This window comes from Schistocerca serialis, chromosome 11 (assembly GCF_023864345.2).
Source record: "Schistocerca serialis cubense isolate TAMUIC-IGC-003099 chromosome 11, iqSchSeri2.2, whole genome shotgun sequence".
NCBI classification, from domain to species: domain Eukaryota; kingdom Metazoa; phylum Arthropoda; class Insecta; order Orthoptera; family Acrididae; genus Schistocerca; species Schistocerca serialis.
The window spans coordinates 47,234,846-47,306,934 of NC_064648.1; the positions used below are offsets into that span (position 1 = coordinate 47,234,846).

General features: G+C 43.4%; 1 protein-coding gene and 1 pseudogene across 1 annotated transcript; one reads left to right on the forward strand and one right to left on the reverse strand.

The window, feature by feature from the left end:
• The first annotated feature begins 10,873 nt into the window (after positions 1-10,873).
• Positions 10,874-53,593, forward strand: LOC126426420 (ankyrin repeat and protein kinase domain-containing protein 1-like). Its single transcript, XM_050088338.1, has 4 exons — positions 10,874-10,978; positions 14,512-14,659; positions 17,284-17,524; positions 53,104-53,593. Exons 1-4 carry the CDS (start codon positions 10,874-10,876, stop codon positions 53,591-53,593), a joined length of 984 nt encoding a protein of 327 aa, XP_049944295.1.
• On the reverse strand, positions 14,058-14,175 carry LOC126427553 (5S ribosomal RNA; annotated as a pseudogene).
• Positions 53,594-72,089: the final 18,496 nt, after the last annotated feature.

Sequence of the window (72,089 nt, forward strand, 5' to 3'; positions counted from 1 at the left end):
TGCATTGTTTACATGTACATCGACATATTTACTGCGCTAGCCACTAAGCGGTGTGTGGCGGAGGGCACAATTCGCGTCATATTTCCTTCCCCCCCCTCTCCCCCCCTCTGTTTGACACGCGGATCGCGAGAGGGAAAAACGCCTGTCTGAACGCCTCAGTACGGTCTCTAATTTCCTAAAATAATTAACTCTCTAGTCTATACGGTCTTCATCTTATCAGTCCATTTTAGTCGCCCTGATGGTGGTGTCCCACCTCACAGTATCTGGCTGTGGAGCCACTTCAGCTGCTGTACCGGCACGCGCCTTCCGCCGCTGGCCGCAGTTTCTAGCTGCCTGGTTTCCGCCTCACTGTGAAGCACCTGCCTGAAGCAACTGTCACGCGAATTTTCAACCACGAGGAGAAGATCACAGACGCTAGAGGAGACCGCTCTCATTTTATTATTTCACATAATTTTACGTCAATATCCAGTGAAACGATGGAACGACAAGCAAGATGTGTAGTCTCTTTGAACTGATGATGGTTCTCATACTTGTTTCGACCGTCGACCTGATGTAAGAAGAATCGGAGTTCGTCCGACAGTTGACACGTTTCCACTGATCCACGATCCAGTCTCCATGACCCTGTGCCCAATACAGCTGTAACTGGTGCTATCGCTGGTTGAATGTGGAGACTTGGAGGTGTCGTCTGCTCAGAGTCCCACGTTCAACAATGCGTGTTGCACGATCAGATGCGAAACACTTGTGCCTGCACCAGCACTGTAGAGTTCTCCATAGGCGGCGGCCGCAGTGGTCTAGCGGATCTAGGCGCTCAGTCCGGAACCGCGCGACTGCTACGGTCGCAGGTTCCAATCCTGCCTTGGGCATGGGTGTGTGTGATGTCCTTAGGTTGGTTTAAGTAGTTCTAAGTTCTACGGGACTGATGACAACAGATGTTAAGTCCCATAGTGCTCAGAGCCATTTTTTTCTCCATAGGTTCATCTGCCACGGTCCGCCGCCTATCCTGCTCACTGAGCAAGGTTGCACGGTGGTTATCACTGGACGCGCGTTCGGGAGTATGACGGTTCAAACCTGCGTCTGACCATCCTGATCTAGGTTTTCCGTGATTTCACTAAATCGCTTCAAGTAAATGCCAGGATGGTTCATTGAATGGGTACGTAAGACTTCCTTACCATCCTTCCCTAATCCGGTGGGACAGATGACCTCGTGCTCTGACATTCTGCACTGAGGCAACACCTCGTCGTCTGTTCGTGATGGCCCCGCCCTTCGACCATACTTTACACATGCTCGGGGCAGTATCTCTCCAACCCCCGCCCAGCTCCGCTATTTCCGGGATATTCGTTCGCAGGCGCCTGGCAGCAACAGCCTGCCCTTTGAAAAAGTCGGTTACGTCAGCTGATTTCTCCAAATGTTGTCCATCCCGCCGCTAGAGTCATTCACCATCCGTCCCATCCGTCTCTTCTCAGTTTATCTTGTTTTGCTACGCGTCACATGTACACATTATCACTGGTGAGGCACGGCGGAGCACTCAATAAGGTTTCGGTTCATCAGCATAAATCTTTAGATTTTGCATTCGAGAGTAGTCTTGCTCATGACCGTTGTGAGCACCAACTGAAAATGCGTTAGGAATGTTACGCACCGAAGCGCCAAAGATACTGGTATAGGCATGCGTATTCAAATACAGAGATATGTAAACACAGATTGCGGCGCTGCGGTCGGCAATGCCTATATAAAACAAGAAGTGTCTGGTTTAACTGGTAGATCGGATGCTGCTCCTACAATGACAGGTTATCAAGATTTAAGTGAGCTTCAACGTAGTGTTACAGTCGGCGCACGAGCGATGGGAAACAGCGTCTCCGAGGTAGGGATGAAGTGGGCATTTTCCCGTACGACCATTTCACGAGTGTACCGTGAATGTCAGGAATCCGGTAAAACATCAAATCTCCGACATCGCTGCGGCCAGACAAACATCCTGTGAGACCGGGAGCAACGACGACTGAAGAGAATTGTTCATCGTGACAGAAGTGCGATGCTTCCGCAAATTGCCGCATATTTCACTGCTGGGCCATCAACAAGTGTCAGCGAGCGAACAGTTCAACGAAACATCATCGATATGGGCTTTCGGAGCTGAAAGGCCCACTCGTGTACCCTTGATGACTGCATGACACAAAGCTTTACGCCTCGCCTGGACCCATCAACAGCGACATTGGACTGTTCATGACTGGAAACATGTTGCCTGGTCGGACGATTCTAGTTTCAGATTGTACCGAGTTGATGGACGAGTACGGGTATGGAGACAACCTCATGAATCAATCGATCCTGCATGTCAACAGAGAACTGTTCAAGCTGGTGGAGGCTCTCTGATGGTGTGGGTTGTGTGCAGTGGGAGTGATAAGTGATCCCTGATACGTTTAGATACGATTCTGACAGGTGACACAGACGTAGGCTGGTCACCTGCATTCATTCGTGTCCATTGTGCATTCCGACGGACTTCGGGAATTCCAGCAGGACAGTGCGACACCCCATACGTCCAGAATTGCTAGAGAGTGGCTCCATGAACACTCTTCTGAATTTATCACTTCTGCTGGCCACCAAACGCCCCATAAATGAACATTGTTGAGCATATCTGGGAAGTCTTTGAACGAGCTGTTCAGAAGAGATCTCCACCGCCTCGTACTATTAACGGATCTGTGGACGGTCTTGCAAGATTCACGGTGTCAGTTCCCCCCAGCACTACTTAAGATGTTAGTCCATATCACGTCGTGTTGCGGCACTTCCACCCTACACAATATTAGGCAGGTGTACCAGTTCTTTGCCTCTCCAGAGTTGTTTCCTGCATTTCGGAAGATCACATGAGCCAATAAGGGATGGGCGCATCGTGAGTGCGAATTTGCCGGGAAAATCTGTTGGGCCGTCTTTCAATGGTCACTGTCTACGTTTGCGACTCCCATTACACTTCACTGAGACCTTAACTAGATAGTGTAAAGAAAATGTATGGTTGCGAAATTTGTACCGGTATCGTACGTGAATCACACAAACGTTTCGCTATTAACCGTATTAACCGACTGTTGTAACATCCGTCTCCTTGACCGCTAAAAAAAAAAAAAAAAAAAAAAAAATACAGTATCGCCATTTTAAAGTGTAAATGTGAGTATGTCTGAAGGCTATGCCCAATAGTTTAAGAACTTCCTTAATGTTCCGCAACTACTATCCAAACCTTCTGCGAACGGCCAAGCCTTCCGTTGGCCATGAGGTTTTGCCGGAACTTCCTGATGTCAGTGAATACGCAGTCAGTGAATTTCGCGGTGCCCAGTGGATCCCAGAAATGAGTTGTTTAAAGGTGTGAGTTCGAGCCCTACATTATATAGATAAGGATTAAAGAAAACCAAGGCTGAAATAAATATACAGAAATATGTTCTACACGATTAATAAAACTAATGCAAATCTAGCAGAATAACACGACAGCTGATGCATTCAAGGTTAACACTACGAAAGTGCCTACTGGAAAGAAGGAAAGGAAAAACTCGTTTGCATATGGAGTGTCTGGTGACAGCGTGAGCTAGAGGAATTTGTAGTGACAGCATCTTTACTGAAACTTCCTGGCTGAGTAAAGCGGTGTGTGGCGGAGAGTACTTCTGGTACATCTTCACCCTCCCCCCTCCCTCTCCTTGTCTGTTCTGTTGACGACCGGTGCGTGGGAAAAATAATGGTCGGTAAAGCTCCGTACGACATGTAACATGCCTAACTTTCTAGTCTTGGTCATTTCGGGAGCCGTATGTGGGTGGAAGTAATATGTTGTCTGCGTTCTCTTGGGATGTCACCTTCGCAAATATCAATAGAAGTCATCTCCGTGATGCACAATCCGTCTTATTCAACGTGTGTTGATCATTTCCGCAAAACCGTCCCACCGAGTAAACAATGGAACGAAGAAATGTGCTGCTCTTTGTTATCTTTCCCATCTCTTCTGTTAATCCTACGTGCTGAGAAGTCCAGGCTGACGTAGGAAGCGGTCGAACGAGCACTTTGTAACCTACTTCTTTCACGGAAGAATTACATCTTAAGACTGCGCCAGTTAATCTCTCTCTCTACCACCTGCTTCCCATGCTACCTGTTTCGCACGGCGATTCCGCTGTGGATCGGTCCGAACGGCTACTCCTGTGCGTTTTACAATGGTCATTGTCCCCAGTGATTTGGTGCCCATAGTGTAACCGAACAGTAGCGGATGTTTTCGTCTGTTTATGCGAGTACATTACACTTATTTATTGAGATACAAAGGAATTAGAGACACTGGCTGCGACTGGGCGCTGATTTAAAGTAATGGGGAAGATGAAAATCTTTGCCGGAGCGGAATTCAAACCCGGATCTCCTGCTTACTAGGCAGACGCTCTGACCGCTGGAATGAAATGTCGTGTGGCGAGGGGCTCCCAGCGGGTAGACCTGGTCGCCTGGTGCAAGTCTGTTGAGGCGACGCCACTTCGGCGACTTTCGCGGAGAAAGAGACTCGAACCCGTGCCCCCTGGCAAGTCAAGCCGGTGCGATGTCGACGCAGCTGCGGTGGCTGACCTCTGAGCCAGCCGGACACAGTGGTCATTGCGCCTTCACGGACTACCTTAGCACGCCCTCCGTCAGACCCTTAGCACGCCCTCCGTCAGACCCAAATCCTCAGCTTGCCCACACACTATGAATGTAGTGCCCCTCGCCCATTATCCTCATTACTCGCAGCGTTTCACTCATTCCCATGAGAGTTCGGGCCTTATGTGCATCTGTGTTGAAGAGATCATTTGCCGTTTGATCCAGCAGCCACTATGAATTGAAACAGTAAGAAATTTCAGACAGTGTGTCAGTGAGTAATCACTCTTTTGCATTCACGCACTTTTGCCACAGCTTCCTGGGGCTTTTTTGTCTTTTATGAATTCAATTATGGCCGTAACTGTGAGTCTTCCCTTTTTGAGCTTGTACCTGATTAAAGGCTGGCTGGGGAAGGGAACCCAACAACGAGGTTATCGATCGCATCGTATTAGGGAAGGACAGGAAAGCAAGTCGGCCCTACCTTTTCAAAGGAACCATCCCGGCATTTGCCTAAAGCGATGTAGGGAATCAGGATGGGCAGACGCGGGATTGAACCGACGTCCTCCCGAATGGGAGTCCAGTGTGCTAACCACTGCGCGACCTTGCTCGGTATCTGTTTAAAATAGTTAATAGTGTACTGTTATTTCAGTAGAGTTTTGCTACCCATTTCTCTGTCCTTAAACTACCGCCAATCTGCACCTACTTCCTTCTGATTATGCAGACCTGTTAGAATTGCACCTGTAGTAGGAAATGAACCTGACGATACTGACACGATCAGGGCACGAAGTAGGGCAGGAAGTGATCCTTTGCAGGCCATGCATCTAGGAATGTGTTCCATATCTCCACAATCTTGGCTGTAATGTGACAGGATTTTGCAGTCATATCGAACCTGGAATTAATTTCTGCAGCCTGAAAGGACGTAACTACACTGCATCAGCAAAGAAACTTATTTAGGCACTCGTATTCAGATACAGAGACATGTAAACAAGCAGAATACGACGCTGCGGTAGCCGCAGCCTACGTCAGACGACAAGTGTCTGGCGCAGTTGTTAGATCGGTTACTGCTGCTACAATGGCAGGTTATCAAGACTTAAGTGAGTGTTAGAGTCGGCGCACGAGCGACGGGACACAGCACCTCCGAGGTAGCAATGAACGGGGGATTTTCCACTGCGACCATTTCACGAATGTACTATGAATATCAGGAATCCGGTAAAACGTCAAATCTCCGACATCGCTGCCGTCGGAAAAAGATCGTCCAAAAACGGGAATGACGACGACTGAAGAGAGTCGTTCAATGTGACAGATGTGCAACGCTTCCGGAAATTGCTACAGATTTCAATCCTGAGACATCAACAAATGTCAACGTGTGAACCATTCAACGAAACACCATCGATATGAGCTTTCGAGGCCGAAGGCCCACTCGTGTACCATTGTTGACTGCACGACACGAAGCTTTACGCCTCACGTGGGCCTGTCAACACCGATATTCCACTGTTGATGACTGGAAACATGTTCCCTGGTTAGTTGAGTCTTGTTTCAAAGCTTCATCGGGTTTTCACTGCCGTTACCAGTGTAACGCTTGCTCGGACCTTACTTTCCGACCAGTCCTCGAGTGATTGTGTGAGTTGGGGACCCATCTGAAGTGAGACTCAAGTTTTCCTAGAACCTTTCAGAATATACAGCGTCTCTGTCTGGAGGTCGATGCGAAAATGTATTTTCGCTGTGAATGTCGAGTAGTATTGAGAGTTTATGACAGATGGCTTTGGGTACTCTTGCTGCTAACGAGTATCCGTCGCACGTTGTGGTACTGAACCGATAAACGCGGTCGTCTGGTGGGACTGAAAGGGAGTTGGGTTTGCGTGGGTAGATCACGCAGGCGACAACTACATCACCAGGCCGTGACAGAGGGGTGTCCATCCAGTATCGATGTACTGGCCATGCAAGGACGTGTTCAGTCTTTAGAGAGAATGTACTGTCGCAGTGTCGCGGTTTCTCGCCTCCAAGTGGTACTTGCGGAACTGCATCACTGCGGATGTGCGACAGGAATACTCCACGTGTTTACGTGTTTACGTGTGTGTGTGTGTGGGAAGTGCGGCCACAAGTGCTGGCGTCACATCCAGCCGGGTAGCGGTCAGCGGCCAGCCGGCAAACTGCCCGCCGTCCCTGGAGTCGCCTCCCGCTGCCGCCAGCCAGGCTGTGGGCGTCACAGCAGCGCAGGGAGGCTGGAGGGCAGTGTGGGGCAGAGCTGGGCAAACCCGTCCATCCTTGGGAACTAGTTCACTGCTGATAGTTGTTTTTTGGGAACCGTTCATTTTTACTCGTTCACCGTTCATTTGTGCTTGGTATATGGTTCTTACGAAAGTCTTAAGACTAGTAGTGTAGATGACTGAAGGATGGAGGGCACCAAGAGGGGGCACTTCCTTTCCCCCTGGAGTACAGAGTTTTTATTCATTACAGAATTCTTAGACAGTTTTAGAAGTAATTTCTGTGATTCTGCAGAACCTCTCGTTTAGCCAACCGTAGCCTTGTGTGGCTGAACGCGGGGAAATAATATAGGGTGGCGCACGGAAAATCGGCCCCGAGTGCAGACTACTTGCCAAATACGGACGATGTGTTCCCCGTTACGAGGAGATACAACAAACAGACAAACATGTAATAATTAGGCAGTGAAGAAATAACAAGCTAATACAAGCGACAATTGCGGAACAATCGATCACGATGTGTAGACAGCTGGAGAAGAGAACATGAAAATCTCACGCGATGTGCATGGGATATAGCTCATGTAGTCTTTTAAACCTGTTGGTGGCTGTTTCTCAACTTAATACACCACAAGTGTCTTGTATAAAATTCTTCGTTTCGACTTCCACTACATAGCTATGCTACGTTGTAAACAATAATCGTTCACACCCTATATATACTTCACGTTGTCTCTGAGTTCGTAGGCGAAGTAGAGACTTAATGGAAGCATAAAATAAAGTGTGGTTTCCTCATAATTGCGTCACATGCTTAGTCAAAATTACGTTATTTCGCATTATTAATGCAATAATAATAATAATTAAGTTCGCGGTATTGAAGTTTTTGGTTTGAAAGCTCCTTCTGAACAAATGTTTTTGAGATAATAAGTAAATACGATTTTATGGCAATCTATGTCTTCTCAAATGGAGAGGCACCGCTTTTCCTACTGAGCCAAATGGCCCACAACCCACTTTTTTTTTTTTCAAAGAAATCAAACTAGCAGGTAATGCAAATTGGAAGCAACCAAACTTAAAAATAATTAGAGCCTTCCTAAATGTAATTTTTTGTATATGAAAGATACACGAAAATCGTTTTATACGAATTTTCTTACACTAAAAATTAAGCATATTATTGAAAGTTAGCTGCTAAATCAAGTCGATGAAACCAAAAAATATATGAATTTAAAAAAACTTGCCTTGATATAAGTATGTTTTCTGCTGTTCAGCGACATAATGAAGTGAGCTGACATGTCCTTTTGTTACCTGAAAAGACGTACCTATTACATACAACGTGATTTTTACGTAATTTACGTAACTATAAAATAATTTTTGGTTATCGGTTGTGGACGCTGAATAGCCAGACCCAAGTGCAAGAACAGTTTGGAACACATGTAATGTAAAATGGGCGAGCGCAGTGAACGAAACGAACTGGATACTGAACTAACTAGGAGCAGTCGGCAGTGGAACTGAGGCAGGTGGTCATGCGAAGAACGATCAGTGCGGCCGAGGGAGACTGAGACTGAGACGAGCACGCGACCGAGGCTGGAACGAGAACTGCCCAAGTGAACGCCGCGACTGAAGTGAACTAGTGAACTATGAACCGATCGTTCCTCGTTCCCGGGAACTATGAGTACACCGCCGCGACCGAATTGAACTATGAACCGATCGTTCCTCGTTCCCGGGAACTATAAGTAGACCGCCGCGACCGAATAGAACTATGAACCGATCGTTCCTCGTTCCCGGGAACTATAAGTAGAACGCCGTGACCGAAGTGAACTATGAACCGATCGTTCCTCGTTCCCGGGAATTATAAGTAGACCGCCGCAACTGAAGTGAACTGTGAACCGATCGTTCCTCATTCCCGGGAATGCCGCGACCGAAGTGAACTACGAACCGATCGTTCCTTGGAATTCGTTCCTCGGTCCTTTCGTTCATCTTGGTGAACCGTTCCTTTGCACCCGTTCATTCGCGAACTAACCATCTCTAGTGTGGGGCCCACCGCACGGGCCGACCCAGAACCACACGTGGCGGCAGCTGACGCTTACCGGTACGTCAGTAAGCGCTGCAGAGGACGTAAAAGAAAGTTCAGAATTTCCATTGTTGGACAAGACCAGTGAGCGGACGTCTCCCAGAACGTCTGATCCCTCGTACCGTCCGTGACGACGCTGCGTTCTCTGCCGCCTCGATCTCTGGGCCTGACACTCGAGCACTCATCTTCGTGGGGTTATGCGAAAGACCTCGTGTACGCGCCTCGTTTGCTGAAAACTGTCCCAGAACACAAACCGCACACTCCTCATGCATTCGCGTCGCGAACTCCACATGCGCTTCTAAATGTTTAGCCGCGCGGGGTAGGTTCGAGGAGCGCGCAAGTACTGGGTGATCAAAAAGTCAGTATAAATTTGAAAACTTAATAAACCACGGAATAATGTAGATAGAGAGGTAAAAATTGACACACATGCTTGGAATGACATGGGGTTTCATTAGAACCAAAGAAAAAAACAAAGTGTTTTGAACGTTTGTAGTTTTTTTGGTTCTAATAAAACCCCATGTCATTCCAAGCATGTGTGTCAATTTGTACCTCTCTATCTACATTACTCTGTGATTTATTCAGTTTTCAAATTTATACTGACTTTTTGATCACCTGGTATTACGGAGACGCTTCGGGAACTCAGATGGGAAGACAACGTTCTTTTCGAAAAACACTGTCGAGGTAATTTACAGAACCGGTAGTTAAAGCTGACTGCCGAATGATTCTACTGGCGCCAACATATGTTGCGCGTAAAGTCGACGAAGATAAGATACGAGAAATTAGGTCTCATACCGGGACATACATACAGTCGTTTTTCCCTGGCTCTGTTTGCGAGTGGAACAGGAAAGAAAATGAGAAGTATCTACATCTAGATCTACATCTACATCTACATGGATACTCTGCAAATCACATTTAAGTGCCTGGCAGAGGGTTCATCGGACCAACTTCACAATTCTCTACTATTCTAATCTCGTATGGCGCGCGGAAACAATGAACACCTATATCATTCTGTACGAGCTCTGATTTCCCTTATTTTATCGTCCTGATCGTTCCTCCCTATGTAGGTCGGTGTCAACAAACCATTTTCGCATTCGGAGGAGAAAGTTGGTGATTGGAATTTCGTGAGAAGATTCCGTCGCAACGAAAAACGCCTTTCTTTTAATGATGTCCAGCCCAAATCCTGTATCATTTCTGAGCCACTCTCTCCCATATTTCGCGATAATACAAAACGTGCCCCCTTCCTTTGAAATTTTTCGATGTACTCCATCAGTCCTAACTGGTAAGGATCCCACACCGCGCAGCAGTATTCTAAAAGAGGACGGACAACTGTAGTGTAGGCAGTCTCCTTAGCAGATCTGTTACATTTCCCAAGTGTCCTGCTAATAAAACGCAGTCTTTGGTTAGCCTTCCCCACAACATTTTCTGTGTCTTCCTTCCAATTTAAGTTGTTCGTAACTGTAATATCTAGGTATTTAGTTGAATTTAAGGCCTTTAGGTTTGACTGATTTATCGTGTAACTGAAGTTTAACGAGTTCCTTTTAACACTCATGTGGATCGCCTCACACTTTTCGTTATTTAGGGTCAACTGCCACTTTTCGCACCATTCAGATATCTTTTCTAAAGAGTTTTGCAGTTTGTTTTCATCTTCTGATGGCTTTATTAGTCGATAAACGACAGCGTCATCTCCAAACAACCGAAGGTGGCTGCTCAGATTGTCTACCGAATCGTTTATATAGATAAGGAACAGCACAGGGCCTATAACACTACCTTGGGGAATGCCAGAAATCACTTCTGTTTTACTCGACGACTTTCCGTCAGTGACTACGAACTGTGACCTCTCTGACAGGAAATCACAAATCCAGTCACATAACTGAGACGATATTCCACAAGCAATCAATTTCACTACAGGCCGCTTGTGTGGTACAGTGTCAAAGTAGTGGTAGACGGTACCCTCAGCCACGCACCGTACAGTGGCTTGCGCTGTCTCTATGTAGATGTAGCTGTAGACGCACTCGTAAAACGAACGAATAGCTTCGTGTGACGGATGCCTGAGGACGGCTGTGACAGAGGCGGCAGGCGCCGCACTCGCTGCGGTCTGCACGTCCTGCGGAAAGACTTCCGCCACGCGTGTCGCTATACAGAGCCCGCGGTCTGTGTGTGTTTCTATCTCAGCCCCAACTGCTAATCATGAACTCAGGAGGCGTAGTTGCGTCGTTGGTTGTTTTTCTGGTAGCAAATGACAACGAGTTGCTCTATTGTGTCTGTAAACAAATCAAATTCGCCGGAGAACAAGCGGGTAGACTCTCAGTCAGCCCTGGTTTGTCAGAGGTCTGGAGTACGTACTGCATACATCGCGGTGAGTACCTCTTCGTACATCATGGATCCGCACGACGTTAGGCGCTGTGCGGTTCTGAACACCTGAGAGCTGCCTCGCTTTGCACATAATGTTGTGAAGAAAGGTAATACGTTCGCAACCTCGCAGTGAAAGTCTATCTTTATTTCGGAAAAATGCACTTAATTTTCAACCTTTTAGGGCAGTGGACTTTTTCAGTCCTTTTTCGACTGAGGAGATATCACGTGGCACGGTTTCAAAAGACTGTAAATTAACCATCTACTTTCCTTCGTTGAGCCCAAAACGCTTCCCACTTGCATAAGACAGGTGTAAGTGAGAGGTTGCCAAGTGTATTCGATATTACGAAAGCATGTTAGGAGGGAGCTTGTGAGTGTTCTTGTCATTATGGGGCCCTTTATGTGTCTACTATAATTATATATTTTACATTATTTGCAGGGATCAAGGTCTAGCATACAAGGTGATTCAAAATGAATATGGCAATTACAAAAGGTTGCGATTATTTAACGCATAGTGCTGCGTCGACAAGAATTACTGACAATGTGAAGGAACTGGCTACGTATGTGGTAACAAATATGCAACCAGTCGCTTTTTTGAGTTTTTTTTTTTTTTTGATAGAAATTGTTCAAGTATAAACATGTTTTCGAGCCACTGCAGGCTCATCATCAGATGGAGGTGTGACAAGAACATTACGCTGTGGACCAAGTGTAGCTACATGCCGCGCTGATGCTGCTGGCGGAAATGACAGAAATTTAGTAATCGGTGACGAAACGTTTACGAAACCGAAAGTTAGTTATGTTTTACTTACTTACTGTGTACTGCTTTGTGCTATCCATACCAAATCTCTTCCTATGACGCCTTTATTAAGCTGTGTACACAAATATACACAGTATTTAGCTGCAGTTGGGTTTACACTGATTCACAGAAAGTAAACACTGGACGCTTTTGCAAAGACTATTGATACGATAGATGTGACACTTTGCTACATTATGATCAATGGCATGAGATACATTGTATTACAGTACAAATATTACTACTGCAGATTACATATTTCAGAAAAATTTGCTAGCGGCAGGTATTCGCAACATAATTATACATACCGCTCATCATGAACACTCTGTTTGTGATATCAATGACAATCCATCAGTGCAACACAATGCCGAGAAAGAAATACAGATGGACCTCCTTGAAGAATTGGAGATTTACATCCACAAACTAAAATCATCTCAGATACTCCTAAATGAACAAACTGAATCAACACAAAACTTTTTCTTCCTTAATTTTCAGAACATCCTGGCACCAAAACGACAGAGATGACATGTCAGGCGGGGTGGCCGAGAGGTTCTAGGCGCTAAAGTCTGGAACCGCGTGACCACTACGGTCGCAGGTTCGAATGCTGCCTCGGGCATGGATGTGTGTCATGTCCTTAGGTTAGTTAGGTTTAAGTAGTTCTATGTTCTAGGGGACTGATGACCTCAGGCGTTAAGTCCCATACTGCTCAGAGCCATTTGAAGCACTAGCCATTTCAACAACACGATGCACAGTACCGTAACGTAACGCACTCAGCGAGCAACATCGCTGTGACTACTCTCGCGCCTTGACTGCACACATCGCCATCTAGTCTTCACAGCACAAACTGTTAGAGAGACGTCAGCTGGTCTCGTCTCCTCCGCTCTTGCAGGTGGGTGCGCGGTCTCTCTCATTGCCACCTCTGGTTTAGATGTTGTCCGTTTGACCGAGAGGAGTTAGATAGAACACCTGTTACGTACGTAAACTTGTTTTGAACTTTCTTTGATGTTCTCTTCAGTTCTTATCGCTGAATCGTTATGAGTTAAACAGCTGTAACCTTTCGTAATCGCTGCACTCATTTTGAAATGCCGTACAGCGAGGTGCCTGCAACAGGTCGGTGGTGCGTGCGAGGATCGCTTCTGGAGGAGACACCGCGAGCCCGCAGCCAGTCACGTACCTGGAGAAGGGGCGCCGCAAATATTAGTAACAACAATTCATTTTGGTGGTAGAAAAGGACAGACAAAGTTTCTCAGCCACTGGCCGCAACTGTGACACTATTCCAATTCAGTTAAAGTTTAGCCAAACAAATGTCAGGGACACAGCCTACAAGAATATACGAGAAGGCACGAAGTCATCCGAAATTACGTATACTGAGGCAAGAAAACGATGTGTTCGTTATATTAACGGGGGTACGACGCCAAACGGGGCGACTTGGAGCAGCAGAGGTACCACGGGACATTTTCATTTCCACTGCCTATACTTTTACAAACAAATTGATAAAACTTTGACAGCATGACCAGGAAGGTTTCAGGATTCACACAGTACTGGATGTTCAAAAACATAACAAAATATTTTTTTACATGTGAAATTTCAACATTTTTTTCACTTACTAATGGCTGTACTTGTTGCTATAGGTACACTTTTCTTCATAAGAGAGATTCTTCGTTGAATTTTGCACAGGATGCAAACCATACTTACAGGTGTTTGAAACCCTACAATTTTCCAAATTAGTTAAAAACTGTCGTAAAAATTGAGATAATTAATTATAAAATTTGAGTGTTTTTCTAAACATGGAGTTAAAAATGTAACAGCTCATTCATTTTTCCATAAATTAAATAAATTCTAGAGTTTCATACGCCTGTAACTATGGATTGTATACTACTCCGCCCGATCAGGCCATGAAGGCTCAACGGTACCGACCGGCCGCCGTGTCATCCTCAGCCCACAGTCATCACCGGATGCGGATATGGAGGGGCATGTGGTCAGCACACCGCTCTCCTGGCCATGTTTCAATTCACGAGACTGGAGCCGCTACTTATCAGTCAAGTAGCTCCTCAGTTTGCCTCACAAGGGCTGAGTGCACCCCTCTTGCAAACAGTGCTCGGCAGACCGGATGGTCACCCATCCAAGTGCTAGCCCAGCTCGACAGCGCTTAACTTCGGTGATCCGACGGGAACCGGTGTTACCACTGTGACAAGGCAGTTGGCCATTATGCTTTGTATGCTGTGCAAAATTCGTCGGAGAATCTCTCTTAATTATGAAGAAAAATGGACCTATACCAACGAATGCAGCCAGTAGTAAGTGAAAAAATGATGAAATTTTACATGTGAAAAAAATTATATTATGTTGTTGAACTTCCACTCCTATGAGTATGAATCCTCAATCCTTCCTGCTGATGCTGACAAAGTTTCATGAATTTATTTGTAAAAGTATAGACAGTGGAAATTAAAAGGTCCTGTGGTGCCTGTCCTGCTCTCCAGTTCGGCCCCTGTGACGTCCTACCCTCTTTAATGAGGTTATAACTCTGAGAAAATCATTGGCAGGCAGTGTTGAGGGAGCTGAAGTATTTGTCTTTCCAGGAGATGACAGTCGGTGTGGAGGCATGTGGGGAGTCGCTGGCCGCTGTTGGATGTCTACTGGAGCCGCGGCCCCAGCAGCAGAGACTCTCTCTGGCTGTCACTGCACTGAGAGGCGGGTCTCGGGCCACCTGCGAGCAGCAGTTCAAAGCTGCCTCACATCGAGGCAAGCGTCTCTCGTGAAGTGTCGCAGTGAAATCTCCCACACAAACGTAAGAGTGTCTCTCCCCTAGCAAGCTGCAATGTTTTACATAGACGTGTTCATGCATCTGATTGGTAAGCTCAAGTACTCCGTCTCAGCAATGAAATCATTTTAGAAGTGCAGTTTTTACTTGAAGAATCTCTCTGTGCCTAGCCGAGTAAATTGCACGTTGCTATGGTAGGACTCGTTTGGGCAATGATGAATTCCACAACTCAATGATGCTGAGTTACTTATGGCTCTATGGATTGCTTGCCGAACTGCCCACGGTCCGTGCGATCCCATTTAGTAACAACAGTGAGTGTTCCAATTATCTGTCTGTCTCCGCCGTCCGCTGTGGCCGAGCGGTTCTAGGCGCTCCAGTCCAGAGCCGAGCTGCTGCTATGGTCGCAGGTTCCAATCCTGCTTCGGGCGTGGATGTGTGTGATGTCCTCAGGTTAGTTAGGTTTAACTAGTTCTAAGTCTAGGGGAGTTATGACCTGAGATGTCCTATAGTGCTTAGAGTCATTTGAACCATTTTTTGTCTGTCTCATATTTGTTGCATACTGTGTTGGAAACTCGAAGTACCTTGAACACTCTTCCACGCCAACCACCGTAGACTGGGAAAAACATAGATTTCCACTTTTGACATGTGTCATGTCAACGGCTATCAGGTAGAGTATTTTTATTGATCCTCTAATAGAATTTGTCTAATTACCATGCCAATGCTCACTAAATAGATTATCAAATGGGATTGAAAATGAAATTTGTGGTTTGAGTCTGGTGGAGATGACATGGCATGGAAAGAGTGTCGTCTGACAGATGTACAGGTAACCACAGCGAAGTAAGTTGGGACCCTTACTGTTAGCGACGTATGTCAATTATCCAGTAGAAAATATTAGTAGTGACCCCTAGTGATCATTTTATCTGTAATGGACTGTTAAGTGAAAAAAGATGCACAAATATCCATACAGATACTTACGTCATCTCCATATAGTCCAAAACATCGTCATCTTACTTCAAAAGTTAAGAAACAAAAAAATCGTGCACTTCGCAAATTGGATCAGTCAGATCGTAGAAATATCTGGTGTAAGTATTTGTAAATCGAGCAATCACATAGGTTGAATGAGAGATGGAGCATGTGGTAGAATACTGGGGAAGTAAGACACGGCTGTGTGACCCCTTCCACAATATTGCTCAAATGCATGCAGTCCATATTAAGTAGGACTAAGACGCAATATCGATTGCACATATACACATACAAAGAGGGTGGCAAGAATGGTCGCAGGCTTGCCTCAGTCTCATAGAAGGGTCCCAAGGAAATTGTAGAACCTAGCAGGAAGCAGATATCAGCGATACTGTGAGAGCGTACAAAGTATCAAGAACGGGCATTAAGCGAGGAGTCAATGCTTGCACTACAACCACTTACGTATCGCTCCCTGGGACACCTTGGAGACAAGGTTCGACCAATTGCTGCATGCACAGAGTAACCTTAGGAGATATTCCTTCCGTATATCTGTGCACAATGAGCTAACAAGTTGGTAAGACACCCCAGTGTATAGTACAATGGAAAGTACCCCTCCCAAGCACTTCACGATGATTGCTGTATTGAGGATTTACAAGTACACTCCTGGTCATTACAGTAATTGTAACACCAGACAAGACAGGAGCTATCGAAATTTAAGAATGTAAACAATATGGCAGGCAGAACGCGAGAGTACATTTGTAGTTGCTTGGGGGTATACAGGATGAAAAATTTAGTACGTAGTGCTGCCACCTGTATCACCAAGAACTGCTCTTATCTGGCCAGGCATCGGGTCACATTGCACTCAGGTGACAAGATACTGGTACGCCGTCCAGTGCTGCGTCACCTCTGTGCCAGGGTCCTGTGGGTGCTGAGTGGAGGTGTGCCGGTCTTTCGGCAACCACTGACCAGATGTTTACTGAGTGAGAGATTTGGAGGAACTTCTGCTCAGGGTCACGACCCTGCCTCTTGAGGTAGATCATGGCACGATGGGCAGCGTGCAACCTTGAGCTACTTCGTTGAAAGATAACGCCACGGAGATCCTGAAGACATAGGAAAGACACCAGTCTCAAGATCTGAGAAATGTAGTGGCCGTGGTCCACGTTACCGACTGTACACTGCGTACCAAATGACAGTCGACACGACGACGGCAAGTGCCACCTGGGCCCGACAAATGCAACCATTGCCCTTCTTGGAGCCTCCGTACCTTGATACGTCCATAGTTATGCTATGATCAGAACTGGGACTCATCTTAAAACATGATGCGATGCAACTCGTGTGTCGGATGTTGTCATCAACCACACCATTGTCGGCTTCAACGGAAGCCGCAACAATAGTGTTAACAACCACTTCAGATGTTAATCATTTGTCTGTCTAAGCTTGTAGTACACAACATGTCATGTCTTATTTGTTGGTTACTGCTTTCATGGTCTTGCGATTTCAAAGGTGAGCAGAGATGATGCAGATTGAAAGCTGAAGACAGCTTCTCCCAGCAGTCAGTGTGCAGACTGTAAGGTGACTGAAACACGTTTTGCAGATGATTACGAGCTGTTCGAAACGTGCGACAACCTCAGCCAGTCGTTCCCCACATTGCCAGCTGTTGGATGCCTGGTACCGACCACCTGGGACTTCAGACCTTTCCAGTACGCAGACGAGTTGAAGTGCGGCTTCGTCACAGAGGAGATTCGTGGCCTGACGGTGGACGCTGCCGTGCAACTCCCGAGGGAGCTCAGCTGCCGCATCGCTGCCAACTGCATTGACTCCTACTCTGTACAGGGGTACGTACGCCACTGAAGGCCACAACCACTAATCGTATATCTAATCCTCTGCTTCTCTTCTTAAATTTTTGCATATATTATCTTCTACTTTTCGTTTTGCCTGAGACTAATGTCCATCACACTGAACACCACATTGGTCAACCCCTAGGAGACAGTATGCCAGCACGCTAAGAACCTGTTCTGATCTTAATAATGGCCTCAACTAGATGACCAGGAGAGTCCATTATATAATGGCCTCAGCTATACGAGCCGATAGTCCATTACTTTCTTGAGATATGGCCTGTACAGCTGAAGTCATTCGGCCAGCCACAGTGGCCGAGCGGTTCTAGGCGCTTCAGTCCGGAACCGCGCTGCTGCTATGGTCGCAGCTTCGAATCCTGCCTTGGGTATGGATGTGTGTGATGTCCTTACGTTAGGTTTAAGTGAGTCTAAGTCTATGGGACTGATGACACCAGATGTTAAGTCCCATAGTGCTTAGAGCCGTTTGAACCATTTTTTGAAGTCATTCACTGATGATTAGATCCTGTAGAGCTACCAGCCTGCGAGAATGTTGATTGCCAAGTCTCACTCACTCGAAAAATACTCCCACATCGTTTATATAGGTTTAGCGGGCCAATCCAGATGTGAGAGACCACCTCAGATTATCCGTAGAGCCCTGTGAACACGGATTTTGTGATCTTGTGAGATGGAAATGCATACAGCATAATCGTCACAAACATGGAGATGATAGGCAAATATTCATTGATCCTCTTGAAATGAGCATCCTGGTTCAGATTCATGGAAGCCCGAATGAGTGGAACTGTGGTGTCACCGCCAGACACCACACTTGTTAGGTGGTAGTCTTTAAATCGGCCGCGGTCCGTTAGTATACGGCGGACCCGCGTGTCGCCACTGTCAGTGATAGCAGACCGAGCGCCACCACATGGCAGGTCTAGAGAGACGTACTAGCACTCGCCCCAGTTGTACAGCCGACTTTGCTAGCGAAGCTACACTGACCGATACGCTCTCATTTGCCGAGACGATGGTTAGCATAGCCTTCAGCTACGTCATTTGCTACGACCTAGCAAGGCGCCATAGCAGTTGATAATTAATATTATGACGCATGTACCGTAACGAGAGATGTTCTACAATTGTGGATTAAAGTTAAGTATTACATCATCTACGTACTCTATTTACAAGTCTCAAGATATTGTGTCCTGTTCCACTCAGCGTGTAATTAAACGCGTGCATTTCGGCCTCCTCTAGAAATACAGCAGGAACCAAGACGTGGTACAAAAAACACCCTCATAACAACTCAGAACCATCTCTGGCCTGAACTATACCATGTTCACAATGCATGACAAATTCCTCACTGCACTGTCGGAATATTTACAAAGAAGGAAAATCGACACTTGTTGGCGCCCCTCGGTTAACTGCTGCCCAGTTTCTGTGTTGTTTGGCCTAATGAACAAGTGCAGCTCTACCTACCGCTGCGAGCAACAGCCTTTTGCAACATACCTGACTGCAAATCTCCAGTCTATGCAGTTCTTTCTGACAAGGAACCCCCTGAGTGCGAGTTCACAAGTTCACTCTTTCGTAAGGCTCATTTGAAAGTGTGGCAGCAAAAATATTAGATGCTAATGACTCGCCATGTGCATCAGGAGGGTCATAGAAAATGAGTCATCGGGAGGTGTAGATATCAGCTATCTATGGGATGTATGTATTCAAAACATGGACATTGGTCACATTCGAGAAATGTTCAAAAGAAACCATTAATTTGGACCATGAACACCGAATTAAAAATGGCGTGCCTCAGTGATCACAAAGGTTCGCCCCATCGAGGTTGGAGGTGTACGCATGGGAGATACAGATCGTGCAGGACGTCCAGCTAGGTACCCACCCTTAGAGAATGTGTATAGAGTAATATGGAATGTGAATGGCACGCACACAAATGTGGAACAGTCTGTCTTGTACCTTATCATGAAACTGGCTATCCTTTAACACGTAGCTGCAGGTATTGTGATCATATGTTTTATAATCACCGAAAAAACAAACATCCAGAGGATGAATTTGTCCAGTGGTTCCAGGTGGTATGACTTGCAACGTTACACACTTTTCAGGAGGGACAGTTGGCTCTAAAGGTGTATGATTTTTGTCTGGAGACAGGGAATCAAGTTATTTTGACCAGATATTACCAAGAAGCAGTGCTCATACCATGGTTGCAGTTCCCTTATGCCCATTTTACCACACTTGACGTAAACATTCCCTTCTCCCCTTGTAAGATCATACACACATGAAAGAATCGTAGGGAGGGATGGGGGGAGCAGGGACCCTCCAACTTTTAGCAGCACAATAAATAGATTTCCAACCAATTTACCATCCAGATTAACAGTCTGCATAATGGCATACGGATGCGTTAAGGCACTGACGTTAGTTGACCTTTATACAGCTCTCTTGGTACCTCCAATTTCCAAGGTTTGTTTCTTGTGCATTTTCTATTCAAATCCAGATTGATCGGAACTGAAACATATTGAACGATGGAATAAGTTTGTTCATCTGAATTGCAAATTGTCAAGACGATTCTACAGTTCGTTCTGCATCGTGAAGTTGACGCTTTGTCTGAAATTTCGCTGTCTTGTGGTTCCAGTTCAGCAGCACTTTTTCAATCTAGACAAACGCCAAGGGGTTGGGATCACTGTAATATATGTCGCACGCAATTAGATGTGCGTAATGTAGTACGTCAGCATCATGCACATCTTGTAAATTGCACCTACCATCCCTGGAAAGTGCAAGCACCAGTTTTTGTCCTCTCTTGAATGCCTGTAGTTTTCCTTATACCCTAGACGTTCACACTGCTGTGGACTTATTGGAAATCGTTCATACACTACTGGCCATTAAAATTGCTACACCAAGAAGAAATGCAGATCATAAACGGGTATTCATTGGACAAATATATTATACTAGTACTGACATGTGATTACATTTTTACGCAATTTGGGTGCATAGATCCTGAGAAATCGGTACCCAGAACGACCACTTCTGGCCGTAATAATGGCCTTGATACGCCTGGGCATTCAGTCAAACAGAGCTCGGATGGCGTGTACAGGTACAGCTGCCCATGCAGCTTCAACACGATACCACAGTTCATCGAGAGTAGTGACTGGCGTATTGTGACGAGCCAGTTGCTCGGCCACCATTGACCAGACGTTTTCAATTGGTCACAGGTCTGGAGAATGTGCTGGTGAGGGCAGCAGTCGAACATTTTCTGTATCCAGAAAGGCCCGTACAGGATCTGCAACATGCGGTCGTGGATCATCCTACTGAAACACGAGGCAACACAACAATGTTTCACCAGCAACGCCGGGCAACTGCTGTTTGTGTATGAGAAATTGGTTGGAAACTTTCCTCATATCAGCACGTTGTAGGTGTCGCTACCGGCGCCAACATTGTGTGAATGGTCTGAAAAGCTAATAATTTGCATATCACAGCATCGTCTTCCTGTCGGTTAAATTTCGCGTCTGTAGCACGTCATCTTCGTGGTGTAGCAGCTAAACACGATCAGGTAGGCTGAATGCTTCAGCACCGATATTGAAATATGGAATTTTGCCTCGGGTACATTTTATTTCTTCTACATTAGATGCTGCTAAATTCTCATATGTCACGAGTGTGTACACGAACGAATCTTTCAAAATCGACACATCGCTACATTTTCCATATGCCTCAACGGCAGTATATGTAATTTGTAGTTGCTGTCAAGCAGTGCCATCAAAACTAATGAAAATATTTCTGTAAGTGTAATAAAATGATACTCTGATGCGTGATTTTATACACAGGTATGTTTTCCGTCTGTAGCTCTAACAATATGACGAAAGTTTGAAGGCTCTGTCGCCGGTTGCGGAAGGCATCGCTCTGCTAACTCGTTGCACACTTTCGCTGACTCAGCCATAGTGAGCATCCAGAAAACCAGATAGTTAAAACATTACAAACGTATCTTTGTAGGTCTGATGTTGCAAAAGAAATGGAAAAATCTGACACATGGACTTGTGAAAGAGTATCGGAAAGTCTGCAGTTCGAAAAGCTACTCAGGTGCTACACGAAAATTCACTTATATCTACTTCGAGCAGCTTCTGTTACTTGTATGATAGTCTGAATTCAGATGAAATAACCCAGCAAGCCCAAGAGTTGAGCGTACTGAAGAACCAAATGAGACTCGGATATTAAAGCTCTTAAGGCTGAAGAAGACAAAGGGTAATGACACAGGAAATGAGAACAGTGAACTATAGCTTGTATGGGTATTGAAAGAAATTTCGGCAAAAAATAATGACGATCCAGACCGTTACTTTGTTTTTGCTCAACCATTTAAAAAAAAGCACCTGACACTCTGGAGGCAGTAACCAAAATTATTGTGAAAGCCGTCACGGATGCTTCTTGTCAACTCAACCCGTCACCCCGGATCCATCCACGGAACAGCAATTTCATTAGTACCGTCCAGCCATGCACTAGCTGTACAAACACATATGAAAATGTGCCAAACGTGACGTCTCCGGAAACATCATCTCACACATCACATCATTCACAGGAGGTGACCATTATGAACTGTCTAACACTCGTAATAATGTAGGCAATTAGTATTAAGCTACAATGAAAACGTGTGTATTACTGATCCTTGTATTGAGTTATATGAGACCCGACGGTATTTGGTAAGAGCTCCGCATCTCGTGGTCGTGCGGTAGCGTTCTCGCTTCTCACGCCCGGGTTCCTGGGTTCGATTCCCGGCGGGGTCAGGGATTTTCTCTACCTCGTGATGGCTGGGTGTTGTGTGCTGTCCTTAGGTTAGTTAGGTTTAAGTAGTTCTAAGTTCTAGGGGACTTATGACCACAGCAGTTGAGTCCCATAGTGCTCAGAGCCATTTTTTTTGGTAAGGGCTCAAACAGAGCCTGCGTAGCCCGGCGACTGCCTGCGCAGCCCACACCCGCTCGCCGCCAGACCGAGGCGCCGGGCCGTCGACACGGCGCGCCCCCGCAGCACACCGAGAGCCGGCTTACTACTTTTTTTAATTTTTTATTTTCTCTTTTTTTTCTTTAAGGCATTTGGCGATGTGGCACAAAGATAAGTTATTCACATTTCACTCACATATTTTGTACTTGTCTTTAGAATGGAGTCACGTACTGAAATTATACAGAAGTCTTCCTGCACACAGTGTTGGGAATTACAGATGAAAGATACGTTTTCTCTTTTTGGGACTCTTTTTGGTATCCTTCATGCTACTATTTCCAGTCATGTAGCGAAGAAAGTCCTCCATGTCTTCTCTTCCTCTTCGAAGTTCTCTCTCTTTCAAGTGTTTATCAATAGGACATTCCTCTGGGGAAAGTATCTGCCAGTGCCCTGTCAAGATGTGATGTGATGTCCTTCTGATCAGATTCTTTACATAAGAAACAAACACAGTTTTCAGAATGAGCAGTGTTTCTTGCAGACGCATTTTGAACCTGCTTTGTTTCCTCTACTTCTGAAACACTAGAATGTCCATCCTCTTCTACAATTTTTATTTTTACAGATGGTGTTACACTCTCTGACTATGAGCAAGTTATACTGCTTTTCTTATCAAGTTGCTCAATAGTATTTTGAGCATTGTGATGCACTTTTGTAGCTTTCCTCCCGTCAGTGTTTCGAGTTGATTCCAGGTTTTCAGAGGAACTTAATTGTACATCTGTAACTTCGTAGTTTCTTGAATCCCCAAGGAAGCCTGTAGATGATGTATCAGTATCAACTGCCACAATTTTATACACCTCATGACCATCATCATCTCTCTGAATGGGTACTATTGCAGCACTTAATGATTCTGCCTGTAATTCACCCTTTCTTGGTAAATCATTTACTACTGTATTTTTTGTACTAACACTATTCTTATCATCATCCAATATAACGACCACATCGTTATCCTCACACATCTCTTTCATACAATGATTATCTTTTATATTGGATATTGATACACCAGGGATTAATTCTCCAAATAATTCAAGCTTTCCTGGTGAATGATTTCCTACGGTACTTGTCATACTCTGATGATTTAACAACACCAGGGGTTCAGGTTCTGGATTTGTGGTATCTGCCATAGATATAGCATCAAGCTGCTTTCCTGCATTATTGTCATTACACTCACTACTCTTATCATCATCAAATATAATAACCACTTCTTTATCATTACACATCTCCTTCTCACAATCAATATTTTTTTTTTAGTGCTTACTGCGCCGGCCGCGGTGGCCGTGCGGTTCTAGGCGCTCCAGTCCGGAGCCGCGCTGCTGCTACGGTCGCAGGTTCGAATCCTGCCTCGGGCATGGGTGTGTGTGATGTCCTTAGGTTAGTTAGGTTCAAGTAGTTTTAAGTTCTAGGGGACTGTTGACCACAGCAGTTGAGTCCCATAGTGCTCAGAGCCATTTGAACCATTTTTTAGTTCTTACTGATTCACTAATGACTAATTCTGCATGTAATTCACACACCCTAGATAAATCGTTTTCCACGGTATTTTTTGTATCTTCAGGAATTAATAGTATGGTTTGTTCCTGGTCTGGATTTTTGACATTGTTGTCATTACTGTTACTGATGCTTTTCACTTCTTCAAAACCATCACCATGATCACTATCATCATGGTGGCCTGCACCTCTGCAATTTCCCTGGCTCTTACTCTGAACATCTGCATGTTTGTGGATCGAAATATACATATTAGAAATCGGGCTGTTGACTTCTGAATGCTGCATACAGCTGGCTTATTCTTCACTCACTTCAGTAAGTTCAAGACTTCCAGGTATGATAGTGGGTGAATCATGTTCATGCAATATTATATTACCAGAGCTTCTATTGTTACACTGCTCAGTCACATTTTCATTCATTTTCACACAGCTAATGCAATTTCTACCTGATTCTCTGTGTGTATCCGTACAAATGTTATCATCCAAACTTGTAAAAGCTTTGGCTGCCACTGTGCCTGAATTTTTACACTTTTCGCTGTAGTTATTAAGCACTGGAGAACCTTTATAGCTAACATGGGGTGGCACAGCTTTCATATTTTCTACACACTTTGTGATTTCCTTTTCTAGGGAAGTTATCTCATTTCGTAGTTTGAATATACCCATACTGTAGTCAGTTTCAAAATCAACATTGCTTATATCAAATTCATCAACTTCCAAGACTCCTTTATCATTTGTATTCTCTGATGAAACATTTTGCAGAGTTTTGACGTCTGGGACAATATCTGGAAATGTAACAGACTCTTCTGATGTGTCAGAAATATACGGTGAGTCATCAGAATCGTCTTCCTCTTCCTGTGGCCAACCTCTCTCAAACTCTGAGCCTGGTATAATCTTGCCATCTCGACGAACACGGACAAATGTGTCAGGATACTCTGTACTCACTGGAAATGGACACTTTTTGTGTTTACATAACAAAGCTGCGACACGTAAATTTAAGCGGAAAAACTTCAATTTCGAATTAATTCCTTTCGTTTTGCAGAGCAGACAAGCGCTTCCTTCGCAGAGCGTTGTTCCCTGCAAGCTTCACTACAGAGGTACCCGGGCTGCTCCGTGCCCTGCCTTCTCCCCCTCTCACTGCCGCCGACCGAGTCTCCTGAGCCAAGCGAGCGGCGGCCGTCCTGAACAGACGGCGCTGGCCAACCAGCACACCGCAAAACGCGTAACTTGGACAGAGAACTATCCCGCAAAATTGCTCTCCCCCCCCCTGTAATGCGGAACTGGAGGGGAGCAATTTTCATTCTCGTGACTGGATCCCATTCGTGTCTCACCTACCCTGACTGCCTTAATCTGCCTGAGATGTGCCCTGGTTTCACATTCCTCAGTAGGAAGTTCACTGGTGACAGCTTCTCCAAAACCAGGTACGGTCCCACAGAACTCGGCAACAACTTCTCTGCAATCCCTCCGCTGCCCTGAGCTTGCCTCTGCAAGTTTTTCAAAAATACTCTGCCCCCTACTTCCAATCCATCCACCCACCTGCCTTTATTATACCTTTCCCTATTCTGATGTTCCTCTTGGCTGCGTCTCACTACCGCTTAATGTCGTCAAGACTAATTTGGCGGGAGTCGTCTTATGCACCTCGTGATTTGCGGTGTTGCGGCCTGGACGTTAGCTGTTGTTGTAGACTTCACTCCAGAGACTGGTCTGATGCAGCTCTCCATGCTACTCTATCCTGTGCAAGCTTCTTCATCTCCAAGTACCTATAGCCTTCTGAATCTGCTTACTGTATTCATGTCTTGGTCTTCCTCTGCGATTTTTAGCCTCCAAACTGACCTCCAATTCTAAATTGGTGATCCCACGATGCCTCAGAACATGTCCTGCCAACCGATCCCTTCTCCTAAACAATTTGTGCCACAAATTCCTCTTCTCCGCAATTCTATTCAATACCTCCTCATTAGTTACGTGATCTACCCATCTAATCTTCAGCATTCTTCTGTAGCACCATATTTCGAAAGCTTCCATTCTCTTATCCATGTTTCACTTCCATATATGGCTGCATTCCATACAAATACTTTCTGAGACTTAAATGTATACTCGACGTTAACAAATTTCTCTTCTTCAGAAACGCTTCAGTTTTCATTGCCAGTCTACGTTTCATATCCTCCCTACTTTCACCATCATCAGTTATTTTGCTCTCCAAATAGCGAAACTCATTTATTACTTTAAGTGTCTCATTACCTAATATAATTCCCTCAGCACCACCTGATTTAATTCGACTACATTCCACTGTCGTCGTTTCGCTTTTGTTGATGTTCAGGTCCTTTGCAGTCTCTGACAGATTTACAATGTCATCGGCAAACTTCAAAATTTTTATTTGTTTGTCATCCATTTTAATTTCAACTCGACTTTTCCTTTTGTTTCCTTTACTGCTTGCTCAGTATACAGATTGAATAACACCGGGTATAGACTACAACCCTGTCTCACTCCCTTCCCAACCACTGCTTCTCTTTCATGCTCCTCGAATCTGGTTTCTGTACAAATTGTAAACAGCTTTTCGCTCCCTGTATTTGCATTTGAAAGAGTTTATTCCAGTCAACATTGCAAAAAGCTTTATCTAAGTCTACAAATGATAGAAATGTAGATTTGCGTTTCCTTAATCTATCTTCTAAGACAAGTCGTAAAGTTAGTACTACCTCACATGGTCTAGCATTTCTACAGAACCCAAATTAATCTGCCCCGAGGTAGGCTTCTACCAGTTTTTCCATTCGTCTGTAAAGTATTTTCCAACCGTGACTTATTAAACTGATATTTCACTAATTTTCACGGCTCTCAACACCTGCTTTCTTTCGGGTCTGAATTATTATATTCTTCTGGAAGTCTCAGGGTATTTCGCCTGTCTCACACACCTTGCTCACCAGGTGGAAGAGTTTTGTCAGGGCTGGCCCTCCCAAGGCTATCAGTAGTTCTAAAAGGAATGTTGTCTACTCCTGGGGCCTTGTTTCAACTTAGGTCTTTCAGTGCGCTGTCAAACTCTCCACACAGTATCATATCTCCCATTTTATCTTCACTTACCTCGTGTTCCACTTCCATAATATTGCCCTCAAGTACGTCAGCCTTGTACAAACCCTCTAGATGGGACGTTATCTATGAGATTAAAATCGGATGATTTAGCGGCTAAATCGAGTTGCGATAGGACGCCTAAATGGATGTCATGCCAGGAACGCGTCCACACATGCCTTTGAACACGGCCGTTGACTTGGAAGAAGCGATTGTCCTCAGCATACTCGGCACTCAGGTGTACAACAAGTCTGGAATTCACAATCACTACGCGATGCTATGCAGTCTACACTGGACGCACACAAAACTTCTGTGCCAAGCTCCGACACATGACATTCTAAGACTTTCTCTCATTGTCATTCTGATAAGAGTGAAAACGCAGAAAGGTGATGTATGGTAAGTCCGAAATTTCTGGAGCTTTGAGTCCATCGCTGCCTGAGTGGCCAGTCTACAAGTTTATCGACACCTACTGGCACACACACGGTGTAGAAGCTACGATCTGTGAGCAGTAAGCCGAGAGACACTGTGGCCTACGATAAAGAATACTGCGTGGTCCAGAAACAAGCATATCATAAATGTTTACGTGACATGTCTGATATACCGATATACACTGAAGCGCCGAAGGAAGTGGTAGAGGCACGCGTGTTCAAATACAAAGGTATGTAAACAGCCAGAATGCGGCGCTGTGTTCGGCAACGCCTGTATAAGACAAGAAGTGCCTCGCGCAGTTGTTAAATCAGTTACTGCTAAGTAAGTGAAACCCTTCCGCAAATTGCTGCAGATTTCAGTGCTGGGCTATTAACAAATGTCAGCGTGCGAACGATTCAACGAAATATCATCGATATGAGCTTTCGCAGCCGAAGGCCCACTCGTGTACCCTGACTGCTCGACACTCGCCTGGGCTCATTAACACCGACTTTGGACTGTTAATAACTGGAAACATGTTGCTTGGTTGGACGAGTCCCGTTTCAAATTGTATCGAGCGGATGGACGTCTACAGGTCTGGAGACAACCTCATGAATCCATAGACGCTGCACGTCATCAGGGGACTGTTCAAGTTTCTGGAGGCTCTGTTACACTGTTGGCCCTGTGCAGTTGCAGTGATGTGGGACCCCTGATAAGTCTTGATACGACTCTGACAGGTGACACGCACGTAAGCATCATGTCTGGTCACTGCATCCATTCATGTCCATTCAGCATTTCGACGGAGTCGGGCAATTCCAGCATTACAATGCGCCACCCCACATGTCGAGAATTGTTACTGAATGGCTCCAGGAACGCTCTTCTGAGTCTGACCACTTCCGCTGGCCACCAAACTCCTCAGACATGAACATTATTGAGCATGTCTGTGATGCCTTGCAATGTGCTGTTCAGAAGAGATCTCTACCCCTCGTACTCTTATGGATAGCATGGATAGCCCTCCAGGATTCATGATGATAATTCCTTCCAGTACTACTTCAGACATTAGTCGAGTCCATGCCACCTCGTGTTGCCGCATTTCTGCCTGCTCGCGGAGCTCTACACGATATAAGGCAGGTGTACCAGTTTCTTTGGTTCTCCTCTATATTATATAGCAGAATAATTTAGACAAATAGGGGGGATGACACAGAAATACATAAGGCTATGCATGATAGATATACTGATTTTGATGCGCAGGAAGAGCCTCAATCTGAAGGTGAGTCTCCAGGCAATAGACGATGTTCAGCTCCAGAGGATCAGGAACAGTTCAGTCAAAGTGAGTGCGAATTGACTCCACCCGAACAGTCGAGGCAAAGTGTCTTACAAGACATTGGTGACAACCTACTAGAGAACATTTGGCTTCATTCCCTATAGCAAACTTGTGAGGCGTTATAGATGCATTAAAAGTAACTAAAATTGGAGATTAAATGTAAATTAGCTGTCTATCAAAACGTGAGCAGGAGATCGTTTCGCAGCAAACAGACTGTCGCAATTACAAACTATGAATGAGCTTGTAATATGGCAGTTTGAGAGAACGAGGTAGTATTGATCCTTAGTCCACTGTTGGAGTCTGCAAATGTGGGCTCTGGAAGCGTACGAAACGGTTAGCTGGAACAGTGTCAATGACTTTTGGAAGGCGGCCAAGGTCCTGATGCTCAGGATGCTAGGGAAAGACCACTCCCTCCCACAGAATCACCGACCCGTCAGTCTGCTGTGCTCGCTCAGCAAGATTGTTGAGAAGGTAATACTTGAACGCATCACTAGGCACTGCATCGCCAATGACATCCTAAGAACAGAGCAACGGCCTTATGCGCAAACTAAGCGATGCTGATTTCCCCGACGGAATCATCCGTCTCATACACTCATATCTCACGAACAGATGTTTTGACACCGACATGCAGGGAAAACAATCGACACAACACAGTATCCAAGCTGGAGTACCCTAGTAAAGCATTCTGGAGCCGATCCTGTTCAACCCGTACATTGATGACTTTCCAGTAACACCAAATACGACGTTAGGCGTCTACGCGGATGGCACAGCCATTCTTGTGCAAGATTGGAAACCGTCACACATAAATTCAGGGATACAGACGGTACTCAGAACTGCCGAGACTTGGTTGGAACGATGGCGTATTAAAGTAACCGTCGACAAGTGCGAAGCAGTTCTTTTCGCGCGCAGACCGAAGCTACTGCGCAGACATCAACACTGTCGACAGGTAACACTACATATAGGCTCCATACGTTTCCGAGAGAAAGTCAGGTATCTCGGTGTCTGGCTGGACGGGAAACTAACCTGCGGGGCCCGCATAGAATACGTTGCCAACAAAGCGCGCGCGTGGCTCAAACAACTCTTCCCAGTGCTCAACAGGGAAAGTACACTGAATATGAGGATGTCGAGGTCCATGTACGCGGCACCGGTTAGACCTCTGATGACGTACGCAGCTCCCGTCTGGGGATACGCAGCTGCTACACCCCTGCGCTACCCGCAGATCATACAGAACAAAGTGCTACGCATCATTAGCAACGCATCGCGCTACACACGCACCATGCATCTTCACATAGAATACCACCTTGAAACCCTAGATTAAGTATTCAAAAAAACATGCCACACGACTATACAGGAAATCGAGACCATCGAACAGTCCTTTCACCCTTACTCTGGGAAACTATGATCACAACCATAGGTGGAAGCATAAGCGGCCAAAGACTCTACTAGCTGGGGCATAGCCACCTATGGCAACCTAACATACAACCACAAGCGACAACATCGACAAGCCCCTGCATATGAGCAACGTTGACTGGACGTGCCAGCTGCTACTAAAGCCGACCGACAGGCTACAGCAGGGAAACCGACCAGCTCGCACACTGACAGTGTGAATCTGATGTTTGACCTATCGGACACAAAACGATGATGAACCTCTCTGTTAGAGGTATGCTGACACTGGCCGAGAAATCAATACTGGGACCCATCGGCAGCCGCCGAGTAACAGCTCCACACGACGTCAAAGGTATCGACCTCCATGATACCCACTACTAACAGAGCCCACCCTTGCATGTCCTGTCGGAGGCAGCAAGAAAACCGCTACTGCTCTTACAACCTGACCCAACTATCGCAGAGGTCTTTTTCCCTTAGCTCTTGCCTTGGCACTTTCTTTCCTCTGTCCTTCAAACCGCTACCCTTCGTTCTAGCATCGACTGAATCTATCTCCAAATGAGCGCGCATTAGTAGTTAACCTTAACCAGACGAATGCGAACATCGCGGTACCCACATCCTGCGAGACCTCACTTTAGCGAAGCTAACCCTTATGCAGAGATGGCAGTACATCTTTTGTGCCGGCCATCATGCCCGTGTGGATGTGGAGGGGCTCCACTTCTTATTAAAAAAAATTAATTCAAAGTTTCGATTTCTTTCTTCAACAATCTTAAGACTGAATATGGCATTTCATCGAGGTATATTACTTTTGTCACAGAAGACGGTAATAGTATACATCAGAAGTTACAACACTTTGTGGAGGAAGTCATTATGCCACAACAGGGTGTGGAGAAAGGAAATGTTTGGAACAGTGAGCAGAGTCAGTTCCAGTATGAACTGTCTTCATCATCAACAATGTCTCACAGAGGAGAGAAAACTACAGCTAGTGTGTTCCAGTCTGTAAATAGCTCTACGCACAGCTACACAATTGATGTGGCGTTATCAATCACAGGCAGACTATCAAACAATTTGTACATCTGACTTCAAGAGGCACAAGGCACTTTCGACCCAAATGTTTCAGTGATACCTGAAAAAAGCTGCCCACGGAACACGCATGTGGCGTCAAGAAAAGTGGAAAAATGACTGAAGAACACATGTAACGTTATCTAATGTTGTTCCTTGGCGAACACGTAACAAGTGAAAAGAATCCACTGGTCAGCTCATACAGGTCGTACATTTCTAGATGCAAGTTTTCCAAACAAATCTGTTATGCTGAAGAGATTACCACCGAAAAACTATTAGACTCCAGGAGGTGTGCGGGTCTTACACTGTAGGCGGCGTGTAAGAAGGGATTTCCCGAAATTTAAACGCTAAGGGGGTGAAACGGGGTGAAGGATGTTTCGGAAAATGTCGCTATTAAGGCAATTTGGAAGGTAGAACTGCGAAAACTGGAATGTGGTTTCTGTCAGGAAACAAAAAAATACATGTTTCATTGTTTCTGAAAATCCAGCCCTGAAGGCAGTCCAGCAGAACACGAAAATTCTTAAGAAAATATTTCGTTTCGTTAAAAAAGTTTCAAAGCTAAATTTATGAAAATTGGTACTTTGCTCCTCTGTTAGATGTAAAGAAATATTTGATAGTGGATCAAAGTTGCTATGGAAATATATCCACAAGAACGTAAAAGGCGTGATTAAGAAAAACTCTGCACTCCAGCTTCCAGAATAGCTTTTTGGTCAGGAATACATTCTGAAGACACCATGCTTACATGGCCTTCATTGGCGTAGGAAGCTGATATGGTGTTCCAGTTTGTGAACAACATAAAAATTCAACTAAATAACAAGAACAAATTTTGTAAGGCCTTACAGACTACGCGATCTAAGCGGCGATCGCTCAGGCTGTTGTTTCTGGACTGCAGTTACGAACCAATCATCGGACTGCAATCAGGTGGGAACGGAACCAGAAGCACTGAACCTAGCTCAGACGTCGAAACACGTTTAAATCCATGAGAGACTGTCAGTCATAAAACCAGGAGAACAATTTGTACTGAACACTTGACATGTAAAAGTCGACGGTTTGCAAAACAGTTCGGGCAATGAACAACTTTGCGTTACTCACTGTAACGATAGGTGGTACTGATTTCAGAAATGAAAACCTTCAGAAATACTTTTCTGTTGTAGTAACTTATTTATACAAAGCTCATAATCTTTTATGTAGCGAAGAACCAGTAATTTTACACTTTCTTGACTCTTGTTGCAGTAAGGTGCGCAGTATACTGGTGCGCCTATCTTCAATGACCTACCACGAGAACTCAAACATCTTAGCAGTAACCCACGCGCTTTCAAATTGAAACTGAAGAGTTTTCTCATGGGTCACTCCTTCTATTCTGTCGAAGAGTTCCTTTAAAAATTCAGCTGATTCATGCATTATATTGTTGAATGCGTTTACATAAACTTACGGCGTGTCTTTTTCGGGGTTCATAACCATTTTATTTTATCTCTTATTACTCCTATGCTGTAATTTCATGTAGTGGCACGCTGCATGTCCTTGGAGATTCGCTCATCAGTTTAATTCTACGGAACTAGACGTGTAAAATTATAATAAAAAAAATACTGTTGACGTAATTTGCAAATATGAGTAAAATTTGCAGCGCACACAGAAAAAGTGAAATGTATGATTCTGTGGTAATATTTTGTGAACATTCGATTAAATTATGTTTTTGCTCTTAAGCTTTGTCATTATTCGACATAGTAGTTTTCTGGGTGAGGTACCGCGTCAAAAAAAAAAAAAAAAAAAAAAAAAACTATTAGACCCAGAAGAAGGCCGCTGCAACCGTGGTCGAAACGTTGGTTTTTCTCCAGCAGCAGTAGTTGTTTTTACATAATGACGCGGTACCATACCCAGAAAACTTTTATGTCGACTGACTCTGGCCGCGGAATTCTTTACCTAGTTGCCCTGCTAAGCAAGAAAGTTAACTGATGTTAAATGACACTTTTGCATAGCACCTTCTTTTGTAAATTGCTCTTGTTTATCATCGTTACCGAAATTAAGTAAGCTACCAGGTCCAATATTTTACTATATTTTCACTGGTGGTGTTCTCGGAGTCTGTAATGGTGAAAGGATGGGACGCTGTTAGAGAAATGATTGAGGTAAAGTTCATTAGGCTATAACACTTGCTGCTCTGAACACTATTATTCAGATAAGAAAAACTCCTACGCTGGCAAGCCTTGTAGAAGGTAAAGATTAAACTGGTGGGATCTTACTTTAATGAGTTGCTGCTGGTGCGACGTAAGGCATTGTTTGTTGGCAGTGTGTGGCAACAGGCTGCTCCTAAATGTCGCTACACATTACAAGTTTGGGCCCACAGTACTATCTTGGAGCTGGCCGGGGTGGCCGAGCGGTTCTAGGCGCTACGGTCTGGAACCGCGCGACAGCTACGGTCGCAGGTTCGAATCCTGCGTTGGGCATGGATGTGAGTGATGTCCTTAGGTTAGTTAGGTTTAAGTAGTTCTAAGTTCTAGGGGACTGATGACCTCAGCAGTTTAGTCGCTTAGTGCTCAGAGCCATTTGAACCATTTCTTTTCTACTGACTGGTTTGATGCGGCCTGCCACGAATTCCATTCCTGTGCTAACCTCTTCATCTCTGAGTAGCACTTGCAACCTACGTCCTCAATTATTTGCTTGACGTATTCCAATCGCTGTCTTCGTCTACAGTTTTTGCCCTCTACAGCTCCCTCTAGTACCATGGAAGCCATTCCCTCATGTCTTAGCAGATGTCCTATCATCCTGTCCCTTCTCCTTATCAGTGTTTTCCACATATTCCTTTCCTCTCCGATTCAGCATAGAACCTCCTCATTCCTTACCTTATCAGTCCACCTAATTTTCAACATTCGTCTATAGCACCATATCTCAAATGCTTCGATTCTCTTCTGTTCCGGTTTTCCCACAGTCCATGTTTCACTACCATACAATGCTGTACTCCAGACGTACATCCTCAGAAATTTCTTCCTCAAATTAAGGCCGGTATTTGATATTAGTAGACTTCTCTTTGCCAGAAATGCCTTTTTTGCCATAGCGAGTCTGCTTTTGATGTCCTCCTTGCTTCGTCCGTCATTGGTTATTTTACTGCCTAGGTAGCAGAATTCCTCAACTTCATTGACTTCGTGACCATCAATCCTGATGTTAAGTTTCTCGCTGTTCTCATTTCTACTACTTCTCATTACCTTCGTCTTTCTCCGATTTACTCTCAAACCATACCGTGTACTCATTAGACTGTTCATTCCGTTCAGCAGATCATTTAATTCTTCTTCACTTTCACTCAGGATAGTAATGTCATCAGCGAATCGTATCATTGATATCCTTTCACCTTGTATTTTAATTCCATTCCTGAACCTTTCTTTTATTTCCATGATTGCTTCCTCGATGTACAGATTGAAGAGTAGGGACGAAAGGCTACAGCCTTGTCTTACACCGTTCTTAATACGAGCACTTCGTTCTTGATCGTCCACTCTTATTATTCCCTCTTGGTTGTTGTACATATTGTATATGACCCGTCTCTCCCTATAGCTTACCCCTACTTTTTTTCAGAATCTCGAACAGCTTGCACCATTTTATATTGTCGAACGCTTTTTCCAGGTCGACAAATCCTATGAAAGTGTTTTGATTTTTCTTTAGCCTTGCTTCCATTATTAGCCGTAACGTCAGAATTGCCTCTCTCGTCCCTTTACTTTTCCTAAAGCCAAACTGATCGGCACCTAGCGCATTCTCAATTTTCTTTTCCATTCTTCTGTATATTATTCTTGTAAGCAGCTTCGATGCATGAGCTGTTAAGCTGATTGTGTGATAATTCTCGCACTTGTCAGCTCTTGCCGTCTTCGGAATTGTGTGAATGATGCTTTTCCGAAAGTCAGATGGTATATCGCCAGACTCATATATTCTACACACCAACGTGAATAGTCGTTTTGTTGCCAATTCCCCCAATGATTTTAGAAATTCTGATGGAATGTTATCTATCTCTTCTGCCTTATTTGACCGTAAGTCCTCCAAAGCTCTTTTACATTCCGATTCTAATACTGGATCCCCTATCTCTTCTAAATCGACTCCTGTTTCTTTTTCTATCACATCAGACAAATCTTCACCCTCATACAGGCTTTCAATGTATTCTTTCCACCTATCTGCTCTCTCCTCTGCATTTAACAGTGGAATTCCCGTTGCACTCTTAATGTTACCACCGTTGCTTTTAATGTCACTAAAGGTAGTTTTGACTTTCCTGTATACTGAGTCTGTCCTTCCGACAATCATATCTTTTTCGATGTCTTCACATTTTTCCTGCAGCCATTTCGTCTTAGCTTCCCTGCACTTCCTATTTATTTCATTCCTCAGCGACTTGTATTTCTGTATTCCTGATTTTCCCGGAACATGTTTGTACTTCCTCCTTTCGTCAATCAACTGAAGTATTTCTTCTGTTACCCATGGTTTCTTCGCAGCTACCTTCTTTGTACCTATGTTTTCCTTCCCAACTTCTGTGATGGCTCTTTTTAAAGATGTCCATTCCTCTTCAACTGTACTGCCTACTGCGCTATTCCTTACTGCTGTATCTATAGCGTTAGAGAACTTCAAACGTATCTCGTCATTCCTTAGTACTCCCGTATCCCACTTCTTTGCGTATTGCTTCTTCCTGACTAATGTCTTGAACTTCAGCCTACTCTTCATCACTACTATATTGTGATCTGAGTCTATATCTGCTCCTGGGTACGCCTTACAATCCAGTATCTGATCTCGGAATCTCTGTCTGACCATGATGTAATCTAATTGAAATCTTCCCGTATCTCCCGGCCTTTTCCAAGTATACCTCCTCCTCTTGTGATTCTTGAACAGGGTATTCGCTATTACTAGCTGAAACTTGGTACAGAACTCAATTAGTCTTCCTCCTCTTTCATTCCTTGTCCCAAGCCCATATTCTCCTGTAACCTTTTCTTCAACTCCTTCGCCTACAACTGCATTCCAGTCGCCCATGACTATTAGATTTTCGTCCCCCTTTACATACTGCATTACCCTTTCAATATCCTCATACACTTTCTCTATCTGTTCATCTTCAGCTTGCGACGTCGGCATGTATACCTGAACTATCGTTGTCGGTGTTGGTCTGCTCTCGATTCTAATTAGAACAACCCGGTCATTGAACTGTTCACAGTAACACACCCTCTGCCCTACCTTCCTATTCATATCGAATCCTACACCTGTTATCCTTTCGTAGATTATTCAATCTTTTTCTCATGGTAACCTCCCCCTTGGCAGTCCCCTCCCGGAGATCCGAATGGGGGACTATTCCGGAATCTTTTGCCAATGGAGAGATCATCATGACACTTCTTCAATTACAGGCCACATGTTCTGTGGATACACGTTACGTGTCTTTAATGCAGTGGTTTCCATTGCCTTCTGCATCCTCATGTCGTTGATCATTGCTGATTCTTCCGCCTTTAGGGGCAATTTCCCACCCCTAGGACAAGAGAGTGCCCTGAACCTCTATCCGCTCCTCCGCCCTCTTTGACAAGGCCGTTGGCTATCGTGGACTGTCAGTGCCCCCAGATGGTGGCGTACTGCCCGCACTTACGACCACACAGTAGGCCTGACCGTGTTTCGCAGATCTCGGGTTTGACTCCCCGCGTCGCCTGCCCCCCACCACGTGCCTTTCCCCCCCTCCCCCCCGCCACCACCACTACCCGACAACACTCCTTACTGTAGACGTATGCTGCTGCTCTGCACAACAGTAAACTTCGATGACTAGGCCACAGTTTCCACTACATCACAATTCCAGTCTTTTCCAACTAGTTCGTTTGAATCAGTTCTTTGACATTTAAATTACATGACAACATTAATATAATAAAAGGTATATAAGACGGAAATGACCGAATTACATTTTGGTTACAGAATTTATTATGTGAAAAATTTATTAGGTTCTGCGTTAATGTTTCAAAGCGACTCTTTCGTTTGTAGCTGCCTAAGTATGGCAATGACTACTTTTTAGTGGAATTGTATAATTTTCCATCGCTTTGTAAAGAGTCTTCTAAGATGATATGGTACTGCCATGCGTGGAACTTAATGGAGCACTCATTGTGTTGACCCTGAGTACTGACCGATGCACGCCAGAAAGCGATTTCTGACGTTCATCGCCGCTTGCTAAACTTCGCCTGGACTTAATTTAGCGTGGAAGTGTGTTACACCGTGAATGTTGTCTTCGTCAGTCTCCTGTTTTTCTCTCTAGACTTTTTAATTTTCCGCGAAGACAAAAATAAGGTGGTGTTACACTTGGAAAATGTAAAGGTGTGTTGTATTTTCCGAACGATGGATCCAGTTGTCTCCAAATGTTCAGTAAAGAAGGTGTCTATCTTCGCGCAATGGGCAGGACATCCGCCATGTTGACACCGCGTAGACTGCTTTTCGACCACAGCCGGTATGTCGGTTAGGCCTGTATTACACTATCATATTTCTATTTCAAGGTTGATATGTCAAATATTTATGTCAAAGATATTTGATGGTGTAATAGGGAACTTTGTCCAACCTCGCCTGTCGTCAAACAAAGACGGTAAAATCTGTGCCCTCGCCATAGATTTGATCATAAACGTCGTTCGTCTTCTGTTCACTGCAATGTGAAACGTAACCGCTTCGAGCGCTGGCGTCGCTACAGCTCTTTGTCGTCTCCATATTGTGTTTGAAACATAGCTTCAAAGTATATTTGTTCCTTTGACTCTTTTTAATAATTTTGCTGCGACTAGGGTGCTGGGAGAGCAAGCATCACAGAGCACGCTATTAATTGTGTGTTGATGGGCAGGTGGAATATGCTACAGGCGACTTTGTGTCCACAATCACAGCTACAGCCGTTCACGTCTACATCTGGAAACATCTAGGCAGCTTTTCAGCAAGACCGAACAGAGGATGTGGCCACATTCTAAAATAAAAAAATTCTTTCTTCACTTTCCGTCCTACTTTGTCTATTTTTGAAATCTGGATTGCACAAGGTAAAACGCGCTTCATCAGTTTCGTACAACTACAAAATTAATATAATTTTGTAGTTGTTGGAACACTAATTCCATTACTTAAATTATACAAAATTAAAAATAGTTTTTATTGGCCGTATATGGCACTAAACATTTATGTATCTTGACATATTCCCCCTCTAGGGCTTTATAAATCACTTCACACGTTTCTAGAATTATTTTGGTTAATGTGCAACGTCATATTCACTGAGTGCTGTGTTGTAAACCAGAGTAGCTCTCTCCTTTATCAAGGAATTGCAATGTCGCGGTTTGCCTGTCTTCTGCACATATAGCATTCTCAACGGAGTACTCTGTTTTGTAATATGAGAAGGCATTGTACTGAGCAAATACTGAAATACACTCTCATCCATTTGTAAGTAATTTATATATTAAGACATAACTTTCTCCACTTGTAGTTTGTGGTGTGCGTACTGTAAGACCTTCGGTACACGCACCATCAGATTATTTGACTTGTCGCTCTAACGAAGTAGGCGAGTGTCAGCAATATGTCTCGTGGTCTTATCGTGGTGTGTTATCTTCTGCCGTTAGGTCAGACGATAGAAATGCCACTTGCACGCTTAGAGTAGCAGATTGATGGTGACAAACTTTAAACAGAACTTGATTAATTTTCACACACATTTATTAAAATAATAACCAGCATAAAAATTACTTAACTTGGTTCTGGATGCTATTTACAATTGACAATCTGAAATTCCTTTGGTCTTGGTACGTTAATCTTATTCTCACATATCTCTGATACTTGACAAAGTGTCTATTCATTTATCTTCATGGCTATGTACAGGAATATGGTACTCTTATTAGGTGCAGACTGAAACTTGACTACAGACTAATCCAGACTAATGCAGACTGACTAATCGGAGGTCTGTACACTCGTTATAATACCTCGCGCGTTCAGGTATCACTGTACGAGTGTGATCCGCGAGGAGACAAGGTTCTACGTTAGCAGCAATCTCATCGGCTGCGTTACATATTAGTACGCGGTTCGGCGGAAGCAGAATTTGGTCCGGCTCTAAGACAGCGCCATCTGTTGGTAGCACCGTTACAATCAGCCACTTTCTCAGAGTGCTGTGCTGTGAGTGCCACTCCGTACTGCTCACAGGCGTGGCGGAAGAAAAATTCACGAGTTGGGGCTACCTTCTGATTAAAAACAAAGTAAGGTATTATTACCGCAGAGTGAAGTATTAGTAAGCATGCGTCTGAGGTGATGGGACGTACTTTTGTATTTTGGGCAAACAATTTAATTTCGGCTTTGTTAACGTGAAAATTTAAAAGACTGTGTGAGACACTAAAATGTGACAAAATAACGTAACGTAAAAGCAAAAACTCTGCAACAACAGTCTTCAAAATTGTTTACTTCAGTTCAACCATGAGGACCTGCAATGTCAGAGTTTCACTTTTAAGAGTCAGACCCCCTAGAAACTGGAAGAACTGGAGTCAACCCTACAAGAAAAGATAAGTAAACTAAAGCGTTTATTGCAATCTCGCTCTCCTCAAATCCTCAGAAAAGACTTTGCACAATGTGGACAGCAGCTGCAACTAGGAAGGAGGTGGTAGATTACAGGATATCTAAAGTCACTAGTGAATGAGGTCCCAGTGGAAACGGAGATGGAATTAGAATGAGATTTTCACTCTGCAGCGGAGTGTGCGCTGATATGAAACTTCCTGGCAGATTAAAACTGTGTGCCGGACAGAGACTCGAGTCTCGGTCCGGCACACGGAGATGGAATTAGTTACCAGAATTGTAGCTGCCTGTGTTATGATTCGAAACACACCGGGGATATTTGTCAGGGTGCGTCAGAATCTTGTTTGCCCATGTCATGCGTGCAGTGAGGTTGATGGCCGTCAGTTTCAGCACATTTTGTAAGATACAGCAGAAACGGTACGTTTAACATGTCGGTGATGGTATTTGTAGTTATCTGTAACGAACGTAAACAACAAAGTACTCTCTAATGTGATTTTATTCCTGTTATCTCCTTAAGCTGGCTTCTCTGACCCGAGGTTCCCTGCCACACAAATTGTTCAGTGGAGCATCCTCTGCGCCCTGTCAAATTTTTTCACGCTTTAAAAGTTCTCAGTGACAATATTACTAAAAACGTAATGCTTGGAATATATAGGGTGCTCAAAAACTGGGTAAGTTAATACAACATTTCTCTCTTGTCATATATTACAAACAGTGGTCAAAACTTGGACAACGAAAGTTTGTATAAACTAGAAGCATAAACTCCTTGCTTGAGGATATCGGCTGTCCAAATTTTCTATACACCTGTGATCGAATAAGTCAGTAATGTATTTTCGCCAGCGACGGAAAGTTTCATAAACAGAAAGAAAAACACGCACAATTATAGGTCATGGTTCCTGTAAAATTTTCGAGAAACTGTCTTCAATTGGAGAGAATACTATTATTTCCAGGCGAGACTTTTCCCTTCCACACAAAAGGGTTTATTCTTAATTTCTCTCGCACAGTTGGCAAACACACCTCGCAACCGTTAAGTCGGTTTTTGTAGTCTCGTCTCTGGCTGCCTGGTTAGTTGTCTTCATAAAGCATATTATCTCCTACACCGTAAGTGATCGACAAATGGACTCCTTTCAGGTCCTTGGATCGCTATTCTACGTATGGTTTCAAAAGTTACAATCCTAATTCACACAGATTTAGTCCCCTGGCCTTCGATTTCCCTTCACTCAGCTGAGGCACATCCTTCTGGAACTTTGTGTGAGACTTGACTGCAGCCATATGAAGCAGAGTGCAGAAGCACCTCTTCCTCTCCCTGTTTGTAGAGTGTGTCCGGGGCAGCCGCTCTACAGCATCCACTCCTGCCTTAGTGCAATTGCAGGTATGTGTGGGTCTTCCTCTTTGCTGCGTCAGCTTCTATTCCTCGCAGCAAATTTTTCTTCAGTTTTTCCTGTGTGACGCTGGAGACATCTGTTACTGGAGGCTTCTTAGCCAATGAATCTGCGAATGCAAACTTGGAGGAATACACCTCTCTGCTCTCTGTCGTCTTAAGTTCTTGCGCTGTGGGTTCACTGCAGGATCTGAAAGTCCTAACTGAGGTAAGCTTGCAATCTTCTTGAAGCTTGTCCGCCTGTTTCCCAGAAGTGTACAAGTAGTGAGTTGTGACGCTGTAACCTGTATTCTTTATTGGCTCCATCAGCTTCTTCGCAATCTCAAAAGCACCTCTGAAGCAGGTCTGCTGTCTATTCCAGCGTACACTTTCACTTTATTTTCAACTCTGTCGCACTTTCTTTGCATTTGCTTGTCTTGGTGGTCGTCATTTCCCTACATGTCTTCATCTCGCCTTGTCTTTTTGGAGTGGACACTTTAATGTGTTGCAGACTGGATGGCTCATGCTCTTTTATTATTGTTATCAACGATCCGAGACTACATGCTCTACGGTTTTAATACCTTCCTCCACTTTCCCTTGTGGTGTATGTTTTCCACGTTTTTTGTTCGTTCCATTCGTTTTCGTTTAGGTGTGGTGTTGGATGCTTTTGTTCCATGACTTTTGCCTGCGTCAGGGAAAAGGGACTGATGACCCTGTAATTCTGGTGCCTTTATACCCCAAACCAAGCAGTCTCTAACTGGAAATATGTGCGAAATGGGCATTAAACGCCAAAGTCCCGTCCTAATAGAGCTCCAGTACATAAATCCACACGTTCTGACGTCCAGTCAGTGAACTGGGTCCTGCGTTACAGTAGTAGTGTTGCAGAGGCGGCACAACACATCACTGGAATCTGTGAGATACTGAACCATAAAACTCTCATCAGACGCAAGTTTGCGAGTTCCATAGGACCGTCTTGAAGAACGAGTGGTCTGTCACTGAGATAGAAACAATTTGCTATGTTTCTCATTTTTTGCTCATGGATGAATTACGCATGTGGAAAACAAGGAGTAAAATTGTACAGGATTAAAGCAACGTCTGTTTAACTCTTAAGGTGTGTGTGTGTGTGTGTGTGTGTGTGTGTGTGTGTGTGTGTGTGTTTGTATATACAGTGTGCAGTTAGCAGTCCAATGACTTTTTGGCAATAATTTCAATGAAATACTCCAGCTGCTGTGTTCCTCTGGTTCTTTTCCTCTTGACAGATTCATCTATTATCATTAGCCCTTTACGACTCAGAAAATTAGTGAATAAGCATTCCTCCTCAGATTCTGTTTCCTCTTCAGTTGTAGGAGGTGGTTACGAGGTCGATGTTCTAAACTACAAGCAGAAAGACGTACAGTTGAGTGGGTAAAATTCACACATGTTCATTCACAGTGTTCCTGTAGTCAAGTTGGCAAAATTACCAACATAAACTACTTACCATTCCCTGCCAAGCTGACAGTTGTTCATTTAACTGAACAAATCTGCTCAATGACGGCCTCATAGTTTCTTGTTCACTGATGATACGGTGCAGGTATGGCCACGCTGCCTCTGTGAGGCTCCGACGGCAGTCTTCCAGTCTTGGTCATACCTCACCCCCCGCCCCCCCCCCCCCCAGTTCTCCGCGAGCGTCAATGTTTAAACAGCTGCGGATGAACACTTTGGGCTGTGTTGAGGGCGTGGCCAGTAGTGGCGACGTCCGTCAGCGAATGTGTGGCTCCCGTTGTCGTCCAGTCTGGAGGAACTCGGCTGTCGCTGGACCAGTGTGATGGCAGCGTGGTGTGGTGTGTGGTCAGCGTAAACATCACCAGTCCTACACACTTTTCCTTTTTTTTATGATCCAAAGTGAGTTTCTGAAAATGTGGCTTCGTCTTTCTGAGGAAATAATGTTACTATATCCGCTGGATGGACGCCTAGCTTAAATGTTCCGTAATTTTTCCCTTTTTAAGTCATTCTTCTTTCTGTGGATGCATATTGAAATTTTTCTTTCAGGAGTCGTGGACAGTTTTCCTCATCCACTTATATAACGCATAACAGACTATAGCTGGTGTCCGCCCCGGTAGTTGAGTGGTCAGCGCGACGGAATGCCATGCCAAGGGGCCTGGGTTCGATTTCCGGATCGGTCGGGAGTTTTCTCCGCTGAGGGATGGGGTGTTGTGTTGCCTTCATCATCATCGCATCCCCATCAACACGCAAGTCCCCAGAGTGGCGCCAACTCAAAAGACTTGTACCAGGCGACTGGTCTACCCGACAGGGGGCCCTAGCCACACGACATTTGGTTTTGACTGTTATCAGTACGATCTGCACCGCTGTGGTACCGTCACTTCAGCTACAAAATGATAGTATACGTGTTAGTTGAAGGGAAAAGATATTGTCTACGGCTGGCTCCACCATATTGTGGTGTGCGTGGTTGCTGCATGTTGTCCTGTTGAACAATTTGAGAAATGTTGAGAATGAGTTACGGGCTGCGTAGGCTTGCTTCTAGTGTCAGGGAGAGAGTATGATTGCACTGAATGTGTAACACTCTACGTCAAAAGAGATGAATGTCCAATACTCCTAGTGTATTGGAATAGTGTAATAGGGGTCAGACAAACACCCATTTATGAGACCATTTGGGGTGCTTGGCAGGAATGAGAGAGGAGAAAGAAACCAATAATTTGCCATAAAATTTCTGCTAGTATCAAGAAATATACTCGTCAACCACCATACAGAAGCAAATGTCAGTAGAGCCTCAGCTTGTCAGGGTGTGGACCACTGTTGTTTACTGTAACAGCCATTCCCAGTAACCACATTCGTGCAAAGCAGAAACTCTGGCGTGCCGTAGATAACGATTGTCTGTTCGAGCAAACGATTTAGAGTGCCGTGAGCACCCAAAGTCCACAATCATTTGTGGTATGCATTCCTGTCTCTGTCTTGCCCTACAGTTTTTACCCTCTAACCTATCTCTAGTACTATGGCTGTTATTCCCTGATGCCTTCACTTATAACCTATTACCCTGACCCTTGTACTGGTCACAGTTTTCCAAATATCGCTATCTTCACCTATTCTGCAGAGATCTGCCAGAGTTCCTCTGTTAAGTATTCACCTAATTTGAACATCCTTGAATAGCATCACAGTTAGAATATTCAGATTCCCCTCTTGTTTTTCCTGTAATTTATGATCCATTTTCATACAGAACTGTGCTCCAACCATACATTCAGATATATCTTCCGCAAATTAAGACCTGTCTTTGGTATCAGTAATTTTGTTCTGTGCAGAATCTCCTGTTTTCTGTGCTACATTACTCCTTATGACAATCACTATATGTCCCTCAGCATAAATGGCCCTCACAGGTAGTAGAATCGCTACACTTTGTCTACTTTGTGCTCCTTAATTCTGATGTAAACTTTGCCACCAATGTTGTTTCTGCCGCTCGCCAATACTTTCCTCTTTCTTCTGTTCGCTAGTCCCAATTCAGTGCTCATTCGACTGTTTATTACATTCACCAGCTCTGGTGACTCTTTCTCACCTTCAGTGAACACAGAAATATCACGACTGAATTTCATTAACGAAATCATTTTCACCCTCAGTTTTAATTAAATTCCTGGAGATTTCTTCAATTCCTGCAATGATTCTGCAGTGGTGATGATCTGCATCGCTGTTTTTCATAGTCTTTAGTCAGAGTGCCAACTGGATCCTTTACACCAAGTTTAGCGTCCTCAAACTGATCCTCAGCTTTGTCTTCTCTCCTTTTGCATGTTTTTATTATTATTATTGTCAGTAATTTGAATTCATGAGCTGTTCAGCTATCGCACTTGTTGGCCCTTAGTCGCTTTTGTAGTGTCTGGATGGTCTTCCTCTGGCACTCTCTTGTTACGACTCCTGTCTCATGGATTACACAGACAAAAGTGGAAACTCCTTTGATTGCCATCTTCCCCAACGATCATGTAAGTTCCGAAGGAAAGTTAACTAACCATTTTGCTTTGTTTGTGTGTAAGTTTTCCAATTCGGCTTTCATCTCTTCCTCTGTCACGTCGTCTGATACTTCCTTACACTCATAGAGGTCTTTAATGTACTGTGTTCTGCCATCTACTATCTCCTGCACATTGGACAGTGGAATTCCTTTCGAACTCTTCTTGACACCTGTGCATTTAATTTCACTGAAGATTGTTCAGACTTCTCTGCATGCTGAATTTGTCCTTCCTATGTTCATTTTTTCTAATTCTTCTAGCAATGATTCTACTTTTACTTCCCTCAAATTTCGGATTAATTTCATTCCTTAGTGATCCATAATTCTGTATTCCTGTCTTGTCCTTTTTCTGTTCGTCAAACAGTTCAAATATTTTTTTCCATTTGCGAAGAGCTCTTCAGAGTTCTTCTCCTTGTACCTACATTTGTCTGTCAAACTGTTGTTATTGGCCTTTTCAGAGATGTCAGCTGTTGTTCACCAGAGCTTCCAGCGATGGTATTCATTATCTCATTATCTAGAGCCTCATAGAAATGAAAATTCCCATTCAATTCCTCAGTACTTCAGTATCCCATTTATTTACACATTGATTCCTCATGACAGTTCTCTTAAAATTCACTTCACTCATCATTACTAACTTGTGATCTGACTGTACATCTGCTCCTGGGTACACCTTTATATTCAATACCTGATTTTCGAATGTGTGTGTGGTTGTGAAGTACTCCAGCTGGACACGTCTTCCCCAACTATGCCTCTGCCTCCCTCCCTAAGAGCCGATACACAGAAGCAGCCATACGAATTTCCCAGAATAAAGAGTGAAGGCTTGCAGCAAGTCCGCCACCCAGAAGTTTGTGGAACGTTGCAGGAGGGAGCACTTGTAATGGTAACACTGACCACCTTAAACGGCAATTGATGCTAATGGTAAATGTCTGTGAGGAATTTTTGAGAAGTGACTGTGAGATAACCTAATGGGAACAAAACAAACAGACTGGAATTTGTTTCCGCAACTATCCAGTAGAGTATAACCAACAGTAAACAGGTGGGTCAGGAACAGACATTCTCTCAGCACAAAAGCAAGTTGTTATAATATGTATTAATATCGGTCGCTAGCCTAATTAGGCGTTCGTGTTTCAAACAATATAATAAAGCAGAAGGCAGTGATAAGGCTAACATAACCTTGCATCACACACACACACACACACACACACACACACACACACACACACACACACACACACACACACTTTCTTTTTATCTTCGCACACTAAAAAACAGTAGCCTAACCTTGCAGACAAATGTACTACTAACTTGGAAGTCATGTAAGAAATGGTCAGCGAAATAGCAAACGGTAAAATGTGCCTCTCAACAACACGTACCTTAAATGAACTATATGCAGCAATTTATAGAACCAATCACCAACAAACATTAGTACTGCTATTAGTTTTATGGCAGGGCAGAACATCAAATGATTCTGGTATAAATCAGGGGGTCTATTAATGAACACACCCTGTAACATCAGGGTCTATTTGCCTGTGCATTAACAAACTTGCATTAGAATAGCTAACATGGTAATTCCCCCACATGAAGGCCCTTAAACTTTCGTGGTTTAAAAAACATGCTCATTAACAAAAGTACACATGTGTGTATGGGAAGTGGTAAGTATTCTCATCAACAATTGTTAAGTAAAGCACAACGAACTGTAACTCTTTAAATAAAAAATATGCTTTGATAAGCAGTCTTTAAACCTACTCAAAATATAGTTGGCTGTGCAAACGCCAACACAATATTAAAGTGAAATTCAAACACTCATGAAATGAACCGTGACAGAACTTCGCAATTTTGATCAGAGTGCATAAATGCTACAATTAATAATCTTTATAACTTCAAATCGATATTACTGTTTTTTTAACTAACAGCTTCACTATTTTCAGACAAATTTTCAAATAAGGCAAATTATTCAAGAAAATGACTGCAGATTGATTTAACGCTACTAAATCTCTCTATTGAGGAAGAATACCGCAGTGAGAGATCAGTAGTAGCGGCTATGGCTAGCCAGCTAAATGGTAACGTGACTGCTCTGTGCGGGGAACGCTGCATTAGTTCTAGGTTCTATACCGAGTAAAAGCCTGAACATTTTGTCTCCTCTTCACGTCATCTGTTACCAAGTTAGAGACTTCCACATCCAAAACCATTAAGGACATCTTAACTTAATCATCTTGAATGTCATCGCAGTTTCAGTTTAGTAGCCCATCGATCTAAAGGTGAAAAATTTAACAAACTGTGACCATGTACACTATTTAAAATTATATTTTCCCTATTATACCGACACACATCTCAATTTTTTTGAATACGCAATTCCGTTGATTACTTGTGGCATTGAATAATTCCTTAGCTGTGTTTCTTTCTCCATTTATGGCGCGCGTTCTTGCCCACAGAGTAAAATTCATAATGCATGAGGTAACTGGCTCGTATGAAACTAGTGTGGGTAAAGAGAGATGAGTTATCCAAACTGTTTGTGAATACACACCCTTCGTAGCTGCGGCACTCACTCCCACGTTTCACTGCGCTGTAATGCCGCTCGATTTCGAGAAGGCTTTCTACAGGGTGAGCAACCAGTGCCTTCTGAAAACAATGGACTTTCCCCAGTGTTTTGCCGACATCATTGGTAGAATTTTGAAGAATTGCAGGTCGTCAGCAAATACGAACTTGCATCAGGTGCGAAGCTGAGCAACGCTAAATCACGCATCGTGAATGTGGGGCGTGGAATATCTCCGCGAAACACGCGAGACCTCAATGAAGTCAACCATATGCAAATTCTGGGTTTCGACTACAGGTCTGTTATAAACCGTACTACAGCTGCCAACTCTAGGAAAACACTTGCCAGCGTGCCAGCTACTGACAAAGAACATAGCGTGAGAAGACTTGATGACATACCACGGGCAGACTTTGCAAATATGTACATGGTCTGCAAAGTCAACTGTGTGGCACAGGTTGTACCCATTCCATGTGAAACACCAGCAACATTCCTCTCAGCTTTGGGCCATTGGGCCATTTTGTAACTCGTGGTAATATTTTTAAGATAAAGTTTGACATGTTGACCGTCTCATCCCGAAATGGGGTGTATGTGAGGGTGGGGGGGGGGGGGTGGAAGGGGGATTAAATCTCACCGACGTTGGGAGAAAGTCACAAGCTCTATTCGTGTGTTGCACATACTAGCTGTGGAAGAAGACACCCTCTGCCCTCATGTCCCACTTAGCAGGCGAAACTACTCCCACTGTCTTGCATCCACCCGTAGATGTATGGCACGTCCCCAATGCCTCTTATCATTTTGAACAATTTCGATTCGAACTCAGTTACACTCAAACCAGAGGTTTTTCCCGTCGAATATGGTAAAACTTAAGAACATGTACGTGGAGTTCATGAGAAGCAAAAGCAGAAACGTGACTGTACAAAAGTGCTCGCACTGCAACTGCAAGGCCATTTGCACCAACATCGGCACCCTTCACCTACCAACAAATGTGAAAACTACTCGGTACAGGAAAGTAGAAACCACAGCGAAACTTCATGCAATGCATCGGGGTGATTGGCCAATTCGGGAGAATTGTGACCTGGCGGACACCGAAGAATACAGGTTTGTGTGCGCCGAAGTGAAGGACATCTGACGAGTTATCAGACAACGAGTAGCCACAGTAAAACGAGCACTGCGCACAATACGTTGCCTTCCAGTTTTTTGAATCCTAGCGACGTCCCATGCCCATTTACAGTGAAGAAATGCTGCAAACTGGCTAAAAGGACAAACAACGTATTACCTCGTAACGGAAGAAAACAAAACGGGCGGACGTTGGATGGGGCGCCGCAAGCACGCCAGGCACAAGAGGACCACGGGGCGGCGAAGAACTACGAGAGAAACTTCGCAAAATTTTTTCAGTTAATATAGTTACGTGAAGCAGTATGCAAAGTGAATAACAAACGACGTAAAAACAAGAACAACATAATGAATCGTCCTTAAGCTCTTTTGTCTTAAACGGTATTTTTTACTGGTTAATTTACTTATTTTTAAGGGAATAGAAATCTTCACTAAAGTACGTAGGTCAGAAGCACCCTATTTTGTGTTGGAATCCCGGACCAAAAATTTATCCTCACGACAGAAGTCATGGTACTTTTTGCTACATTTAATTTTACTTTTTTTCCAAATGCCAGAACTACTTTTAACCAGAATAAGGGACTGAAGGTGGTAGGGGTCAAATACAGGGATCGAAAGGCTATTTACAATTTGTACAGAAACCAGACGGCAGTTATAAGAGTCGAGGGCCTTGAAAGGAAAGCAGTGGTTGGGAAGGGAGTGAGATAGGGTTGTAGTCTCTCCCCGATGTCATTCAATCTGTATCTTGAGCAAGCAGTAAAGGAAACAAAAAAAAAATTCGGAGTGCGTATTAGAATCCATGGAGAAGAAATAAAAACTTTAAGGTTCGCCGATGACATTGTAATTCTGTCAGAGACAGCAAAGGACCTGGAAGAGCAGCTAAGCGGAATGGACAGTGTCTTGAAAGGAGGATATAAGATGAACATCAACAAAAGCAAAACGAGGATATTGGAATGTAGTCGAATTACGTCGGGTGATGCTGCGGGAATTAGATTAGGAAATGAGACGCTTAAAGTAGTAAAGGAGTTTTACTATTTGGCGATCAAAATAACTGATGATGGTCGAAGTAGAGAGGATACAAAATGTAGACTGGCAGTGGCAAGGAAATCGTTCATGAAGAAGAGAAATATGTTAACATCAAGTATAGATTTAAGTGTCAGGAAGTCTCTTCTGAAAGTATTTGTATGGAGTGTAGCCATGTATGGAAGTGAAACATGCACGATAAATAGTTTGGACAAGAAGAGAATAGAAGCTTTCGAAATGTGGTGCTACAGAAAGATGTTGAAGATTAGATGGGTAGATCACATAACTAATGAGGAGGTATTGAATAGAATTGGGGAGAAGAGATATTTGTAGCACAACTTGACTAGAAGAAGGGATCGGATAGTAGGACATATTCTGAGGCCTAAAGGGATCACCAATTCAGTATTGGAGGGCAGCATGGAGGGAAAAATCGTAGAGGGAAAACAAGAGATGAATACACTAAGCAGGTTCAGAAGGATGTAGGTTCCAGTAGGTACTGGGAGATGAAGAAGCTTGCACAGGATAGAGTAGCGTGGAGAGCTGCATCAGACCAGTCTCTGGACTAAAAGACAACAACAACAACAACAAGGGACTGCTGATTTCTTCTGTTCTGCGTTACATCCATCATTACCCCAAGTATCAGGAACCGCAGCACGCAGCTTCCAGCGAGTGGAGTACTCAGGTACAGCAGAGGACCAACTTCCCCAACAAGCCTCGGGAACTGATGCATTGGATGACTGAGAAGATACTGCGAAATAAATGGGAAAGCAAAGCGTCGTGAACACGAACTTCAAGCCGTTGCTCACAGCTGAGATGATTGTGTGTGGACATGGTCTTCTGGAGGAAGTATTAAAAATAAAAAAATTTAAAAATCGTACACGAAAATAAAGGATCGCTTCGGTGACAGGTGTGGGGGAGGAGTCATGGCCAGGCCTCCTCGCCCCCGCCTGCCTGCCTGCCTGCCTGAACAAGAAAGTCAGAACATCGCAAGGAAAGCGGACAGCTGAGACAGCATGGCGGATGGGCCTCTGGGTTCTTCACCTGTGCCCTCTTTATCGCCACCTGCCTGACACTGACGCCCTAAAAAATTAAAAAATAAAGCTTTGGCATGGAAGATATCGTGTGGAGGAAGGGATGCTGTAGTGGTTAAAAAATAAAATGGAAAAAAGTGGTTAAGGTGGCCAGTTTTAGTCTGCACTTAGTGGGTTCGAATCCTGTCACTTCCATGAATTTTAATTCGTGCTAAAAGTTATTAGTTAAAGAAGTTCAAATGATTCTAGCTACGTGTGCCGAAGTTCTGTGTTCGTTTCTCACGTCAGGCAATCTTTTTTTATCAAGCAGAAGCAGCATCTCCCCCATCTCTGGTAACCTGGAGGAGAGTCGGTATTGATTGGGCGCGGACAGAGGAGGAAGTCATGCCAGGTCGAAACTCTGTCAGCAGTTACCTCTCTTACGCGGTATTTTTTTTATCAATGAGTCAATCGCCATGCAAGGTCACAGGGCACTTGACTCTTACTGTAATTGAGCTTGAGATATGGAAAATATTGGTGCCGCATTCAAATCTCCATTTTCGTCACGTCTGAGCCCTTTGAGATGATACATTTCCTTCGTTTCATTGTTTCGTCATGTGTACAAAGTCCACAAGACCTCCACAAGCCACATGTCTGGGTTCGAATCCTGGCCTGTCATTACAAGTTGCAACGTGCGCGCATTAAACTACATGTGACAAATTATTGTTAATGATTCTCTGGGCTTTGTCAAAAATAATGATGGGTACTAGTTTAGACTCCCAAGTCAGACACGAAAATTTTCGTCATATCATGTCAGGCTCATGCCGCCCCTAGCTCCTCGTGAAAAAGAATTCGATAGTCAACGTGTCTTTGTATATAGTCAACAACAAAGTGTGTAATGTTCGATTCGTAGTCAGCACAGAAATTTTCGTCCTGTTATTTAGAATTCAGACGTGTAAATATTTCGCTGCTGTTGAAGTAAGCCAACATGCAACGTCTACACGTGACAAGAAGTGAATGTAGTGGGGTGCAGGGTTCGAATCCTGGTAAAGCCAAACATTTTCGTCTTGTCATTTCAGTCTATCATCTCGCCACTGGCTAAAAATGACGCTTTCTAATGTTTGATTGTACTTACTTAACTAAGTCCTGGGTTCGAATCTCTGGTCGACAGAAAACTTTGTCATATGATATATTTCTGCCGTTTCACTGTTTCCTCACGTCTGCAAAGTCATCAAAAAATTCACAAGAGGCACATGTTTGGGTTCGAATCCTGGCGTATCATTTCACACATGAGCACTCTTTCTCACTTGTGAAACCATCGTTATGATATTTCATGTTATTGCTAACAGGAATAGTAGCTGATGGATTGTATTTGGAGAGCGTACTGCAGAAACAAAATTTTCGTCGTACAATTTCAAGGTGAAAATTGCTTTTCCATGTGTCGTTTATTGCAATAAATTTGCGTTTACAGGTGTAATGGCTGTGTAATCTCTAATTCCATATATTCTGGTATTTGTATTATCGTAGTATTAATTTCCATCTAGACTGGTAGTCACACAGAGCAGCTGTCTCTTGTGTTCTCTTGCAGTAACCATGTGTTATAATGAAACGACTGTACCCAAAAGGAGCAGAGGATCTGTGTTATGTGGATTGCCTACAAATCAAGTGAAACACAATTCTGGTCATTCGGGTAGTTTTGAGTATGATAGTACATGTTAGATGAAAGTGCATTCGCTATCAGGCCCACCAAATCTGACACACACACACACACAAATTTTTTATGGGGACAGAGTTGCCAGTTTGGTGTATTTTTATATCTGAACAATTCTGTGTGTGTGTGTGTGTGTCTGCCTCTCTGTCTGTCAGAAACTTTCAGTACTTGGCGAGTCTTTGTCAAGAAATGGACCGATAATTGGATTGAATTTTTTTTTTTATGGGATATGAGGAGAGTGACTTCGAAAACCAGGAGATGGGATTCGTCTTGAGTGTGATATCTGGTAGTTAAGCTGCAGACAGAGTAGTAGTATTAGATGCAACAAGGCTGTTCTGTAGTGGAGGTGAGCAACTGGTTAGCTACAGCGTACTGAGATCAAAGGAGCTGACTTCCAGGAATGAGTGTGACAAAATGTGACAACGTAATTCTCAGATTGTACAATGGTATTTGTAATTGATGATGAGAAAAGATTTTTTTTATGATGGAAGTAGAACAGATTTACTGTAGCTTAATACACGCAGAGTTGCGCACTGTTTTGTATTGCAGGAGGAGAGACACGGTAGGTTTGTTTCAGGACAGATTAGTATTCACTGCAGTTGTGTTGTCTCATGTGGCAGTTTTACTCATTATGTGTGATGTGTGTTTGTAGCAGAGAGTGGCAATTTGTGTGTTTTGTGCAGGAGGCTCCCCGCAGAGCAGAGAGGCAGGAGGCTGATCCTGGTGACTGAGCAGGCAGCAGTGGGGGAGATGAGGGCGCTGCTCGCCGTGGGGGCCGACGTGAGGGCGAGGGGTGGGGCGAGGGGGTGGACCGCCCTGCACGTCGCAGCATCCAGGGGAGACGTCGAGGCGACACGGCTGCTGGTGGATGCGGGGGCGGCTGTGGACGCCAGGAGCACCTGGCAGCAGTGGACGCCTCTGCGCGTGGCTGCGGAGAGGGACAGAGCCGCTGTGGCGCGGCTGCTGTTGCGGGGTAACGCTGACCACAAGGCCAGGGATGGCAGTGGGTGGACGCCGCTGCACTTGGCTGCACGCTGTGGCAACGCAGAAGTGGCGGCTGCCCTGCTTGAGGCGGGGGCCGAAAGGGATGCCACAACTGGTGACAGTGGGGCCACAGCAGTGGACCTCGCCAGGGAGAACAAGGACAGTCGGCTGATGGAGATGCTGTCTTGAGGCAGCCAGTCCAACAAACTCTCTGCAAAAAAACTGAAACAACTTCTCCAGTAACAATTTGCATCTTTCTTCAATAAACAATTCAAAAATTCAATCCTACTGTCACTGACTAATTTTCCCCTCCTCTAGTAGCTCACAAAAAACGTCTCGAGTACACTACTAAACTAAACTTTACAAAAGTCAACAGTTCATTGTGAACAAACACAACTGATCTATAATATCTAATCGCCGAAAAGTATTTCACACCAGCCAACAAGGTTCTACATCAGACTATTCTAATTTGCAACATACTGAGATCATTCCTATATCAGTTCTATCACCAGAATTTTCGCTTCTGATATCAGAAGCAATTTACATCAATTTACTACAGCATTTTCAACAAATATTGTACTCTACCATACCTCCTGCGTTTAATAACAATGGGATATTAGTAGCAATATTCACACTACATCACATGCCCATCATCTGGAACTATACAGTCAGTCCACATTTAACTAAACACAATCAGAGCACAACCTCACACCTCACAGTTCCCACACAGCTGTAATGCTGCTCTTGCAAAACACGCCACCACCTACCAGACGACGTGGACCTTTACTCTGACTTTAGAGAGTAATGCAGTTGATTTACCCACTCTCTCTTCCACATTCCTCTCCTGTCGGTATGCCCTGCACTTGTAGACTACTTCATTTATGAAGACACAATAGATTCATTTTGATTGTAACGGAAAGCAGTCACCAGATACAGGAAATTAGTTGGAAAGCAGCGATGCCACATACACTATGTAGAGGAAATCCTGCCCCTATCCTATTTTTGTCTGTACTTTAAATAAAAGATTGCAACACCCAAAGTAATTCTAATTGTATTCGAGACAGAACCCTGAGGCCCAAATTTCAGCACATGAAAGCAATTTTACAATGAAACACACGAATCTCGACACTCATCAGTCACGATGGTGCAGCTGAGATGGCAACGCAAGTCGTGGAACTGCAGGTAATAAAATTACATTTACTTTGATTCATACACCGAGCCAATAAGTATAATTAAGACTGTATGTCTATCAAGTCAATTACTATTACGTTACTCAAGTCTCTTATTTCTGACTCCACAGTTTCTCTGACTTTGAACAGATTTTAAGTCGGAATAATTCGTCTGTATTTTTTAAATAAGCAGTACATATCGCTGCAGGTACCAACGGCAGGGCCAGCACTACACTTTCTGGGCTGTGAGTAAATGTTGCTGGGCCCCTCCTCCAAATTTATTTTAAACTCCTTAATATGGATAACGTCAGAAAGTGTTAATGCAAAAGATCAGTCAATGGCTTCTTCTTAAGAAACTGTAACTCTCACAGTTTGCATAACTGTACTTTCTCCCCACCTTTTTTGGAAGCTTAAACTTCTATAATCCAGATATAATGCAATGAGTGCATAAATTCTGATCCTGTTGCGATCGTAGCTGATCCAACATGCCGCTCTCGCCCCACTGTCGTTCTGTAACAGTTATCAACTCTTGCAAGAAAGTTCAGATATACCCTGCGTGGGCGACGCTAACACGCAAAGTGCAGAACAATCCATAAGGCAGTCATTGTACTTTGCAGTACGTCACTGAAACTGTACTTACGAAGCGCAGAAGTGGCTCAGACACAAAATTGCCTACACGAATCTTTTTTAACAGCAAAATTTCTTCTCTCAGAGCCTCCTCATTAACATCTACACTATAGAAAGATTCGTCGTTTTGCACAAGCTGTGGGTCTGGAGAATCGTGTTCGCTTACGTAGTTCCACAGGAAACGGAATGTGTCCGTGTTGTATGTGGCTGCACACGGTACACTTAAGTTTCCTGCAGCTGTGTAATAACGTGGGAAACAGTTAGCTGAAAACTGTTCTTCGAGCTCTTCAATATCAATACTTACACTCTGCAATTTCACATTTATGCTATTAAATCTCTGTACTATGCACTTCCAAACTGTCAACAGGAATACTGGTTCAGTAAAACTGAAGCCTCATTTCATGCTAGTGATTTCTCACAAGGATTATATTGGTAACATGCGTGAGAGCATCGATAACGCTCTCACAATTTTCGTTTGGACTGTTCTGCCGACCAATGTTTCTTTGATAAATTTTTAATTGCTTCCGGTTTAATGAAAGAAAGAAGTTAAACCCAGCGTTGTGTGGAACCAGTGGAACAGTTACAAAAGTTTTGCACTAAGTTGAAAAATGACCGCCCCTTCCGACAACAGCTTGGAACTGTGGTGCCAACTAAATTCAAAGAATGTGCTGCACGAGTCACAGAATGCACACTCTGATGTCGCAACTAATTGCGTGCCTGAGAACCTGTGAAAGCTCTTGACGAATTGCTAGCGCCACTGTCCTCAACGGTCAGGAGTATTAACGGGATTTGTGGGCAGGACTTTCAGTACGGCCTCAGCTAGGTTTCCAGACTTGTGACTCCTGGGTTTAGTAACAAGAAAAGCAAACGTTCAACATGCTCACCATTCTCGTTCACATACCTCAGTACGAAAGGTAATTGATCAATATGTGAAATGTCCACAGTACATCTACATCTACATGGTTGTTTTGTTGTGGTCCTCAGTCCAGAGACTAGTTTGATGCAGCTCTCTATATTACTCTGTCCTGTGCAAGCTTCTTCATCTCCCAGTACCTACTGAACCTACATCCTATTCATCTCTTGGTCTACCTCTACGATTTTTACTCTCCACACTGCCCTCCAATACTAAATTGGTGCTCCCTTGAAGCCTCAGAACATGTCCTACCAACCGATCCCTTCTTCTAGTCAAGTTTTGGCACAAATTCCTCTTCTCCTAAATTCTATTCAGTACCTCCTCATTAGTTACGTGACCTACCCATCTAATCTTCAGCATTCTTCTGTAGCACCACATTTCGAAAGCTTCTATTCTCTTCTTTTCCAAACTATTTATCGTCCATGTTTCACCTCCATATATGTCTACACTCCATACAAATACTTTCAGAAAAGACTTCGTGACGCTTAATTCTATACTCGATGTTAACTAATTTCTCTTCTTCAGAAACGCTTTCCTTACCATTGCCAGTCTACATTTTATATCCTCTCTACTTCGACCATCATCAGTTATTTTGCTCCTCAAATATCAAAAGTCATCTATTACTTTTAAGTGTCTCATTTCCTAACCTATTTCCCCCAGCATCACCCAAATTAATTCGACTACATTCCGTTATCCTCGTTTTGCTTATGTTGATGTGCATCCTATATCCCCCTTTCAAGACACTGTCCATTCCGTTCAACTGCTCATCCAGGTATCTACATGGATACTCTGAAAACACTTAAGTACCTGGCAGAGGGTTCATCGAAGAACTTTCACAATAATTCTCCATTATTCCACTTACGAACAGCGGCCAGAAAAAACGAACACTACATCTTTTTGTACGATCTCTGATTTGTTGTTCTGTATGGCGGGCAACCACAGCCAAACGTCGACATTTTCCCAAAGAAAATTCCGCACTGGCTGTATGAATGAAATGGTTCAAATGGCTCTGAGCACTATGGGACTTAACATCTGTGGTCATCAGTCCCCTAGAACTGAGAACTACTTAAACCTAACCAACCTAAGGACATCACACACATCCATGCCCGAGGCAGGATTCGAACCTGCGACCGTAATGGTCACGCGATTTCAGACTGAAGCGCCTAGAACCGCATGGCCACTCCAGCCGGCCCATATGTATGAATGATTTTTATTAAATCTGCGACTGGTTTCGCACCACTTATCGGTGCATCCTCAGGCAATCTCTACAAAAAATAATAGAATAAGAGCTCATATAAACTATTCGGTCCCCCAATTCTGAGATATAAATTGAACTTTTAAACAACTAGTTTTTTGAATGAAACAAGAAAGTACTCACATACGCTATTTATGACATGGTAATGTTGAACTGCCACGCGGCTCCTCTCAGCTTGCACAGTAACTTCTGATATGTTTACATGGCCCTAATTCCACTGTTTGTTCATGCTATTTTTTGCGCTCTTTGTCGGCTGAGTGTAGGGGAGTTTTATCACCATCGTATTTTCATTCATTCATTCATTCATTTCATTGTTGCCCTTATGGACAGTGTTTGAACTCGAAAATCACATGATGACACAATTTTCACTTCTTTCCTTTCTTCCTCTTCTCTTCCCAAAATCTCTTCATCCTTTGGCTGTGCTCCTGTTTCCTTTGCTCTGTCCATAATGTTCCTTTCTTCTTTCTCTCCATTACAATAAATTTTGCACTCCTAACTTTGTTTCTGAAGTATTTCCTGTCTCCTATCATTTGCCTGTTGATCCCTATCTGCCTTAAGTCTTCGTCTATTTCATGATACCAATTTGTTTTCTTGCTTGAGCTGTTTACTACATCAAAAATTTTCTTTGTAAGTCGGTTGTTGTCCATTCTCTGTATGTGCCCATAGAACGTTAATCTGCGTTTTCTGATCGCGTCTGTTAGTCTGTCAGTGTGCTGGTACAGCTCTTTGGTAGGTCGCTTCATCCATATGCCATCTCTGTGAATTGGTCCAAATATTTTTCTGAGAATTTTGCGTTCTATTTTTTCTGTGTCTATGATGCCTGATGCTCCAATTGCGGTTGTTTCTGACGCGTACAATGCTTCTGGTAATACAACTGTTTTGTAGTGCCTAAGTTTGGCCTGCCTCGATATGCTTTTCTTATTATAATGTGACCATGTGAGTTTGTATGCCTTCTGGAGTTTCTTCGTTCGTTCCATGTTAGCCGCCTTGTTTGATCCTCCCATTTGTATGTACTCCCCTAAATACTTAAATTTCTTCGACTCTTTCTACGGATCCATATACCGTATGCATGGTGTGTACATTGTTGGTCTGTCGTTCCATATATTGTGTCTTCTCGTAAGATACCTGCAGACCTGTTTTGGCAGCTATTTCATGCAAGCATTCCAGTGCTTCCTTTGCCTCCTGTGTATTATTGCTGAGTATGGCTATATCATCTGCAAATGCCAGACATTTTATGATTGTTTTGGTTTCACGTGTTCTTCCCAGCTGTATTCCTTTAACTTGTTCCTCCCACTGCTTGATAATTTTGTCTAACACCATGTTGAACAGGATTGGTGAGAGCCCGTCTCCTTGTCGGACACCTGTGTGTATGTGGAAGGGTTCCGAAATTTCTCCCATGAACTTAATCTTGGAGGTAGTGTCTGTAAGCGTCTGTTGTATAAGTGCCCTGGTTTTTCTGTCGATACCATATTCTTCCAGTACGTCAAAGAGTGTCTGTCTGTCTATGGAATCATATGCTTTTTTAAAGTCCACAAAGGTAACTACAGTGTTTCTTGCCTGTCTGACTTTCAAAAGTGTTCTCAAGTTCCAGATCTGTTCGATGCATGATCTCCCTTTTCTGAAGCCTGCCTGGTATTCCCCAATTTGCAGATCTGCTTGTGGTTCTAGTCTGTTCAATAGCACCTTAGAGAAAATTTTGTATGTAACTGGTACTAGCGAAATGCCTCTGTAATTGTTTGGATCTGACTTATCACCCTTTTTATGTAACGGATGGATCAATGCACATTTCCATTCCTCTGGCACTTTCTCTGTGATCCAAATTTCCGAGATAATCTTATGGATTTTTTTGGTGATGTTTTCATCTTGGAGTTTCCAGATCTCGGCGATAATACCATCTTCTCCGGCAGCTCTGTTATTTTTCATTTGTTTTATGATTTCCTCTATCTCTTCTATTGTGGGTGGATCAGAATCGGCATTAGATGTGGTCTTTTGGAATGTTAATTTTCCTGTAGGTTTTTTGCAATTAAGAAGTTTATCAAAGTAATGTTTGAGAATTTTACAGTTTTCTTTTGTGTTTGTTTCCAGGTATCCATCTGTTCTTCGGAAGCAGAGGCTAGGGGGTTGATATTTTTTATTTTTAGTTTTAGGTCATTCCCACTCCCATCATTCAAAAAAAATTTAAAAAAGGTTTTTAAATTTTAACTACCGCTTTCACAAGATGACGGTATATTGGACGTGAATGGTGGGGAGTGGCTACAGGGCAATGTTCAACGTTACCATGTTATAAATAGCGTATTTGAGTACTTTCTTGTCTCATTCAAATAACTGGTTGTTTAAAAGTTCAATTTGTACCTCAGAATTGGGGGATCGAATAGTTTATATGAGCTCTTATTATAGTATTTTTTGTACAGATTGGCTGAGGATGCACCGATAAGTGGTGCGAAACCGGTCGCAGATTTAATAAAAAGCCGGGCGATGGTGGCCGAGCGGTTCTAGGCGCTTCAGCCTGGAACCGAGCGACCGCTACGGTCGCAGGTTCGAATCCTGCCTCGGGCATGTATGTGTGTGATGTTCTTAGGTTAGTTAGGTTTAAGTAGTTCTAAGTTCTAGGAGACTGATGACCTGAGATGTTAAGTCCCATAGTGCTTAGAGCAATTTGAAATTTAATAAAAATCATTGATACAGCCAGTGTGGAATTTTCTTTTGAAAAAAGATCTCTGATCTCCCTTATTTCTCCCTATGTAGGTCGGCGTCAACAAAATATTTTCCCACTTGGAGGATAAAGTTGGTGATAAATATTTCGTGAGAAGATTCCGCCGCAAGGAAAAACGCCTTTGTCTAAATGATGTCCACACCATATCCTGTATCCTGTCAGTAAAACTCTCACCCATATTTCACGATAATACAAAACGTGCTACTCATCTTTGGACTTTCTCGATGTACTTCGTTAATCCTATCTGGTTAAGGGTCCCACACCACGCAGCAGTACTCTAAAGGAGGACGGACAGGTGTAGTGTAGGCAGTCTCTTTAGTAGATATGTTGCATCTTCTGAGTGTTCTGCCAATAAAACGCAGTCATTGGTTATCCTTCCCCACAACATTTTCTTTGCGCTGTAAGTTGTTCGTAATTGTAGTTCCTAAAGTCGAGCCGATATATGATGATCCCTGGTGTTTTGGCCTGACTGTAGGTATTTAGTTGAATTTACAGCCTTTACATTAGACTGATTCGTTGTGTAACCGAAGTTTAACGGATCCCTTTTAGCACTAATGTGAATGACCTCATACTTTTCATTATTTAAGCTCGATTGCCAATTTTCGTACCATTTAGATATCTTTTTTAGATCGTTTTGCAATTTGTTTTGATCTTCTGATAACTTTACTAGTTGATAAACGACAGCATCAATTGCAAACAACCTAAGATGGCTGCTCAGATTGTCTCCCAGATCGTTTATATAGATAAGCAACGGCAGAGGGCCTGTAACACTTCTCTGGGGAATGCCATGAATGAACTTCTGGTTTACTCAATGACTTTCTGTCAGTTACTGCGAACTGTGACCTCTCTGACAGGAAATCACGAATGCAGTCACATAACTGAGACGATATTCCATAAGCACGCAATTTCACTGTAAGTGTCTTGCGTGGCACAGTGTCAAAGGCCTTCTGGAAATCTAAAAATAAGGATTCAATTTGAAATTCGTTGTCAATAGCACTCAACACTTCGTGTAGGTAAAGAGTTGTGTTTCACAAGAACGATGTAGAATCTACTATTATAGAGCAATATTTGGCCTGTTTGATATCACATACGCTAACCTTTTTTTGAAGAGATATGAAGTGATGGAAGTGAATGGGGTAACCAAATCAAGACAACCTGTAAATGAAGAATGTAAGATTAAATACTGTGTTTATGATGAAGAACTGAGTGATATTATGCACAATGCTCGTGTAATGCACAATGCTCATGTGATGACTGGCCACGGTGAATGTGACTGAATGATGAATTGCTTGAAACAAAGTTCTGTAATATAACATACAGAGATGTCCAAATTTATCTTAGTTTGTGGGAGCCTTGTTGAGAAAAGCAAAAAGGTCAGAAAAAAGGAATAGTAGTGAAGCCAATGTTGTTTAAGGGACGAAATTCCAGATGTCAAGTTGAGCTCATCGACTTCCAATCGGAACCAGATGGAGATTACAAATTCTTAATGGTTTACCAGGACCACCTCACTAAATTCATTGTTCTCAGGCCACTAAAATAGAAAACAGCTGAAGGGGTGTGCGAGAATATTATTGACTTTTTACATTGTTATGCGCTCCCACAGTATTGCAGTCTGACAATGATAGAGACTTCGTTAGCAAAATAATGAACAGTTTAACCGAACTTTGGCCCAATTTTAAGATTGTCCACGTTAAACCTAGACACAGTCAGAGCCAAGGCAGCGTTGAGCAAGCAAATCAAGACACAGAAAATATGTTAACTACACGGACGCATTTTGGGATTAAAAGATCTCTGTTCGAAGCGATGTTTGGCTGCCCTCCTAGACATGGTTTATCTTCAACAAGTTTATTCCTGAAACACTGATGAACGTTCACTCTGAGGATGACCTTGAAATTATAATTAATCAAATTAGCAGTGAGACAGGGACTGAAACGTTGCAGGGTAATGACCACAGTAGATCTCCATTGGTGGAGGACAACATACCAACAGGAACAGAAGTTGAGAATGGAGAGGAAGAGAGTATTCCTAATAATAGTGACTACTGCCTGACTGATTCAGACGAGTCAACTCCTGCTGTTAAAAAACACAGAACTGAAGCTCACAAGAGCTTAGAAAAACAAGAGCAAAGAATACGGAAGTGTTCAGGTCGCTGCTTTCCAACAGTGGAAAAGGGATGTACTGTGAGAGTTCCAGTTCCCGACTGCGGTAGAGGAAGAGGAGATGGTAGGTCGACCTTGAGTGTCGTCCTCGAGACAACGGCCGATTGCTGTGCTTACTATACACATGGCAATAAAGTGTGTGTTTTTAAATAATTACTCAAGGGTCGATACGATATGCCACTGTTGCTACATTATGTTTCAGGTCCCAGTTCAGTACTTGCCTTCTCAGAGGAGGAAGTTCCAGCAGAGCAAACTGTTGCCCTGAGGACAGCTGCTGCGTCTCAGTCGATGGGAAGCGGTTAGGCACACTTCAGATGCAACTGCCAACAAGAATGTCAGACTCTGAGACGCTTTTGCAAAAACAAAAATGAGCTGTGCAACTCAAAGTGTCATGGTGCCCATCCTTGCTGCAATAAATGAATTTTATACAATATGACTACGTTCTCAAATTGCGACTGTTTTGTTATTATAGCCATGGTTCACATTCCTTGCCTCCTGGCAATGGAGGTATACATTCACTAGTGATAGTGCACTATCCCTAGTCAATGTGTATTGTTTGACAGAACTGCAGTCAGTAATCTGCTTTCACTAAATGGGCCAGTGAAGGTGCACTATCACCAGTGACGGTATACTTTCCCTGAAACTTCCACTTCCACTATAACATATATATATGTACATACCATTAATTATTATTCATAATTTTCTCTGCTATTTACTTTATTTCTTCTGTTGGATATCCAATTTTATTCCGATCCTTGTGAAATTTTGCACACTTTACCTTCAAGGCAAGAGGAAGGTATCTGTTTATATGTTTACATAATATTTCGCAATCCGGATGGAAACGTACATGTATGTAATGTATAAAGTGGAAAGGGTGTTACCAAAAATCTCTACAAGTTCTTGCCCGATTTACTTGAAATTTCCACAGGATGCCCTAATGAACATTTGGACGGACCTACGCTATATATTTTTTAATATAGAGAATATATAAATGTACATATAACATTTATCAACGAGAAGCGTTGTTACCAAACATCTTAAAAAGTACTTGGCCGATTTATTTCGAAGTCCTTGTTGATTTACTTCAAATTTCTACTTTCAGATGAAAGAACCACGCTAATTAATGAAAAATTAAATGCCTAACAAACGAACTCTGTAATTCCTACAGCGAGGATGAATTATAGCGGCGATACCTGTCTTGGTACCATCAAGTCCTTGTTGATTTACTTCAAATTTCTACTTTCAGATGAAAGAACCATGCTAATTAATGAAAAATTAAATGCCTAACAAACGAACTCTGTAATTCCTACAGCGAGGATGAATTATAGCGGCGATACCTGTCTTGGTACCATCTACATCTACATCTACATTTATACTCCGCAAGCCATCCGACGGTGTGTGGCGGATGGCACTTTACGTGCCACTGTCATTACCTCCCTTTCCTGTTCCAGTCGCGTATGGTTCGCGGGAAGAACGACTGTCTGAAAGCCTCTGTGCGCGCTCGAATCTCTCTAATTTTACATTCGTGATCTCCTCGGGAGGTATAAGTAGGGGGAAGCAATATATTCAATACCTCATCCAGAAACGCACCCTCTCGAAACCTGGCGAGCAAGCTACACCGCGATGCAGAGCGCCTCTCTTGCAGAGTCTGCCACTTGAGTTTGTTAAACATCTCCGTAACGCTATCACGGTTACCAAATAACCCTGTGACGAAACGCACCGCTCTTCTTTGGATCTTCTCCACCTCCTCCATCAACCCGATCTGGTACGGATCCCACACTGATGAGCAATAGTCAAGTATAGGTCGAACAAGTGTTTTGTAAGCCACCTCCTTTGTTGATGGACTACATTTTCTAAGGACTCTCCCAATGAATCTCAACCTGGTACCCGCCTTACCAACAATTAATTTTATATGATCATTCCACTTCAAATCGTTCCGCACGCATACTCCCAGATATTTTACAGAAGTAACTGCTACCAGTGTTTGTTCCGCTATCATATAATCATACAAAAAAGGATCCTTCTTTCTATGTATTCGCAATACATTACATTTGTCTATGTTAAGGGTCAGTTGCCACTCCCTGCACCAAGTGCCTATCCGCTGCAGATCTTCCTGCATTTCGCTACAATTTCCTAATGCTGCAACTTCTCTGTATACTACAGCATCATCCGTGAAAAGCCACATGGAACTTCCGACACTGTCTACTAGGTCATTTATATATATTGTGAAAAGCAATGGTCCCATAACACTCCCCTGTGACACGCCAGAGGTTACTTTAACGTCTGTAGACGTCTCTCCATTGATGACAACATGCTGTGTTCTGTTTGCTAAAAACTCTTCAATCCAGCCACACAGCTGGTCTGATATTCCGCGGGCTCTTACTTTGTTTATCAGGCGACAGTGCGGAACTGTATCGAACGCATTCCGGAAGTCAAGAAAAACAGCATCTACCTGGGAGCCTGTATCTAATATTTTCTGGGTCTCATGAACAAATAAAGCGAGTTGGGTCTCACATGATCACTGTTTCCGGAATCCATGTTGATTCCTACATAGTAGATTCTGGGTTTCCAAAAACGACATGAGCAAAACTCGAGCAAAAAACAAGTTCTAAAATTCTACAACAGATCGACGTCAGAGATATAGGTCTACAGTTTTGCGCATCTGTTCGACGACCCTTCTTGAAGACTGGGACTACCTGTGCTCTTTTCCAATCATTTGGAACCTTCCGTTCCTCTAGAGACTTGCGGTACACGGCTGTTAGAAGGGGGGCAAGTTCTTTCGCGTACTCTGTGTAGAATCGAATTGGTATCCCCTCAGGTCCAGTGGACTTTCCTCTGTTGAGTGATTCCAGTTGCTTTTATATTCCTTGGATACTTATTTCGATGTCAGCCATTTTTTCGTATATGCGAGGATTTAGAGAATGAACTGCAGTGTGGTCTTCCTCTGTGAAACAGCTTTGGAAAAAGGTGTTTAGTATTTCAGCTTTACGCATGTCATCCTCTGTGTCAATGCCATTATCAACCCGGAGTGTCTGGATATGCTGTTTCGAGCCACTTACAGATTTAACGTAAGACCAGAACTTCCTAGGATTTTCTGTCAAGTCGGTACATAGAATTTTACTTTCGAATTCACTGAATGCTTCACGCATAGCCCTCCTTACGCTAACTTTGACATCGTTTAGCTTCTGTTTGTCTGAGGAGTTTTGGCTGCGTTTAAACTTGGAGTGAAGCTCTCTTTGCTTTCGCAGAAGTTTCCTAACTTTGTTGTTGTACCACGGTGGGTTTTTCCCGTCCCTCACCGTTTTACTCGGCACATACCTGTCTAAAACGCATTTTACGATTGCCTTGAACTTTTTCCATAAACACTCAACATTGTCAGTGTCGGAACAGAAATTTTCGTTTTGATCTGTTAGGTAGTCTGAAATCTGTCTTCTATTACTCTTGCTAAACAGATAAACCTTCCTCCCTTTTTTTATATTCCTATTAAATTCCATATTCAGGGATGCTGCAATGGCCTTATGATCACTGATTCCCTGTTCTGCACATACAGAGTTGAAAAGTTAGGATCTGTTTGTTATCAGTAGGTCCAAGATGTTATCTCCATGAGTCGGTTCTCTGTTTAATTGCTCGAGGTAATTTTCGGATAGTGCACTCAGTATAATGTCACTTGATGCTCTGTCCCTACCACCCGTCCTAAACATCTGAGTGTCCCAGTCTATATCTGGTAAATTGAAATCTCCACCTAAGACTATAACATGCTGAGATAATTTATGTGAAATGTATTCTAAATTTTCTCTCAGTTGTTCTGCCACTAATGCTGCTGAGTCGGGAGGTCGGTAAAAGGAGCCAATTATTAACCTAGCTCGGTGGTTGAGTGTAACCTCCACCCATAATAATTCACAGGAACTATCCACTTCTACTTCACTACAGGATAAACTACTACTAACAGCGACAAACACTCCACCACCAGATGCATCCAATCTATCCTTTCTAAACACCGCCTGTACCTTTGTAAAAATTTCGGCAGAATTTATCTCTGGCTTAAGCCAGCTTTCTGTACCTATAACGATTTCAGATTTGGTGCTTTCTATCAGCGCTTGAAGTTCCGGTACTTTACCAACGCAGCTTCGACAGTTGACAATTACAATACCGATTGCTGCTTGGTCCCCGCATGTCCTGAGTTTGCCCCACACCCATTGAGGCTGTTGCCCTTTCTGTACTTGCCCAAGGCCATCTAACCTAAAAAACCGCCCAGCCCACGCCACACAACCCCTGCTACCCGTGTAGCCGCTTGTTGCGTGTAGTGGACTCCTGACCTATCCAGCGGAACCCGAAACCCCACCACCCTATGGCGCAAGTCGAGGAATCTGCAGCCCACACGGTCGCAGAACCGTCTCAGCCTCTGATTCAGACCCTCCACTCGGCTCTGTACCAAAGGTCCGCAGTCAGTCCTGTCGACGACGCTGCAGATGGTGAGCTCTGCTTTCATCCCGCTAGCGAGACTGGCAGTCTTCACCAAATCAGATAGCCGCCGGAAGCCAGAGAGGATTTCCTCCGATCCATAGCGACACACATCATTGGTGCCGGCATGAGCGACCACCTGCAGATGGGTGCACCCTGTACCCTTCATGGCATCTGGAAGGACCCTTTCCACATCTGGAATGACTCCCCCCGGTATGCACACGGAGAGCACATTGGTTTTCTTCCCCTCTCTTGCTGCCATTTCCTAACGGGCCCCATTACACGCCTGACGTTGGAGCTCCCAACTACCAGTAAGCCCACCCTCTGCGACCGCCCGGATCTTGCAGACTGAGGGGCAACCTCTGGAACAGGACAAGCAACCATGTCAGGCCGAAGATCAGTATCAGCCTGATACAGAGCCTGAAACCGGTTCGTCAGACAAACGGGAGAGGCCTTCCATTCGGCCCTCCGGAATGTCTTTCTCCCCCTGCCACACCTTGAGACGACCTCCCACTCTACCACAGGTGAGGGATCAGTCTCAATGCGGGCAGTATCCTGGGCAACCACTGTCTTAGTCCGATCGGGGGATGCGTGGGATGAGCTACCCATCCCCGACAAACCCTCATCCGGACCCCCACAGTGATGCCCATTGGCAACAGCCTCAAGCTGTGTGACCAAAGCCAACACTGCCTGAAGCTGGGAGCGAAGGGATGCCAACTCAGCCTGCATCCGAATACAGCAGTTGCAGTCCCTATCCTCGCTGAAAACTGTTGTGCAAAGAACGTCTGAACTAATCTACAGAGAGCGCAAACAAATCGACACAAAATTTAAACGGTTATTAAAATACAAGATTGCCTAGTAAATGCAGTAATGCTGCTATTTGCGCACTGCTGACACACTGCTCGGCGGCGGAAGGAGACTACACGATTTTACACTGTTCAGGTACTAAAACGCGATGCTACAACTCTCAAATACTATAATACGCCCGAAATTTATGAATTAAACAATGCAAGTACCAAAAACACGCAAAGAAATTAAGAATTAAACTATGTAACAAATGAGTGAGCTAGGAGTATACGACTTGCTGCTGCAGCTGCTTATCCAACGGCGGCAGGGAGCAGACGTCACTATATCGCGAGACGAAGGAAACCTCGAGAATTTGACAGCAATGTATTCTAAGACTCTTTGATTAGTTGCCATTTTACATACGACATATATCGTAGGAGATATTTTACTACATTTTTCAGAGTTACATTTGTTATTAAAAACCCCTGTGACATACAAACGCTGAGGCAGGTAATGGGTACACAGGGTAATTCACGAAGGTATGCAAACATTTTAATATATTATTGTAGAAGTAAAACTAAAGAAAAAAGTTCAAATAAACACAGGTCCGCAACTGTTTAGTTGCGGAGTTACGATTAATAAAAGATTTTGCCTGTAATTTAAAAACTTCGCTTATATGAAGCCATCGCAAAATTGTACAAGGTTACAATAAAGCACGATTTCCATTTATTTAGTTGTTATTGATCTGGTGAAGCTAATCAATCATGTCCCAGAAGTGTATCTGTAGTAGTTTTCCAGAACGTGCAGAGAAACAAAGAAGTAGTTTCGTGAAATTTTTAATTTATTAACTACTTGGCCCAATTTGTTTCCTTCACATTCGCCATAAATAAACACCATATCGGCATATTCCTCTGTCGTACATTTGAAAGGCATCCTTAGGTCATAAATAATCTACAAACTACAACAGTTACTATGTGGTTTCACTTAAATACACTGTTGTTATAATGTTCTTTCACTGAACAATAGAGAAAACTAACTCGTTTCACGGTTAGGAAACGACTGAAACAACTCACTAACGGTTGCCAACAATGATATAAACGTTTCTACATTCTTGATGGAAAGTAAGCAAATTTACTTGTATATAAATCTTTGCTTCTCTGGATGTTCTGGAAAACTACTGCGGATACACGTCTTCGACATGTTTTATTAGATTCACCAGACCAATAACAACAAAATAAATGGAAATTGTGCATTACTTTAACCTCGTACAATTTTGTGATGGCTTCATATTAGCGAAGTTTCTAAATTTCAGGCAAAACTTCTATTAGCTGTAACTCTGTAATTTAACATTTGCGGACTTGTGTTTATGTGGACTTTTTTCTTTAGTTTTACTAACCTATTAAAATATTTGCATAGCTTCGTGAAACTCCCTCAGGTATTTTAAAAAAAATCTAGAATAAGATATATCGATATTCAAAAATGTCATTATATACACAATATATCGACAAAAGGGATCGATATATAGACATGCTGATGGGAAAAATATCGACGTACCTGCCTCTAAGAATATCGGTTGCACGTTGTAAGTATACTGCTGCTTATGGAGGTGTGTATTTCAGTACTTATTTATTATTAGATTTTCCGTACATCAACAAGCTAGCAGCCTGCCAATCCCCCTTAGAACAAGAATTGAAAGGAAAGCGATGCACGTTCACGCTTGCCGATAACCACTTTGGTAACAACGGTTATTGCATGTAAGAGGCACAATAAAAGGTGTCCGATGGGTCCGTCGTTCAGTTTCGTGACGTATCGGATCTGTCCAGAACACTTCCCTGTCTTTTTTTTCCATTGCTGCCAACGCTTGCGACATAGCAGTTGTAGTGTAGAAATGTTGTGGTGAAGTTAAACGTTGCAGTTTCTGTTGGTAGCACCGATTACGTCAGCATCTCCCCTCACACGTCTCCGCCACCGATAAGACCAATCTTTACGCTCAGGTTTTTGTTCATCATTTTCAGCGAATGTTTTTTGAAGAATGCCGGTGTGAAGAAGTAGCACACTAGTAGCGTTAAAAATTTATTTTACTGCCACTGGTGTGCTGTTTCTTGACATCGGAAATCTTGTTATTCCATTCACACCGCCACCCACTACTCCAATGGGTGTACTTCTTTGTGTCCCCTTTACTTGCTCCGTACAGTTAAAGAGAAAGACTGGACGAGACGAAACCCTCACAGACTGGAAGTAAAATTATGTTCTACTACAATTTCAAAAGTGCAGGACATGTTTAGCGAAAATTTGTGAAAAAAATATAATATACTATAAAAATATCTTACTAGATATTGCCGTTTTGGTATCGATGTATTCGTGAAAAATATATGGCCGATACATGTCGTCATTTCTTGGAAAAACATCGATGTCTCGACACTTTTATGAAGAGAGTGTAATGGGACATCCCACTCTAACATTAGTTTTCCTCAACAGTAGTTGTCGATACCAGTGTTATTTTTCGATTTTGGGCTGGTGAGTATTATCCTAGTTGCTTTTCTGAAAACTTTCGTGTAATTTTATAGACAGTATGTTATATTTCAAGCTAAAATTTATGGAAAGGAATTACTTTATGAAATATTCTAGTTTCGATGTTATAATCGATAAGTACTAGTTCTGAATGTAGAGCTAAAATTATTTTTTTAGAAAGATCTGAATTTACAAAATATTGGCACACTTGAAATTTGTATTATTAATTATGCAATCCTGCTCTGTTTACTATGTTTATTTCTGGATTCATTTATGAAATAATAATCGAAATTAATAATGTAACGAAAGCTAGTAGGAGTTCATTTATTAAGAAAAATTGTAAAGCCTTTGAAATGTTGTTTTCTCCACAGAGTGGGAAAATCGTAAGTTTGCCTCGGATGTGATCGCACGTATTTTTGCATAACAGGTGCGAACAATGTAAATTCGGCTTTGTTAATGTGAAAAATCGAAAGACTGTGTGATATATTTAAATATGAGAAAACATATTAACGTAAAAAAAATCTGCACCAACAATCTTCAAATTTATTTAGCTCGAACCAACCGCAAGGACCTGATGTGAGACATTCAGACCCCCTAGACAAGAAGAACTGGAACCAACTCATCATGACAAGCTAAGTAAACTTGAAAGTTTATTGTAACCTTCGCTCCTCTCAGAATCTTCATAAAGACTTTGCTTATTAATTAACTGGACTGGGCATTGTGTAATGTGGACAATAGCTAGAAATAGGAAGGAGATTACAAGTCCTAATACAGTAGCAACGAAAGTGGCAAAATCGCATTTTCCCATGCAGCTAGTATTCGCTATAAGTATCAAGAAGGCATGAGGCCAATCAGTTTGTGTGGCAGGTATTAAACATTCAAGGCGACGACGGTTACTTTGGGTAGTAGAATATGTGATGGAGAATGTAATGAACAAAGAGCAATAGAAAATGTTGGTTCAGATCGAGGACTACTGAAGTGGACAAAAGAAACACTAGAGAAGTTGATGGACAGTAAGTAACGGAGAAATTCGGCTTAGAGGTCCGACTAGTGAAGAAAAGTACGATAACTGATAGAGAATATGGTAAACGGTGATTAGTAAAGAAATGTGGCTCAGATGTACAACTGTCGAAGTAAGTAAAGAGGGATATCGTGAATGCAGTTCACAGAGAAAAAGGTAGAATTAGATCGCCAGTAAAGAGGAAGAGAGGAGATGGCGCAGATAAGGATGTTGGATTCGCTAGCGGCTGGGCGCAGTATTTGTCTGTGCAGCGAGGTAGAGATGCGATTCCGAGCGGGTTGAGACAAACACGACACGACACCAGCTGTTTAGCCAGTAGCTGGGCGGAAGACAGGACACGAACTTCGGCTCGGCGGCACTGGGAAGCGTAGGCTGAGGACTTGTTGTAAGAAGACAAAGCAATCCACGTACAGTTACTGGCATCACTATTTTAAACCAAACAACTGCTTTTGTTGTTATAACCAGTGCTTGATTTGTGATGGTATGCCATACCGATACCTCTGGTAAGTCACAGTACTGGTACCTCTTCTTTTTTATAACTCAAGCACTGGTCATAACTGTTACTACTTGTACTTGTTTTATTTCTTCAGTATCATGTCAAATCCAAAAGGTCAAACCAAACTGAACATATCTGGAAGGAACTGTTGTAAATAAGTGTTCATTTTCATAGCCCATTATGTACTCTCACAGATGGATCAATCTGAATTTACAAGCAGAGGAGAGGTGATGTGTGGAAAGAATCGAAGAAAAAGAACTGAACACATGCCAAATAAGAAGCTATGTATCACTGGCTGAATGTGTTACAATTGGCTCATTATACCTTATTCTAAACATATATACCGTGTATCTTTGATGAGGCTCAAATTGCAGTCCGGCAGAAATTTTCGTATGTCACTAATATACCTAATACAGCTGATGCATAACCGTTCACAGTAAGCAAATAAATGAATATATTATAACAAAACGTTCAACATTCCATGCAGAACCAATCACAAAATATTTTAATTTCATACTTTTCACAGTTTTACTTTTGAAGAAAGGTAAGCAACTCGGCCACAAAATATTATACT

Coding starts and splice junctions, on each gene's coding strand:
- LOC126426420 (XM_050088338.1), top strand. CDS start 10,874: ATGCCTGAGGACGGCTGTGACAGAGGCGGCAGGCGCCGCACTCGCTGC. Junction 10,979..14,511: donor GTCGCTATACAGAGCCCGCG/GTCTGTGTGTGT, acceptor AATCATTGGCAG/GCAGTGTTGAGGGAGCTGAA. Junction 14,660..17,283: donor GGCTGTCACTGCACTGAGAG/GCGGGTCTCGGG, acceptor CACGTTTTGCAG/ATGATTACGAGCTGTTCGAA.